At 45.1% G+C, this 72,089-nt stretch overlaps 1 protein-coding gene, 2 long non-coding RNA genes and 2 pseudogenes across 5 annotated transcripts; 3 read left to right on the top strand and 2 right to left on the bottom strand.

Annotated features, from left to right (window-relative positions):
- The first annotated feature begins 387 nt into the window (after window positions 1-387).
- Window positions 388-2,243, top strand: LOC120677323 (cytochrome P450 76C2-like). The gene has a single exon (XM_039958477.1). It carries the CDS (start codon window positions 468-470, stop codon window positions 1,995-1,997), a length of 1,530 nt encoding a protein of 509 aa, XP_039814411.1. The 5' UTR covers window positions 388-467; the 3' UTR covers window positions 1,998-2,243.
- Window positions 2,244-38,828: 36,585 nt separating this feature from the next.
- On the top strand, window positions 38,829-40,989 carry LOC120678071 (annotated as a pseudogene).
- Window positions 40,990-48,663: 7,674 nt separating this feature from the next.
- On the top strand, window positions 48,664-50,894 carry LOC120680023. Of its 3 annotated transcripts, none has more exons than XR_005677435.1 (4): window positions 48,664-49,369; window positions 50,017-50,092; window positions 50,291-50,426; window positions 50,689-50,892. It is a non-coding gene; the product is annotated as an uncharacterized LOC120680023 (long non-coding RNA). The 3 variants fall into 3 exon arrangements; XR_005677434.1 differs by lacking the exon at window positions 48,664-49,369 and adding an exon at window positions 49,376-49,756 and having other exon boundaries at window positions 49,819-50,092; window positions 50,689-50,894; XR_005677433.1 differs by lacking the exon at window positions 48,664-49,369 and having other exon boundaries at window positions 49,386-50,092; window positions 50,689-50,894.
- A 662-nt stretch (window positions 50,895-51,556) lies between these two features.
- On the bottom strand, window positions 51,557-52,779 carry LOC120678070 (annotated as a pseudogene).
- A 13,105-nt stretch (window positions 52,780-65,884) lies between these two features.
- Window positions 65,885-66,842, bottom strand: LOC120678596. Its single transcript, XR_005676645.1, has 2 exons — window positions 66,355-66,842; window positions 65,885-66,280 (listed from the first exon to the last, which is right to left on the bottom strand). It is a non-coding gene; the product is annotated as an uncharacterized LOC120678596 (long non-coding RNA).
- Between the last annotated feature and the right edge of the window lie 5,247 nt (window positions 66,843-72,089).

Below are 72,089 nucleotides of genomic sequence, written 5' to 3'. Positions count from 1 at the left end.
TGCTAATTAATTAACACACCGTGAATGCATGACTCTGACTCAGAACTCTGAATTCATTTTCACTTGTTTCGTTACCTTGATTTGTTTCTTTTTCTCCTCTTGCCTTGAGTTGATTGCGTAAATACATGTCTCGATACACACTTGGTTTTTTTTTTCTTTTATCCTGACCCATGCTGCCTTGGACTCCAACAACTTTACTCCGATCCATCTATATTATTAGACTGACTTTTCTATGTTTTCATATGGCCTCCAAGACTTCCAATGGCGTCGTTCTCCAAGAGAAGAGACCCTCCGGGTAGTTGCCCAAGATCATAACACACGTGGTGCATTTGCTTGCCCTATAAATACGTGTCAATGCAGCGTATGCCCCAACTCAACACTCTCAACCTCCTCCTCCTGAACTTCATCGGAGAGTCGGAGGGTCATTTTGCTTGAGATCGATCGATCGAGCAGGTCGTAGCTGCAAGATGGCCTCCTTCGTCGTCGAGTGCCTGGGGTGGCTCATCGTCGGTCTCTTCTCCCTGTACATCTTCCAGCTGCTCCGCGACGCTCGCCGGCGCCTCCCCCCGGGCCCCTGGCCGCCGAAGCCGCTCGTCGGCGACCTCCTCGACCTCGGCGAGGACGGGCAGCAGCACCGGACCTTCCTGCGCCTGTCCGAGCGCTACGGCGGCCTGATGTGCCTCCGCTTCGGCATGGTGCCACACGTGATCATCTCCACGCCGGAGGCGCTCCGCGCGGTCTTCCACGCCGGGGAGGGCGGCAAGAAGGCGGACGCCATCGCGGGGCTCCCGAGCCTCGACGTGCTCGCCGCCGTGGGCCACAGCTCCCACACCATCTTCGCGCTCCCGAGCCAGGACGGCAAGTGGCGCGCGCTCCGCAAGTTCGCCGCCGCCGAGATGCTCGCGCCGCGCCGGATCTCCTCGCCGGCGGCCGGCGCCCAGCTGCAGACCAAGATCGTGGAGGCGCTCCACCGGGACGTGGCCGGCCACGCCGCCCGCGGCACTCCGGTCGTGTTCCGGCACGCCGTGCTCGACAATATCCTGAGCCTGCTGCTGGGCGTGCTCTACTCCACGGACCTGGAGCCCAAGGAGCGGGCCGTGTTCCGGGACCTCATCGAGGAGATCGTCGGGATGCTCGGCACGGCCAACGTCTCCGACGTGTTCCCGCCGCTCGCCGCCCTCGACCTCCAGGGCCTGCGCGGCCGGATGGCCAACCTCCTCACCATCATGTACCGCCACTTCAACGAGCAGGTCGCCCTTCGCCGCCGCAGCCGCGCCGCCGGGGAGCCGCGCAAGAACGACGTGCTCGACACGGTCCTCGACAAGGAGGAGGGCGAGTGGAAGCAGGAGGGGTCCCTGCTCAGCCACGACGTCATGCGAGTCCTCCTCTCCGATCTGTACGGCGCCGGAGCGAGCACGACGGCGGCTCTCATCGAGTGGGGAATGGTGGACCTGCTCCAGAACCCGGACGTGATGCGCAAGGTCAGGGAGGAGCTCGCGAGCGTCCTCGGCGACAAGCCGCTGATGGAGGAGTCCGACATCGCCCGGATGCCGTACCTCCAGGCCGTCGTCAAGGAGGTCCTCCGCCTGCGGATGGTGGTGCCGCTGGTGCCCCGCAAGGCGGAGGCCGACATCGAGGTGAACGGCTACCGGATCCCCAAGGGCACCAACGTGATCCTCAACGCGTGGGCGATCAACCGGAGCGCCGCCGCGTGGCCGGACGCGGACAGGTTCGTCCCGGAGAGGTTCGTCGGCGGCGAGACCAGGAGCTACCTGGGCCAGGACTTCGAGATGATCCCGTTCGGCCTCGGCCGCCGCATCTGCCCCGGGATGCCGCTGGCGCAGAAGCTGATACCGCTGATCCTTGGCACGCTGATCCATCGCTTCGAGTGGGAGCTCCCCGCCGAGGTGAGGGAGAGCGGGATCGACATGAAGGAGAAGTGTGGGGTGGTGCTGTCTCTCGTCAACCCCCTCACGGCCATACCCAAGGAGATATGATCGAATTCTCTCGCTCCATGGCTCGATGGTTTCAATCACCCGGCCGCCCGGTAAACTGGAAGTTTTGGTCCATGTTTGATTAGTCGCTGCTCGACATCATCTCCCCAGCAGCCTTACAATGTTCCTGTCTTACTTTTTCCTTTTTTTTAGTGTACGTGCTGAGTATTTTATTACATAATGTGATCTGTATGACTGTATGTAGGAACCTGCTTATTATCACATTGAAATAAAATGAGATTATCTATATGTACCTGCACATTTTAGATTCACATCTTGGGATGCTTTTTATTTTTTGTTTCAGTTTAAGTAATCATTTAGAGATGGGATTGTCACGTATTTTACCCACGTACATGCCAAAACTTATATGAAAAACGGTGAAATTAATTAAGGTACCAAACCTAAGTAATTAACTACATATATCATGAACCAAATCCAGAGATAATCCACTTTTTCATACATCTCATGAAAATTAAGGTACTAAACCTACGTCCCCTTTTGAACTAGTAAAAAAACCACTGGTCTTTTGGTCTCCTTTGAGAACACCGTGCCCCCGTCTCATGTGCACGCGGAATGCCTCGCGGTCTATTTTCTCTGTGCATGCGGAATGCCTGGCTGCTGTTCCCGCGGTCTACTTTCTCTTATGAGTATCGTACATGAGATCTTTAGTAACATTATCAGGTCGAAACAAAATTATGTACATCGTCGTGTTACTCGCAGCATTTGCGCAAGGGCCGGCTCATATCACGTTGTGCAATGAGTGGGTTTATGTGTACTGCATTAAAGCATCCCAAAGATTCTGAAATTGAAATTAAATTGTGTTGACACCCAAAATTGGCACAATTCAAGGTTTGCTCAATTTGGGCAAATCGGTCAGATCGATCTTGTAAACCAGTCAGACAAGTCTGAGTACCACTGTCAGATTGCCAATTAGACTACACCATTGCGTAGATCTCGTCGAGAAGATCAGAATGCATATATAGAATGCCCAATTTGGTGCCCGGATGAAGAAATATTAGCTTCAGGAAGTTATGCACCTCAGTCAGACCGGTTAGACCAGTCCAGAGGCATCAGACCGGTCCAAAAAGCACAATTGGAGCTAGGAGTTGTATTTTGAGATATGTAAAAGTTTCAACTCCTAATGGATATAGACCTCCCCACCCGAGAAATATAAAGTGCTACGACCGATTGATGAGACACATCCAATGGAACAAATCAACTTTGCATCTACTTTTTACCTCTCCAAACCCTATCTTGTCCAACCTCGACATGCTATTCGTCTATTGACCTCTATGGCCATAGAAGGCGTCCTAAGCCTGCTGGTCAACCTAATGTATATCCGGCGACGTTCACGCCCTGACAGGGTCAATCTCGGATGCAAGTTTCGACGACCTTTGCTAGTTTGTTCATAAACTAGTCGTTCTTCGTGACGTAACCGCCACGTAAGCCTGATAGTTATCCCTCGAGACGGCCGATTCCGGTGAAATCCTAGAAACCGGTCTGACTGGTTTGCTCAACCGGTCTAACTGGTCTGCGCGGCCTCGCTGCCCTTCGGTTTGTTTGTGACCGGCACGCTCAAGTGCTCTCCTGTGTTGATCGAAATTTGCATCAACAAATTGTTAAATTCTTTCTTGGATATATTTTCTTCCACTTTAGTCATTTAGCTAGCTATCCAATTATCACATATTGATGCACCTAACAAATTTAATATATTTTTTGGAAATTAAAATGCTACAACTGACCTTATCACGAACAAATTCAAAGAAAAAGCATCCCAATTATATTTTTATAAACACTAGGTAATCACAATAAATAAGATAATGTTAATTCGTGAGAGGGCTTGTCCAGATAAAACTCACAACGCAACTCCAGGCTCAAAAAAAAAACTGAGTTTCCAGGAACAAGCAAAAGGGTCTCTTCAAATGTATTCTTCTACTGAAAACCAAAACCTCACCAGAAAATTCCTTGGACTTTCCGAGTAGGCTCTAGAGTCTAGGTCCCTCTATTGAACTAGGCAATCGGTCAAACTGACAAGTGAACACTCCCGCGAGATACCCAACGTCTCATGTGCATACACTGCTGTTCTGATTCTGCCTCCGTCGTCGCACAACAGCCAGCCTAGCTCGCTGATATCGGTCCATCTGTGCAGTGAGCCAGACTCTCCACGGACACCGTGCTTTGGTTTCTCCACGGTCCATCTGTACTCCCTCCGTTCTTAAATATTAACAATATATTATTATTAATTCTAAACCTCGAATAGTTAAGGATAGAGATAGATTAGAACTTCTCTAAACGAAACACTTTGTTCCATTGGCATTGTGACCAGGGCCGTACATAGGCAGGGAGAAGGGTGGGCAACTAGCGTGCACAGGCCCCCAATCCTGTAAGGGCAGCTCCAGTGTAAAAAATCGATTTCGCATCGCTAAATAAAAAGCGTGTCAAAGTCTCACAGAGTTCGGTGCTCGGAGTGTAAGCTTCGGTGTGCAGGAACCACCACTCTGTTGACGACCAAAATTGGTACAATTGGAAAAACCGATCAGACCTCTTTCTTAAACCGGTCAGACCGGTCTATTGAATTTGTTCAAAATGCAAACTAGACTTCACCATTGCGTAGATCTCATCGAGACGATCAAAATGCATATATGGAACGTCCAATTTGGACTCCGGATGAGAGAGATATGGCTTCGGAAAGTTTTGCACTCCAGACAGACCGGTCAGACCGGTTTGGAGAAGCGGTCAGACCGGTCCAACTGTCTAGTCCGGATTAGGAGTTGGATTTTGACAAAAAAATAATTGGGTTTCGACTCCTAATGCGTTAAGACCATCCCTCCTAATTGAGGGAATCCAATCAATCAAAACATAACAATCTATTACTTTTCATTACTTTGCATTATTGTTCGTCTTCCTCAAACCCTAACTCTTCCAACTCCATATTTCCTATTCTTCTTTCGTCTCCGCGATGTCTGAAGGCATTCGGTGTGGCCTGCCGCCCCTAGAACAAGCCTGCGCGCGCTTGTCCTAACGGGTCCCTCCTGGGCGAGCGTTCATCGGTCGTCGCCGATCTTCACCGGCTACCGGTTTGACCGGTCCCATTGACCGGTCTGACCGCCCTGCGAAGGAGAGCTGCATCGAGCTTCTCCTCACGCCGCTTGTTGACCCTAATTCAGCGCCAACATAATTTTGGCGACTCCGCTGGGGAAGAAAAATATTTGTTATTTAAAAACCGATCTAATCTACTCCATCTACTGCCATGATGAAGCTGTCAAGTAGTGACGTTGATGCCAGCAACATTGTTAGGCCGACTGTTGATCAACTGTCGGGTGAAGACCGTCAAGCTGATGAAGCCTTCATCAAGGAGTGCGAAGAGGAGAACACACGGTGCAAAGAGAAAGAAATCGAAGAGAAGCGTCAGTGGTTCTTGTCTCACTTCTCCAGGAATCGAAAGGGAGAATTCTTCAAGGACAAGGAGGTGGTCACTCTTTCAGATGAAGAAGAGCAAGCCAAAGCAAACAATAATGTAAGTACTTCAGCATCACCTATTACTATGGAGCAAATTAGTCAATTACTAGTTAATGGTCAGGAGAAGGTGCTTGCTACTGTCCAAAATATGATTGATAAGTCGTTAGGAAAGCAACCCTTGGTACTTTTCAAAATCATGCTATGCCTCCTGAATCATAGGCAACACCTGCACCACAGTATGGCATGCGGATGAATTTTTATGATGGTCAGAAACCCACAGAGCAATACAATGCGAATGGAACGGTCAGACTAGTTTCACAAACCGATCCGACCGGTCATGGAGGACTAGTTCCAACCGGTCAGACCGGAATTCCAACCGGTCAGACCGGTCCTGGTGCTCTGGTGGCGTATTAGTCTTCTCCTGAACCAATTGCTAGTATACCTCCTGCTAAGGCTGATTTTAGCCGAATAAATAGATTTACTGGTTATTGTGTTCCTCCATACGCTATTATGACATATAATCCATATACTATGCCTCCCCAAAATTCGAGTTATTCATATGGTGCAAAGCCAAACAATGGTTATTTGCAGCAAACATCATATACATAGCCGAATCATTCACCGCAAATGCCGAATAATTCTAGTACCAATGTTCAAATGCCAAATGATTCTTATTTTAATCAAATACTTGAGAAACATAAGTAAAATTTGGCCGTTATGTTTAAAAAGTCTTTTGGCATAGAGCTTAAGGATAAAACTCTTGTTTGTCAAAAACCTTATCCTGAGAGTTTTGATTCCATACCATATCCTCAGAATTTCAAGGTGCCAGAATTTGTTAAATTCATTGGAGAGGATAGTAGAACTACATAGGAGCATGTTAGTCAGTTTAATACAAAAAATGGGAATCTATGGTAGTCTTGATCATTTAAAAATTAGAATGTTCCCTTGTCATTATCTGGTACTATTTTTTCACGGTTTTCGGCATTATCTCTTAATTCTATCCAAACATGGTCCTAATTAGAGCGTAAATTTCATGAGCATTTTTACAATGGTGATAATGAATTGAGGCTATGTCATTTAACATCGGTTAAGCAAAAGCATGGTGAGTCTGTTGCTGAATATATTAGAAGATTTAGAGATACAAAAAACTAATATTATAGCTTGGTTATTTCTGAAAGGATCTTGCTGAATCAGCTCTTAATGGTTTGAAGACTCATATTAAAGAAAGATTAGAATGACATGAGTTTCTAATCGTCAATCAAGTGTTGCAAAGGGCTTTGACTCAAGAAAGCCCAAGTAAGGATGCAAAGTTTAAATCCGATCATCTTGGTATGCATGTGCTACAAGGTGAATCTTCAGATGATGAGGATAATGAGGTATATGCTACTGAGTTGGTATGGTCGTCTAATGATAAACCTAGCACTTGTGCTTCTTTAAAGCCGCTTCCTAAAATCGGCATGATGAGGATAAATACATCTTCGATGCGACAAAGTGTGATAGGATTTTTGATGAGCTGGCAAAGCTTCAGAAGATTAAGTTCTCTCACACTATTTCATCAATGGAGGAATTGAAGCGACGCGCATATTGTAAGTTCCATAATATTTTTTCTTATGCTACCAATGATTGCAATGTTATTCGTAGACAAATATAATCGGCCATTAATGAAGGACAATTAGTTGTTCCTGCAATGCAAATTGATCAAAATTATTTTTCCATTCATACACTTGAGTTGACAAATCTAAAAGTGTTGATTCGGCCGCATCAAGCTGAATTGGCTAAAGGGAAAAATGTGATCATTGATGAGGAAAATCTTGAGAGAAAGGTGCTGCATAACCAGACCTCCCGGGTTGCAACAAAGGCTTCAACGCTCAGGGGGCAAAGCAAGAAGAGAGAAGCCAACGACAAGTCGACCGGTTCCAAGAGCGGTCTGACCAGTACGACCAGTCTGACGGGTGCTAAGATCGGTCTGACCAGTGCCTCCAGTGAGTCTGGAGATTCTTCCAAGACCAAGAACAGAACAAGGCCGAGCTTCAAGGAGATCTTGGCCAAATATGAGAAGGAGGGAATTGCCCAGAAACAGAAGGAGCAATCTAACAAAATCAAGGATATGAAGCCATCCTCGAAACATCAAGAGCGATCAGGTCAAGGTAATTGTACTTCATTTGATGGACCGATTGCTCCATGGTATTGCTGGTATCCTTATTTTTATATGCCTATAATTTATAGCAGGATGCATATGCAATCATATTATATTCAATATCCTTCTGTATATCCAAATCATGCTTCACCTCAAAGACCGATTGTTACTTGCAATAATCTGGTTAAAGAAGATGCTGATTGCAGCAAGGCGGACGAGAAAAGTGAGAAGCAAGATTTAAAGTATTTACAACCGAAGTGGTGTCCTTCAGACTTATCTCATACTCAAAAGCGAAGACTGCAACATTTGCACAAAAAGAAAGCAATGGAACAACAAGAAGAGGTCATGCCAATGAAGTCAGCAATTACAAAGAAAGTGTGGCGGCCGAAGGAAGTTGTTTCAATATCGACTTGAATAGAGAAGTCATGGCCGATAATTGTTTATCGCCCTTAGCACAAATAAATGGCCAATGTATTGTTAATCATCACTCTTAGAAAATTTTGATTCCGGAGATTGTTTTTTGACAAACAAGCTTTACCAAAAAAAATAGGGGGGCATACATTGACGACCAAAATTGGCACAACTGGGGAAATCGGTCAGACCTCTTCCTTAAACTGGTCAGACTGGTCTGGTGAATTTGTTCAAAATGCAAAATAGACTTCACCATTGCGTAGATCTCGTCGAGATGATCGAAATGCATATATGGAACATCCAATTTGGACTCTGGATGAGATAGATATGGCTTTGGGAAGTTCTACACTCCAGGCAGACCGCTCAGACCGGTTTGGAGAAGCGGACAGACCCGTCTGGACTGTCCAGTCCGGATTAGGAGTTGGATTTTGACACGAAAGTAATTAGGGTTTCGATTCCTAATGGGTTAAGACCATCCCTCTCTATAAATATAAATGGTCACGACCGATTGAGGGAATCCAATCGATCAAAACATATCAATCTATTATTTTTCATTACTTTGCATTGTTTTTCGTTTTCCTCAAACCCTAACTCTTCCAACCCCATATTTGTTATTGTTTCTTCGTCTCCGCGACGTCTGAAGGCGTTCCAGGTGGTCTGCCGATCCTAGAACAACTCTGTGCGCGCTTGCCCTGACGGAGTCCCTCCTAGGCGAGCGTTCGTCGGTCATAGCCAATCTTCACCGGCGACTGGTCTGACCGGTCCCCTTGACCGATCTGACCGCCCTGCGTAGGAGAGCTGCATCGAGCTTCTCCTCGCGCCGCGCGTTTGAGGACAATCGTGTGTTGGCCCTGATTCGGCGCCAACACACTCAATTAGAGAAGGGAGAAAAGCAATTCAGAAAATATTTCTCTCTCTACGTGGTCAGCTCTTCTCTGAATCTGATGCTCAGCTGCTGTCCTGTGAACATTCTCACTGCACGGCAGCATATATTTTATGGAAGTCAGTTCGACTTGTCTATGGAGTACGATTTTGAGTCTGACATCCGTGGCTCAATTTTCACTGTGAGTTTTTTCCACCTCCACCATTCGATCTTTTCATATACTGGAACTGCCCTAAGTAAGTTAAGTTAATTATTGAAAAAAAAGACCCACTGAAGCCCATACAACAAGTCAAGAATGAAGCCCATACCGTGGGTGGCTGGCCCATACAACAAATGAGGAATGAGGCCCATACACCGGATGTTCTTCCCCTACGGCAAACTCGTGTAATCACATCGTCTCGACTCTCGACGCCCATAGGCGATTTTTTTTATTTTTATAATATTTTTTTCAATTTATCAAAAATATATACTTAAAATTTATTTTTTGCAAATTTGTCATCCCGCCCCGGTTCATTTGGCGGAAACGGGCTACCGCTAGATGAATCAGCGGTATGTGGCCTAGGCCATGGCCCATCGAAACTACCGCCGGTTTAAACGGTGGTATGCTGTTACCGCCGGTTCATCCGGCGGCAGGAGGTACCTCCGTTGTGGCACTGCTATAGCCGTCCTGTAGAGGGCCCAGTATGATTTCGCCGATTGATACGGTGATAGGAGGTGTCGCCAATCGAATTGACGATAGCTGGCCTCTCACAGGTCTAACATTTTTTGTAGCGGTTCTGACGTCCGAAAATAACAGCGGTTCAGACGTCCGAAAATATTGAAAAAAGGTTTCGATGTCCGAACATCGTAACAGCGGACAACCCGCATTTGGGGAGATGGCAGTCCGCCAGGTAATGTTTGGTCCGTACTATCTAGCGTAGTGTCGGATCCTATGGTCCGACGGTCCGCTGATGTAACGAATAATTGTTCAAAAACATTATTGATTGTGGTGATCGATTGTGCAAGTAGTTGACCGAATTTTTTGTATTTTTTCAGAGTACTAGTATGATATTTTTCCAATGCCAGATGATGCACGATTTTATTAGAAAGGAGAACAACCTCCATAACACTACGAGTATACATGAAAAGCACGGAAAAAACAATACATTGGAAGCGAAAAGATGCTTCCGAAACAAACACACAACATATTGGTCGGGAACGAACATAACTTATTCTGATAGCAGGATTGATCCGAATGAAATGGACCAGTACAACATCCATCATTCACGGCCAGTACCCTTATCATGTCCCGCCCGTTCTGCTTTCTCACGCTCGCACTTGCGTACATCATCATCCATCTTCTTCAACCACACCATATATTGCGGATCACGACGAGTGATCCACGTGTCAATCCACTCATGGAAATGACACCAATGATTGTGCGTCTCATCACCAGCGTGCTTTCATAAACAAGAAACGAAAAAAAATTACTATAAAAAAATAAAAAAACACTAGACAAATATAATTAATATATATATACCTGTGATATTGCACCTGCTTTTTGCACTTCCTCGATATTCTTACAAGACCAATACCTCTAGCCAAAAGTCTCGTAATCACGAGATACGTTGGGAACACAACACATCTGGCAATAGCAATAGGGTGGCTCTTCACCTTTCGACCATACCTTGCAATCTGTAATACATCTATTTGGATCGTTAGGACGGCCTCCTAAATTGGCTTCCATTTCCCAATGCAAAACTGCCCTAGATGATGAGCTCATAACGGTTTGCTCGGGCTACTCTGAAAATATGTTGAAGGTAAACTGCACGTACTCTTGGCAAGCACATCCTCACAATTTATACACGAAGGGCTGGCAGCATCGTCCTTTGAAACAGCGAGGGAGTCACGAGATGCCCTCACTGGTCCACACTACTGCCCTTCGCACTTTAAGGACGGACATGACCATTCACTGCTCAACACTGCTGCCTTCTCACTTTAAACACGGAAATGACCAGTCGCTGCTCCACCCTGCTGACCTCGCAATCTATACACGAAGAGCTGCCAGCATCATCTTTTCAAACAGCAATGGAGTCACGAGATTCCCTCACTGCTCCACACTGCTGCCCTTCACACTTTAACGACGGACATGACCACTCACTGCTCCACACTGCTGCCCTCTCACTTTAAACATGGAAATTACCAGTCACTGCTCCATCCTGCTGCACTCGCATGCCAGCAAAAGTGAGCACCGTTCACTGCGCAGGACAGACAAGCCATTCAATTAGCGTCCTTTCAACATCAACTCATGTCACTCTACTTTATACTTGAATCCAATGCACAATTAAATGAGGCCGACCGAACCATGTGCACCTCCACTGCAATTAGTATGGCAAATTAGGCATGAGCCATAAAGTCTTGGATTTCTTTAAGATAACGATAACACAGCAATGGGTCATTGCATTTGTACTACTATGGTAAATGACGCATGAGACCTTTGCAATAAATGTGGAACTGAAAGAACAAACTACAGTGGCACGTGCAACACGGTAACATGCCTTAGGGAATTTAACATGCAAAGATTATATGGTGGTGCTTTACTGAGTGCACCGGGGATATTTCCCCTTCCTAATAGCTTCGGACCCTGCTTTCTTAGCACGGTGGGCCCTCTCTCGCTTCTTCTCCTTGTCAGCTTCACGTGCCTCCGTCTCCTGACGTTCCACTTCTGCAATCTTCTTTCGGATATCTTCCTGGTCTTTCTTGCGTTTCTCCTCCATCTGTTCCTCGTGCAGCATTCATTGCCACCTTTCCGCAGCCCACCTTGCTTCGCGTTCAACGTGATCCTTAGCCTCCTCAGTTTGCCCGGTGTCTAACCACTGCACGAAATCACATAGAGGCGGTGGAAACTTTCCCCAAATCATGTTAGTAATTAGTAACTGGTCAACAATTGCGAAGCTCTGGTAGTATATTTTAGTACCTTAGCTCGGTTGTTGCCATAACGCTTGGGTGGATCGTACTCATAGTTGTCGCACATGAAGAACCTCATCCCGAAGTCTTCTCCCAAGACTGACGACTTCATGAGCTTGCACAATGAACCGCAAAAGCACATAAGCACCCGGATTCCTTGGGGTACATTTGCTCCATGCTTACTCCATGGAATATAGGTGGATCCTGAGGACGACATGTTTTTGAGCTGTTTGGTGCTTACAGTGTGCAGTTGTATGGTTCCATGGTCTGCCTGGTGGCCTTATTTATGGACCAGCTTGGAACGTCCATGGGCTATGTTCACAGGCGTTCCAAAAAGAATTCAGTGAGCTGTCATGTAACTAGTTGGCGTGCGAGCTCCATAGTGCTGTGCACACTACACCTACAGCGAGCAACTCGTCCTATGCATAGCACTGCTCTAGTCTATTCGTGATAAAAGCACTGCACACTCCATACAGCTGCGTCCTTTGACCTGGACGCATCCCATCAGTCAGAAATGGTTCCCCCGGCATGCAAACATCATTGAACAAGTGAAGACAATACACAAACGTACAGAACGTTCCCTGGTATTTGTACCTCTATGATACTTCAAGCAGCATACAGACACCACGCTATCATAAACGAGGGTCATTTGTAAACCTAGAATGCCGTAGGTATTTTAGATAGGCAGCTTTTAATCGAATATATCAAAGGTTACACCTAATAGTGCGGCCACCTTGCATATTGTGTGGCTCCTTCGCCATAGTAACCGTCCATTGTTGGTGGCGGCGGCGGTGGCAATCCCCATCCTTCTTGTGACACGGACAGTTGCAGTATGGATCACTGCAGATTGTCTCCTATGAAACGGCAACATTGTTGTTGTTATCATCTTCCGTGCCGTCGTCACCAATATTTATTTTTAGATCGAAGATACGATTCTGCAAGTACTCAATGTATTCTTGATGTGGATGAATAGGAGCTGGGTCCACCCACCTAACGAACCCGCACCTATCCTCATCTGCGGAAGACTGAAACATGTAACCTGGGGTAAGTAATAGGAACGAGATGCGACACATGTTACAAATGAAGATTAGTTAAAGTTACCCATGCTCGCGGGCATTTGAAGAAACGACAGCCTCCATCCTCTCCCTTGGTCATCATCTGCACTAAACAGTCCTCATCATGCATGCATTTTGGCCAATCCTCTTTGCGGTTATCGTATCCTCTCAGAGGTTTTGTGGTAGTGAACTCACTTTTGCTCTGTACCGGAAACTCAAACACTAGTTTTGGACAAATCTCAGGACCAACAGGACCCTCCCACACAATAGGCGGTCCCTTTCATAACCCCTTTCCTCTCCCACCACTGAAACCCTTACCACTAGATGACCCCCCAGACATAACTACTTAAGCAAGACGCTGCTACCGAAGCGAGTACGTACCAATGCATTTGCCACTACGGATATATATAGGCGGTCATGACACCGCGGCCTCGGATCAACGGGTACCGGTCATAGTGCTAGTGCACCCAGCCTAGTAGTGATAGTGTCAGTGCACTATCGTATCCCTTCAATCATACTCTCGCACGGGGCAAATAGTAGTACTTCCACTGCATCGTCCTACTCGTGATAGTGGCACTGCACTGACACATCCCATCGCCCAGACCACTGCACTACCCTGGTTGTGCTAATGGCACGTGACTGACACATCCCATCGCCGAAAGCACTGCACCGGCCTACTCGTCATAATGGCACGTCACTGACACATCCCATCGTGACAATACAAATAGGTCACGGGACATGAGAGTAGCATGCATATCATAGTCTGTACAGACCTACATAACATAGTCTGGCGGAATAAAGTAATTCACAAGGTAGAACATGTACACTAGATGCGTCCGCGATTGCCCCCTCTCCTCCTTCCACGTCGCTCTGCAGCCTGGGCCGCCCTAGTGTGGTGCTGCGAGTACGTCAGTGGCTCTGGTGGAATGGCCTCACGAGTGGACCGACGAGCCTGGTCAGGAATAGGTGTCTACTCCTCCTGAGTGGAGTCCTGCGTCGCGGGTGGGGCGCCCCCCAGCTGTGAAGGGCCAACCTCCTCTGGCAACGGTGTAGTAGAGAAGAACGTGTTCACCCACACCGTCTATGCGAGGTGGTCCATGTCCTCAGCCTCCTCATCGTCGTCTGTACCTCCGAGCTGCCGGTACTCTAATTCACAAGGCATCATCCATCATTGTTCAATTAAGTATGTAGTTGTTATCACATATTAACAAGTGATCTTATGCGGACCTAAATCGTGTATGGGACGTCGACGGGAGGAAGATCCGGCGCCAGACGGATCTATCGGAGTAAACAACGACGAGCCGGGCCCTGCACGAATAAGAGGTACAATTTTATTAATGAACTTGTAGATGTTGCCGTACTATCAGAGTGAGAGGAGGTTAGAGTATGATTTACCTGCTGAGTACAGTGCTGTTGGTCGAGGCACGTACTTGGGCGGAGTTACAGACGCCGAGGGTGTCGCCATCGTGACCGGTGGCCGTGGCGGTGCACCCGACTGTGCCGCGGGTGTTGACCATCTTGATGAGGGACCGGCCCTAAGCACCGGCCTTGGAGCGCGAGGTGGAAGTAAGGTGTCATCAGTATGACAAGTCACGGCTCGCCGAAACCCCTGCACAGGTCGAGGATCCTCTTCAGCGTGCTTTGGTGCTACGCGGGCGTCATGTCATTGTAGTGGCCCATGCTCGACGTGGCCTCCGACTCAATCGCTCGTATGACGTCATACTAAACCGATAAAGTATTAACATCATATGCGATCGGTTTTATACTATGCAAAATCAGTTAGACAAATGTACCGCTATAGCGAAGTTCTGGTCTCGCACTAGGAGGTACGTCTCGGACACCGCTGCCGGTTTGATCGGAGCCTCTGGTGGAACATGCACAACACGTGTGCGCGTTCTCGGTAGGTACCACCGTAGGTAGTCTGCGAACGCCTCGTCACTGTGTGGTCGATCCTCAGAAATGACGTCGTTAAGGGCCGCGGCCCAGGAATCGACGTAAGGACGGACCTTGTCGGCCCACAGCAACCGTGGTGACTGGCCCTGACGTGTCCACCTACAATACCAAAATAGAGTGGATCCACGTTTAATGCTATCATGTAAAAATATAATTAATTGCTAATATAACTATGTATTCCATATCTGTGCATGTGGGGCTCCACTGAGTGCACAATCGGCACTGGAGTCTGCTGGTAGAGACTGAATTGCCTCATGACCCAGTTCACGTGGTACTCCTAGACGTGGATGTCGTAAAGGATCAACTTTCTCGTCATCCAGTACTCCTGGTCTCGCAGGCACAAGGAAGAAAGACCGCTCGGTGCCCGGGCGTAAATGTCGGCTGCAGTGAACGTAGTCCACCTCACGTCCGCGTCCACAAGACTGTCGAACTGGCCCACGAAGTCAGGGTACGACTTCCTTGTCTGCACGCCGACCCAAGATGGCTGCATAACGTAAAAAATTATAACCACTAAATTGTAGCATTTCGAAGGCAGGTAATAATAAGTAACAAAAATGATTTAACGTACCCTTCTGAGGCACCACAACGAATCCATCGTCGGTCTGTCAACGTCGTCGTGGTCTGGGGACAGCTCGGCGTATGGCTCGAAGTCCATCTCTGGTCTACCCACGGAGAAGTGCTCGTACGACTAGAGCTGTATTAGTAGAGGGCACCCAACAAAGATGGGTTCCTCTGCTAAGACCTTCGTCACACCCTTGCAAAGGCCCCTGTACATCGCAGCCAACACGGCAGAAGCCCAGCTGAACTGTGGGACGTCATCAAGTGGAGCGTTAGCTATCGCCATCGCCACTAGAACGAGCTGCTTGGGGGCATGAGTCACCCTGGGAGCTGCAGAACATGATCCAGCCGAACAACCACAATATGTAGGCCTCCAAGTGCCTGGCGATGGTAGCGTCGTCAGCGTCATTCCTTATGTAGTCCGCCTGCAAAATGGTAATATTTGTTCAATGCAAGTACGTACCAACATAAGTACAGAATGGTTTAAGATTTAGGTACTCACACTGAACTGGAGGAGCCACCTCTTTGTCGGTCCATGGTTCGACGAGAAGGGTCGGTAAGGCAACGCTCGGTCATTGCGCTGAACCCCCGCGAACCGAGCCAAAAGGTCCTCACGCCACGAGAATGGCATGTCCTCAGCACCTACAGCTCGTCCAGCACACGGCAAGCCCAGAAGTATCGCCACGTCCTGAAGAGTAGGGGTCATCACACCGACCTGGAGGTGAAACGTGTGCGTCTCCAGACTCCAACGGTCGAGAGGTACCGCGAGGAGGGACATGTCGAACTGAAACCGTGTAGCCTTGTCCCTTCGTCAACATGCACTGTCTACCAAATCTCCCTCGACAAGTCGCGCAATCGGGAGAAGACCCGAAGCGCGTAGCTTGCAGCACGAAAATAAAATATCAGATTATAACAAACAATTACCGAAATAATAAAAATATGTGACACATATAACCCGCACCTTCGAACCCAGCAACGGTGTATCAGCATCGTCGACATGGGCACGCATGCTCGAAAAGTCCCCAAGCTTATCCCACGCACCGCAGACATGTACGACCGGTGCCGCTTGTCGACGAGAGCATCAAGCAACTCAGGGGTGGCGCCTTTCTCGTGCTCCATAGCTGCAAAATTGGATTTATTAGAAAAAATCATAACAAAAGTAATAATTTAGTGCATTAAAATATTAAGCAACTAAAATATCGTAACAGAACAAGAAGTTGAACATAATAGACTAATAAATGACGCACAAGAAATTAAATAACATAGAACTTCAATTGTCAATTACAGCAACATAGTTGAAGTAACATAGTGCCACAACTTACAACATATTTTCGTACAACATGAAATTAATTCATCACTTAGTAGTTCTAAAAATTACATATTTTAACATAGGACATAATTCGATAGCGAATGACACAAATGACAATCGTCCATCACACAAGGCCATCGATGTTCAGACGACGGCCACGACGACCCGTTGACTGCGCTGGCGGATTTGGAGCAGCTCCTGATGGGCCCGCTCCATCTGTGCGGCCACCATAAGTCAATGCTGTGCAATCCTTGTACGTATGACCTATCTCATAGCACTTCAAGCAGAGGCGCACGTCTCGATCAGCCTCCGATCAAGCCATGTTATTCCGAATGTGTTTCTTCTTGCATCGCCCCACCCCTTGAAACATTTCTGGATCTGGGTCCGGAATGTAACTTGCATTGTGTCCAGTATCAGTTATGAAGTCTCCTAGGATACGGAACCCATATATCTCGTGCCTCCAAGTCATCCAAATGGTTTCGTTCAAAAAGTAATTTGAGACATACATACGAGGTTGAAGTCCCCCAGCTTCAAAATAGGCAGCAATGACATGTGTGCACGGCAGGTGTAGCAGGTTTGGCTTATGCCATGAGCAAATACAAGCATCGGTATGGAGAACACACTCCTGCACATGCTTCTCACGCCGGCCCCCCATGCGGGCTTTGTCCCTACACATCACCTCGTACCGACGTTCCATAGAGCCAACTGGAGTGACCCGGTGTAAATATGCCTTTTTAAAAGCCGCCTCCATGTACTCCGTAATCTTTGTATCTGTAAACTTTGCAATTATCAGCCATATCCTTCTCTGCCATAGCGTACCGGTCTCTAAAGTACTCGCAAGTACGATACAAGAAGAACTCGACAATCCCAACAAGTGGTAGTGATCTTACACCACGCAACACCCAATTGTACACCTAGGCTAGGTTCGTAGTCATTATACCGTACCTAGCGCCTCCTTCATCAAATAGTAAAGCCCAATTATCCTTGGGCTCATGCTCAATCCACTCCGAGAATGTCTTAATTTCCCTTCCCATTTTGTGCCTGACATTCGGACCGTCCAAGCCCACGTCTTCAAGTGAGACCTGGTTGTTCTCCTCGGTATTGTCAGGTCTCTTCGATAGCTCCGACGTTTTCTTCTTTGTCAGCTGATCCAACTTTTTCCACAGGAAGTTGAATTTTCTTTCCTGATTCTGGCTGCATAACCGCTTGAACAGCTTCATAAGGGTTTTGTTCTTGAATTGGCTATGAAAGTTTGCCCCCATATGCCTCATGCACCACCTATTCTTTAGGTCCGACCATAGTGCAGCCCTACGACGCTTAGTACTACCATTCTGTATGTCATCAATTGCTTGTAAGATACCCTTGTGCCGGTCATGAATCAAACACACATTCGCTACATCTTTCACAATCATCTATTTTACCCTCTGCAAAAACCAATACCAACTATCCCCTGATTCTTTCTCCATGAAGGCAATCGCCAAAGGCAACAATTGCCTGTTACCATCAGCTGCAACAGCTGTGAGGATTGTGCCTTTATACCTTCCTGTAAAAAATGTCCCATTTATGCAAATGACTGGCCGACAGTGCGGAAACGCCTCAATACAAGCGCCCAAGGCCAAGAACAGCTGTTGGAGTACCTGCTTTCTAGGCTTCTGGGCACATGGATATATTTTCAAGTCGTAGTAGCTTCCAGGATTTCTAAGACACATGGTGTGCAGCAGTGCCAGTATATTGTGATACGAAGCTTCATATGTCCCCCACCTCATCTCTAACGCTTTCTGCTTCGCTCTGTAAGCTTTGTTGTAGCTAATTTTATATTTAAACTCCTCCTCAACCCCACAAATAGTTGACTTAGGTTCATAACTAGGATTGTCCACGATCAAAGGGTACATGTAGTTAGCTATGAAACCAGCACTGAGGTTGCGGTGCTGTGGTTCTAATTGCTCAAGCAGGCATGTGTGCTCCACAACTTTTCTAACCTCCCAGAAATCCTGCCACTTTCCCTTAGAAGCGTACACCCTGAAAGAGCATTCGCTTCTCACACAACGCATGTCATATGTTCTCGGACTGCTCTTGACAACTTTGAACTATCTTTGCAAACAGAGAGTGGACCAACATTTTACAGCTTCCTTCATATTGTCACTGTTGGCATATACCGAACCGATGCATACCTCATTTTGCATGTACTTCCAAGGGACCGCTTCACCTTCATTTACACTTAATTGAAAAATCATACCCGGACCAGTACTGCGGGACATGATAATCATCATCATCATCATCCGAGGAGTCATCATTCATTGTATTGTTCTGTTGTTCACCCTCCCTCTGAAACTCTTCAACTGTCTCTGGAATGTGTTCCCCCTCATCAGCCTGACCAGTTGCTCGACGAGGTTCGTGTGCAGCATGTCTATCATCTTCTACAATCTTGAGTTCAGCACATTATTCTTGAGGTTCATGCATCGTCTCAGGATCTTCCGATACTATATCTCCCTGCCCTTCATGTTCCCCAACCGATTCAGTACTAAAACTTATCTTCTCGAACGCTTGAATAAACAACACAAGCGGTAAGCTTCGGCTACTACTTATATTGATATAGTTCCTCCAGTTTTGTGTCCATTCAAGCGGCAATAGCTCTCAAAACACTGGTTCCCTTCGACTGACCACTGCAATGACAGAGATCTCATGTTCATCTAGATTAAGGCTGAAAGCTTTAAATAGCCAATTGGATATTGAAATCTAAGTCCTCTCTCTTGCTCTGGGTACTTTTTTTGTGATTGAGCTAAACTCTGAAAAATCTACCTCTTCAGGACCATATCTAACTTCTCCTGACCCATTGAACACTTGAAAATACAAATCATCTGACATACCTGCCAACATTTACGACAATAATTACTCGTGCTTAAAATTTAATCAATGCTAGTAAATGTTTCTATTATTTTGTAATGTCAAATTGAGACCACAATCTAAATATTAAAAATATTTTCTACCCAGATGTCAACATACGAAAATCGATTAAAATAATTTTCATATTTCAATTAAACAAGTACTGTATGTGACTCAGTTATATTATAATGATGACCATTCCTATATTGATAGCATATCTTATCATCAATTATAATTGTAAATCGAGTAATGGGGCGTAATTAATTTTTGGGTCTATCTTAATTGTTTCTCTAGAATTTCTATTACTGACTTATATTCCTAGGTTTGTATCTAAAATAATATAAATTACTAATATTTCTATGAGACTAATATGTCTATTTCAATTCATTAATATTTATATCTAAACTAATATTCATATTTAAACTAATATTTTTAATTTCATTTACTACAATTTATATCTAAACTAATTATATCCAAATCACAAATATTCAATAAAACTATTTCTACGCCTAATACTCTACACATACGTGTATTTCCTAGTGCTAGTCTACCTACTATTATTGACAAAACTAGATTTTAAAGTTTACCTGAGACAAAATGTGCCGGCCCTCACTTCTTTCTCGCGCAGGGGTGGGCGGGCGACCGAAGGCGCGCCCCAGCGTCCAGCCGAGCGCTGGCGCGCCTGGCCCGGGCGAGCGCCGTAGCGCAGCGGCAGGTGGGAGACCGCCGCCCGGCGGCCGGCCAAACACCGGCACGCGGGGGCCGGGCGAGCACTGCCGCGCCGCGACCGGGGGGGCGGTCCAGAGGAGGCGCGACGCGGACGGGGGGAGCGGGCGAGCGGAGGCGCGTGGCAGCGCTGGAAGAGCGAGCGGAGGCGCCTGGCTGGAGCGGGCCGCTTTAAGGGGGGGGGGGGCTTCCGCCGGTTGGTTCGGCGGTAACAGCCTACCGCCAAATGATCTGGCCGCCAGATGATCTAGCGGTAACCCTCAAATACCGTCGTTTCAACCGGCAGTCGGTTCTCGGCCTACCACGGCCCATGAACCTGGCCTCCTATCGCCAATTCATCCAGTGATAGGATGTCAAGACATGGCCCACATCTCGTACCGCCGGTCCATATGGCGGTACCTCGGTTCCGCCGGATGAACCGGCGGCTGGATGACAAATTTGCAAAAAAAATTAATATATATTTTTTTCTAAATAGAAAAAAATAATAAAAAAATAAAAAAAACTCCCCATAGGCGCACAGCAGCAGCTAGCCAGCCACACAGTTCCATCTTCAGAGTTGCGATCTATTCTTCAATTTTTTCCTACCTTGTCTCATTAGGCCTACAATTATTATATATTGTTTAAATTTAAATACTTTTTTGGTTGGTACAGTGGCATATCAAATAACAAGAAATTTATTTATTATTCAATCCTCATCAAAAATCATCATGTCTTCGTATCTTCGACAAATAGGAAGTATAGTTTTGGTTATTGTAATATAAGGCTATTTTATTGCTTGAGTACTACCTTTACTTTTAGCATTAGTATTTTATATCTTCCAAAGTAATGCAAGAAATAAGTTTTATAACTAAAGGGGTGTTTGGATGTGCTAAAATAGGGGTGCTAAAGTTTAGCCCTAGATGTGCTAATGGAGCTAAATATGGGCTTATGAGGAGCTAATCAATAGCTAATTGACTCTACTGAGCAAATAGATATAATATGAGTAATTACGTTAACAATTAGCCAATATTTAGTCCTACTATTTCTCATGTAAATATTAGGAGAAAATTCCTTATTTGAACCGAAGAAATGCCTCGTTCCTTCTTTGGACCTTAAAAGATTTCCATTTCTTATTTGACACTCCTTTTACGATTCGTTCCTAAAATGACCCTACCGATAATTCCGTTATTAACTGCTGCAGTTAAACATCCACACAGAACATGCCATTTTTTCAGACAGGACAAAAATACCCTCACCTGTTCTCCTCTTCCTATTCTTCTCTCCCGTTCATCACTTTCACCCCACCCGCGAACCATAGGCCTGGGCAGCGGTGGCAGCAATGGCGGCACCGATTTGGACCACTGACCCCAGAAGCTAGCAGTGGCAAAAATGGAGCCGCTTTGGCATGGTTCGCTGCCGTGCCTCCTGCGACACGGGCGAGTCCATTGACCGCCCCGCGCTTGCCGACAGCCATGATCGCACCGCAGGCTGGTGGGTCTGCAGCCAAGCTGCACTACTAAACGAGCCTTCAGAACCGATTGAAGAGGTGTTTAGGCATCGGTTTTGCAACCGGTCCTCCCAAACCAAGACCATCGCCTTTGGTCTATGACACCGGACTTTTCACCCGGTGCCTTAGGCATTCATTGGTACCAGTTGGAAATACCAACCGGTAATAAAGAGGCTGCCACGCTAACGCAAGCTAACATTTCCAACCGGTACCAATAAGTTTTTTCCTTATTTTGCCCAAATCCAGTTTTGTTTGTTTTATTTATTACAGTTTATTCTTTTATAATTGCTAAGCGCACCCGAGCTCTACAGTACTATACGTTCATTGGTCGTATGTGTTCGATTTCACAAAATATTTGAAACTAACTAAAAATCAAATGCGAGCATATAATTAAGCTAATTAGCTAAACTAATATATTTACAAATATACAAACAACAAGGCATCACGTATAAATATTTACAAATATACAAGTCATGTTTATAGTCCAACTACTAGGCCCCTCAGGACGTCGATGGAAGTACTCTATGGATGTAACCGTCGTGGTAGAACTCGCCTCTAGGATTCAAAATCTCGTTCAAAATGAATCCAGCGAGCTGCTCGCACATGGCGTTGATCCGATCGGTAGAATAACATTCATCCCCCATTTGATACATCTATCATTTAGGAAAAAATGACTGATATATTAACATCATATGCGTTAGTATAATTATGAAAATATACTAGTGAACGGTTTGTACGTACTCTTAGGTCCTCCATAGTAGACTTTCCGCATGGAGTCATGATGTGCAAGAAGCCGCATACATAGTACCCGCACCAGAAGTTCCTTGTTTTTGTCTCGCACACTCTAGGAGGAACAAATAAATTACTAAACTTAGAATAATTTGGGATTACTTAACTAGACAAATGTTTGTGAATCAATATACCGGATAATTCATTTTAACGTTCAGTTCGGGGCTCCATTGACCACGTCCTTTGTTCATTTTCACAAATTTTTTCCACACCCTGCGCTCAAAGTTAAGTTTGATATTCAACAATTGTTATTAACTAAAAAAGAATTTGATTGTGCAAACTGAACTTACCTGTTTAAGGGGTCTACGATATGTTGGATTGCGGACTTTGGATTTCTCATTGATTCAAACAAAACAAGATTGCCGGTCTCTATGGCAAGTATGAGTAAAATCCAATGATAACTGCAGATATAGATAGGATATATATACATGCATTAGATGACTTATTATTTATTTAGAAATATAATAGAGGATTGTGTCGACCAAGGCTTACCCATAGTTGTATGGTATGAATATATAGGATTTGTAATTTTACCTAGTCAACGAATCCTGCATGTTTTGGCACATTTCCGTGTAATTTTCGTTGAGCACTTTCTGGTTGACTAGCAACGGAGACATGAAGCTGATCTGATGGTGCCATCCTTCTTTTCGGCTTCTTTGAATCTCTTGTCTAAACGATACAATATAAATTATATAATGCACACAGATAATTACATTGCTTGTTAACAAAAAGAATTAATGTATAGGTAAGTGATACTTACAGAACTCAAATAGTGATGATAGAGGCGTCGAGGGCTTGTCGATGGTATATGTGATATATATTGTCAAAGTACACCTATAAGTCGTCCTCCCCGCGGAAGAAATCATGGTCACGATACTTGACTCCAAACATTTTCATTTCATCATTCGACATTCGCATGTACCATCTATGCCAATTGTACATCTGCGTGCCCAGACTCATCTCCTGTTCCTTAGAGACAAAAGGTTTTCCATGCTCGAATGGAGTAATAACGGGAGCGACAGGGATATCCGGCACCTCTTGGCCCGTTGTCTGCTCTAGCATTAATCCAGCTTCAGAAAGAAATAGTGCCGCCTGTAGGTCCACCTCGTGTAGGACTGGCAACCTTGGCACCCGGAGGGGCTCGAGTTCTTTTTGTTGTGTGCCAGGAATGGTCATGCCACATTTTTTCTTCTAATTTCTCACATTGTGGGCCCTTGTCAGAGTATGATCATAGTCCGAGGGTATGCTTTTCAGTTTTTGTGGGTTGTCTAGGCTTGCGAGAAGTTTTTTCCCTAAGTCTAGAGGTACCTTTTCCCTCGGCGGGGGGACTTTAGGCTTCAACTATTCTTTTATATATCGAGCAGTTTCCTCTTCCAACTCCTCAGCGGTCTTCTCGTAGGTTAATTTTCTTTCGACCGTCTTCTGCTTCTTCTTTGAGGGTCCAGCCGCTGGGAGGGATGATGTCTTTTTCTTTCCTTTTTCCAGTGCTGGAGGAGTTGGACTACTCGTGGCCCTTTGCCCCGGCGGAGACGGTGGTGAGGGAGGTGGTTGTGGGGACGGCGGTGAGGGAGGCCGCGGAGATGGGCGATCGGTCTGCACGGGAGCCATTGTGCTTGCAGTAAGTTTGATGTCGGCCTTGCGCCATATAACGACCCCGTGGAGTGTGTCTCCCAATGTCTTGTCTCCATCCCCTCCAATGAAATCGAGCTCAAGATCCTCATTGTTGCCAACTATCTGCTCAACTGTGATGGAGGTGTAGCCAGGGGGTATCGGCCTTCCATGAATTGTAGTACAAGGATTCAGTGGCAGGGCTAACCTGTATGCTACATGAATGGATATATTCTTTGCTCGCACATGTAGCTTGCATGCTGTCGGCATGGTGATATCATCCACTTGATACCTCTGGTCATCTACCGCTGTTGGCTCAATCTGGGGGTGCTGATCAGCTTGTACGTCAGGCGCCGCCGTGGATGCACAACTGCTGTGTCGCTGAGAGGACGGGCTTATCACAACATCCGGGTGCGACCCAGCAGTTCCCTTTTGGCTCAGAGCTAGCTGCACTGCCTCATTGACCTTGGCGTCCATCTGAGATTCCATGGATGCAACCTTCCTGTTCATCTCTTCTTTTAAGGCAGGGAGTTTCTCATCTTGTTCGGCTTTTCTCTTTCGGTGAGTCTTGTAAGAGGAATCTCCGGCCCAATCAACTTTCCATGGCACCACGCCGATGCCGCTGGCTCGTCCAGTGTGTTCAGGATTCTTTAATGCCCTGCTCAGTTCATCATTCTCCCTTTGAGACTGGAATGTTTCTTGTTGGGCCTCATCTATTGTTTTGACCAGGTCGCGGGACACTTCTTGCATATGCTCTGGCAGGACCAAAGTTCCATCCAACTGGTTTAGTGTCACGCCATTAGCAAATAACCACTACTTGGATCTATCCGGCCAATCCCAAGTCGCTGGCTTGATGCCTCTATCCATAAGGTCCTGCTCCATCTTCTGCTATTTTTAAACTGACTTCTTGTACCCGTCAGCCCCAAGGTGGTGGCTGTACTTCTTATTTGCTGCATTCACCTTGGCCTATTGGGATTTTTCTTGGGCTTCCTCTGATAGTTTGTATGGTTTGAACTCCTCCCAGTATGGTTTAACCTGATGAAGGTTGTCCCAATTCGGCTCCTTATCCTTCTTGATGTAATTGGTGTACAACTTCTTCTTGAATGTTGCAACGGCAAGGGCCATCTTTTTCAAGGCACATTTCTTCGTTTTTGGTCAACTCCTTCAGGAAGAGTGGACATATCCTTGAGTTCTGTCCATAACATTTCCTTCTAATGTGGAGGCACGACGTGTTGTTGTTCTTCTAGTTTGCTCGATTTCCATAGTCTTGTGGTGATCGAAATTCTTGCCCGAACAATAACCCCACATTGGTTGAAAAATTTTGTGCTACCTGTCTCTGGAGCACTTGGGCAGCCCTCTGCATCCACTTCTATGATGACCTGTCTTCCCTCCATTTTCTTGGTTGGCCGGCGTCTCCCTTTTGATTGGCTCAACGAAGTCGATGCGGAGGTCGACTAAATTGCAGAAAAAATATGTTAATTGTAAAACTAATCTACCGAAGTCACCATGCATAAATAATTATCATGCGTACTGGAATGTGCTGCTGATGATTGGGCGGCGGCGTAAAGTCATCATCTTCTTCATCGACACCTTTTCCTGTCAGTTTAACCCATTGGCAACGAAAAGAGGGATCTTCAGCGGCCCATAGTCGAGTTCCCAGATCTCTTCAATGCAACCAAAATATGAGTTCGTTTGGCCACTAGAGTCAGTGGCATCTATACGGACACCACTACTTTGATTGGTGCTCTTATTATCTTGGGCTCTTGTATAAAATGTGTATCCATTAATTTCATATCCTTGGTGCATCAGGATTGAATTTGCCGGACCCCCTGGCCAGCCAAGCTAGCTGCTCATGAATTTCATCGTTGGCCATGACTTCCTTCTGCAACCAGGTGACGAATGTATCATTATGAAGTTTTGTAATCCATGTCTCAGACTTCAAATGGTACATGCTTCGCACAATTTGCATGTGATCCTCCATGTATGGAGCCACCAAGGCTGATTGTTGCAGAACTGTGTGATGTGCTTTGCTCAACATGGCATGATCTATGGCATTTACTGATTTTCTTCCAAGTGTGCCCTTTCCAATCAGCCGCCCCTCATGACGTGATACTGAAATCCCAATTGTACAGAGTTCTTCTACATAGTCAACACAAAACTCAATGACCTCCTCTGTGACATAACCCTTCTCAGTGCTTCCTTCTGGACGAGCCCGATTACAAACGTATTTCTTTAGGACTGCAAAGTATCGTTCAAAAGGGAACATATTATGAAGGAAAACAAGACCGAGAATACTAATCTCTTTGACCATGTGAACTAGAAGATGCGTCATAATATTGAAGAATGATGGAGAAAATATCATCTCAAGACTAACTAAACTTTGGACAACATGCTCTTGTAGCCTACTTAGACTCGATGGATCGATTGCCTTCTGAGAAATTGTGTTGAGAAAGACGCATAGCTTTATGATTGTTGCTCGAACATTAGCTGGTAGAATACCTCTAAGTGCAACAGGAATCAATTACGTCATCAAGACGTGACAGTCATGGGACTTTACGTGTGCGAATTTCTTCTCTTTCAGGTTCAGTAGCCTCTTTATATTTGAAGAGTAGCATGATGGGACCTTGATACTGTTCAAACAGTCGAAGATACTTTGCTTCTGTTCCTTACTAAGAGTGTAGGTCACATGACCTAGGTAATGACGTCATTTATCTCTTTTTCTAGATGTAGGGTGGCCCGTTGTTTCATACGTTGAAGATCTTACCGCGCTTCCGGTGTATCCTTTGGCTTACCGTAGACACCAAGAAAGCCTAGAAGGTTCACACAAAGATTCTTTGTTAGGTGCATCACATCAATTGCGTGGCGGACCTCTAAGACTTCCCAATAAAGTAACTCCAAAAAATACTCTTCTTCTTCCACATAGGTGCACGTCCGTCGTCACTCTGCACTGATCTGCTGCCAGGTCCTTTTCCAAATACTACTTTTATATCTTTGACCTTTTCAAATACCATTTTCTCACAATGGTGCCTAGATTTGGTACGATGATCTGACTTTCCACTGTAGTGAGCATGCGTCCTCCTTAATGGGTGCTTGATCAGAAGAAATCGACGATGACCCATATACACGATCCTCCTACAGTGCTTGAGATACGTGCTATTGATTTCTTCTAAATAATGGGTTCATGTCCTATAACCCTTATTGGAATGTCCGGAGATGTTGCTTAGTGCTGGCCAATCGTTGGTGGTTACGAAAAGCAATGCACGAAGGTTAAAATGTTCCTCTGCATGCGCATCCCACATACAAACACCCTCCTCTTTCCACAACAATAGAAGATCATCAATCAGTGGTTTCAGATACACATCTATATCGTTACTAGGTTGCTTCGGGCCGTGGATAAGCACCGGCATCATAATGAATTTCTGATTCATACGCAACCAAGGAGGAAGGTTGTATATACAGAGTGTCATAGGCCAGGTACTATGGCCACTACTCTACTCACCGAAAGGATTTGTGTCATCCGTACTTAAGCTGAACCTTATATTCCTCGTATCATTTGCAAATGTTGGGAATGTTCTGTCCACCTTTCTCCACTGCGACCCATCAGCAGGGTGTCTCAACCTATTGTCTTGCTTACATTCTTCTTTGTGCCATCGCAACAATTTAGCATTTGTTTTGTCCATGAACAAATGTTTCAGACGTGGTATTAGAGGGAAATACCACATCACCATGGCAGGCACCCTCTTCTTGACATGCATCCCCTCAACGTCGCTCGGATCATCTCCAGGGATCTTATACCGGCATGCGTTGCATACAGGGCATGAATCCAAATTTTCATATTCCTCACCACGATAGAGGATGCAGTCATTAGGACAAGCATGTATCTTCTTTGCTTCTAATCCTAAAGGACAAACAACCTTTTTTGCCTCGTATGTTGTTTCGGGCAAGGTGTTACCCTCAGGGAGTAAGTTTTTTATAAGTTTCAGCAACTCCTCGAATCTCTTGTCAGACAAACCATTTGATGCCTTCCATTGCAACAATTTTAATGTGGTACCCAACTTTTTTTGGTCTTGTTTGCAATCTGGGTACAACAATATTCTGTAGTACTCCAACATACGCTTCATATCTCTCGATTCCTTTTCTGTTTCGCAAACTTCCTCAGCTTTGCGCAACATCTTACCAAGATCATCTTCTACAACGTATCCTTCAGTATCTTCTTCAGGATCACCCATTGCAGTGACATCGAAAAAGGCATTATAATTGGCTGCAAAGTCAGGAATCCTATTATCTTCTTCTTCATTATTATTCAGCATAATTCCTCTTTCACCATACTTGGTACAAACATAGTAGTTCGGCACGAAACCACTATTGAACAAGTGACTGTGGATGGTTCTTGATGATGAGTAATCCTTCGCATTCTTATGGAATTTGCATGGACAACAAACCAAACCGCCATACTTGTGTTTCTCGGCCACTTCTATGAATTCATGCACGCCATCAATGAACTCCTTTGAACGCCGGTCGGCCATGTACATCCATTGCCGACTCATCTGGGTCCACAATATATTTATATATATCATTGTAGTGTACAAATAGTTCATTCATACTACCAATTTATAACTAACATTGAATACGCTATTAATAAAACTTAACTACAAAATTATAAATAATATAATTAGAATGTAGAAATAATAAATTAAATAACAATTTGGGTTCACAATTTATTTATATACATCACTAAAGTGTCAAAATAAATTATTCATTACAAAATATAAATTTTAAATACCATCATATTTCCATACAAAATTTGAATTCAAACATATAATTGATAATGCATATAACTATAATAAATAGATACTATTCACTTATCAAATAAATTGATAAAACATATAAATACAATAAATTGATAGCATTCACATATCAAATAAATTGATAATGCATATAACTATAATGAGGTGCTACAACTAAAAATAATCATCACATGTATAAACTAAATCAAGTGATAACTGCTTCTAAAAACCAATTGCTAAGTTATGGAGAAAAATAACTAATCTTTCTTGAAAAAAAGCAAAAATTCGCCTCCCCTCCCGTCACTCAGCTGCCATGAACAGTGAGTTCACGGCAGCTTGGAGGAAGGGAGGGGTTGGGGTATTTATAGGCGTGGGCCAAAGGCACCGGTTGGTACCTATGACCCGGTGCTAAATTTTATTCAATAGCACTGGGTAAAAGCACCAACCGGTGCCTTAGGCCCGTGCTCCTGCCGGCACCAGATCGTGGCATAACCCGGTGCCCTTTCCAGCATAATAGGCACCGGTTGGTGCCACCAACTCGTTCCTATTCTGCCGTGTGAATTTGGTATCGGTTGGTGGATCTACCCGGTGCCTATGCTGAAGCATTGGAACTAGTTTGTACCACAACCCGGTACCAATTGTCCTCCACGGGATCGGCCCAGGCCAAAGGTACTAGCTGCTGTTGCAACCGGTACCGGTTGCAATAGCAGTTGGTATCTTTGGCCTGGACCTTTAGCCCGTTTTCTAGTAGTGCTCGCTCGGGTTGGCGGGGGCCGGTGGCACGTACCCGAATATCGTGAAGGAGCGCATTGTGTACAAGGATGATGCATGGGCGCACACTGTCATTGACCTCTGCATGGGCAAAACCTGCTGGACTGGGCCTCACCACAGCAAGGAGAGGAGGAGGAGGTGACGACGCCCCAACCTCGGGTGTGGCTTGCGGACTTTAGCTCCACCGCGAGGCTCGGCGGCGGCGGGGCGCCACAGAGGGGTGGGCACGGCACCCGCTGGCGGCCTAGCACCCCTCCCACACCGGCGGACCATGGCCAAGCAGTGGAGGATTGTCTCGCACCGCCCCAGGAGGGGCACCGGCATGCCCCATCGGTGTGGGGGCATCACTCGGCGGCGGGCCTTATATATTAGGGCTAGGGGAGCCATACATTAGTGAAAACAACCGAGGGGCAAATGTGTCTTTTTAAGTGGTGTTTGTACATAAAAATGTTAGCACTCATATTTGACAGCAGTGTTGTTTTGGGAACGAAAGTTGAAGTGTGTCAAACAAGGAACGAAAAATTTTCGAGGGTCAACGAAGGAACGATCGAGTTATTTTTTCAGTATCAAATAAGAGATTTCCTCAAATATTAGTCTCTTGGATCCAACCGCATCATAAGTGGAAGTATGCTTTAGTTATATGCTGCATCTTCAAATTTTTGGACCTCAGTTTGCTCTTCGCATCAGTTCCTCCAATTTCTAGGTACGATACCTGAGCTTCCGGGTTCCTTTTACGTATCCATGCATACTACAATGGAAAGGGCAAGAACCTTTCCTTGAGGATGAGCCAATTCCCTCGGTGCCATAAAAATTGTAATCTATTCCTTCACTACTATAAAATTTTAGGAATTCCTCTCAATACCATAGAAATTTTAGTTTATAACTTTAGTGCCATTCCGTCTCCTTTTCCATCCATCTGCCGTTAATTAGGTATGGAAAGATGAATTTGCCACTGGGTACATCTCTTCCTCTCTCTTTTTTTTCCTTCTATTCTCCCTTCGTCTAACCCTCTGGCACATCAACTACGCCGTCGAGATCCTCCTGACCGCATCCTTCAGCACCGCGTCCGGCCCCGCGTCGCCCACGAGGACAGGGATCTGGCGCACTGGCTTGAGCACGACGTCGAGCACCTTGCGCGCGTCGTCCCCAGTTCCCCACCACTGCTGCCGCCGGCAGCCAGGCGCGGCGCCCGAGGCGAGGGAGCGGAGAGGGAGACGACGGGAGGGGCGTGGTCTCGGCGAGCGTTGGGGCGGCGACGGTAGCGGGGGCGTGGGGGGCGGCCTCGCGAGCGCCCGCTGCTCCCTGGCGGCGTGGTGGCCGGCCTCGCGAGCGCCAACGCGCCGCTGCTCCCTAGTGTGATGGGAATTGGTGCTGTGCTAGGGATTTGGGAGATTGGTTCGGGGAAGAACACAGGTAGCAAATGATGATACGGTGGAGAGAAAGCAACAACTGAAGCGTATATTGGTAACATTTGCACTTGGATTTTGTAGCAACAGATGACCTACCGTTAAGAATCTAACAGAAGCTAACAGATATGACATACAACGAATAAAATTTTAGGTCGATGTCACTGAAGGAATTTTACAAAAATTTATCACATTGAGGAAACCTATACAAATTTCTATGGCACTGAAGGAATTGGCTCCTAGATGATAATAGCTCCTCAAGGAGCGGGATTCATGGGGTAGGCTAGTTTACGGTCGACCGTAGAGAGGAGTTTTTTATGGTCGATCTTCCGACCATTTCTTTTTTAGTAATTTTTTTGTTATTTTCTGATAAAAAATTTAGAAATTTTTTGGAGAGATAGAAAAAATTTGAATGAGAAAGTTTTACAAAATAAAATGAAAATTTTGAAGAGTAAAAAAGCTGGGGTTAAAAAAATATTTAATCACAAAAATAGAAAAAAAGAAAAAAGAAAATCTACAGGGGAGCTCGCCATAGCATCACCCTCCCCGTCGCTGGCCTCGCCGTTCGCCAGCCCACCGCGGCGCTTAGCTGAAATGGAACGAGAGGAAGGGTGGGGGGAGAGGAAGGAAAAGAGATGGGCTGAGTGGTAAGATCGACCGTAAAATAAGAAGGGAAAATTCGATTCATGCCACCACAACTCCGTGAAATTGGGTGTCATGTTGAAAATCATGCCACTCAATGGCGTGATTTTCAACATGAGATCCAATTTCAAGAAATTGGAGTGGCATGGATCCAACTGACCCAAATAAGAAAGTTTCGGTAGATTCATCATTGGAGTATTCATGCGTGCTTCTGGATTTTGAATATAGGATCATGATGAGAGCATGTCATGGTTGAGATGATGGAGCGTTCGCGTTATACATGAGACCTGTACGAGCCATGCAAAATTGCTTCCCTTTCTCCGTCTTCTTGAGGGTTACAAAACTTTAATAGAAAGCGAGTGTTCAATAGTCCTCCGTTTGGGACGCGAGACATAAGGCTGTGTTTGGAAGTTGGCTTTGAGTTTGAGGAATTGCATTGGATTATGAATGCCAAAGCTGACTGGAAATGAAAATGGATTACAATGCCAATGCTGCTGTTTGGATGCATATGTAATGGGTAGCTGGAATCAAGGGTAGCAACCAATTCCAATTCTTGTTTGGATGCACAAACCTATGAATTGTATACCTCAAAGAGTTTGAATAAGATATCATGCTGTACATGAAAATTTAGTTTCCATAACTTTTACGTATATGATGTAATGTTTATAAAAATATATTGTGACAGTAATATTAAAATAGCAAAAAAATTCTGAAAATAATTAAAAACAGTACGTATATCATGAGAAAATAAGAGAAAAATAATGACAACATTAATATAGCACCAGCCATTATACAGACAAAAACATGACAACAATAATCCAAGTTTGTCACAAGAACCGTACAGATAACATATCACAACAGATAGTTTTTGTCTATCACAACAGATAGTTTTGGTCCATCACAACATGAAACACCTACTTAGGATAACAAGTTCTTAAGCCCTAAATAATACAACACATAGTTTTTGTCCATCACAACATGAAACACCTACTTAGGATAACAAGTTGTAAAGCTCTAAATAATAACCACCATACAGGACCACCCTCAATTGCCATTCTTTTAGTTCAACAACAAGAGTCATTCCTTCCTCATGTCCATGGGGAGTTCCAGGAGCGCTTGGAATAAGTGTTCATTAAGGATGAACTTCCATAAGATTTTAGCAAGCAATCGAGTTAGTTAAGAAGCAAATAAAAGAAATAAAATACCAAGACAAAGAGCCGTACCCTTAGGCACAACAAATCCATCTTGGCGACTCATTGCATCATGTAGCACTCTACCGTCACAAGCTGAGCCCTCCCAGCCAGGTAATACATACAAGAATTTCATGTTCCAATCAACCACACCTAGCATGTTAGTGCTGATCTGTTGCTTTCTGTTCCTATACCTCCCTTGGTCAGCCACAGGCATACACACATCTACATGACACCCATCCAGTGCTCCAAGTGCATTGCCAAACCACTTCCATTTGTAATCATCAGGTGGTTGAATAGAATGATCAGGAAGCTTAATGAACTCCGCACTTCGAGATAGAATAGCAGTGAACACATCAGAAAAGTGCCTACTGATAGTCTCTAAAGAACGCTTGTAATCTGAACGAAGCAACCTCAATTTTAGATCATGTCCAACTACTAGCAAGAACATAGCAACCTTTTCTTCCACACTAACATATACACTGTCACGCAGACCACACCTTTCAAGCAATATGGCACACAAATCATGGAAGTTTCTTTTAGTCAAACGCAACTTATCGTAGCATGTAACATCAGACCGGTCATACATCTCCTTAAGCAAATACTTCCTATAATTGTGCAACTGCTCATCACTGCTAAAGCACCCTACACCCATTGGTGCCCTATGTGAACTAAGATATGCAAACCCAAGAACCACTGACTCAAAGTATAGTTTTGTCAACACAATCCTTCTCTTCTTTCTTCTTTCATTTTCTTCAGTTATATAAGAAATCAACTCGAGATCTGACATAGTATAGCTACAATGCACACACACACTGTTCATAAATATTATGACATACAACAAAGACACAACAATTAGGCATCACATACCTTCAATAGTCTAGACCAGCAACCCAACGCTGAATTAACCTGAAATTTCAAAGAAAACAGAGTTTTAGGGTTTCATGTCTGCTGCAAATGAGTGCTAGAGATGAGGAAGGGGGCAATGGGGAGGCGACATGGATCTGCAGGGATGGGAGACTAGGCAAACATCCAAGGGGAAGGAAGGCGCCATGGATCGATCTGAACTGGCTGCACAAAAATCGATCCGGGAAACACAGGGGAGATTGGGAGAGAGATGGTCTACCAAGAAGAAGGGGAAATGACGGAGGTTTGCTGGACGAGGGCTGGAGGACAGGTACCTGCGGCGGAGGGGACGGCGGCGGCGGTGGCGCCCTCCCGAGGTGGCCGTCCGCCCAGCGCCTGTTAACGCCCGCCAGAGGAAGCCGCGGAGGGGGCAGCGTCGGCGTTTTCTTTTTTTTGGTCGCGAACCGGTACGCGGGGAAATGGGGGAATTAAGATGCCGAGCAATGCGGGGTGGGAGGTCTCCGAATTGTGGGCGGGCACCCACGCACTAGCCCAATATTTCGCGGCATTGGAGGGAGGTTTCCGGCTATCAATGCGGAAGCCGTCCAAACACGTGAATTGCGGCGTGTACGATTCCAATTCACGATTCCGGCCTTCAATTCCTACTTCCAAACGCAGCCTAAGGGTATTTGCATGACTTTTAGGACAAGCCGGCTCACACACAGGCAAGAAAGGGATCAAGAATAAATTGTGCCTTATGTATGTCCACTGGAGTGATCTAATGTAAATGTCAATTTTCGACTCATTATATTCAATTATTCAAAACACTTGCAATTCAAATTTGATTTATCCACGAGAAATTCGTTTACTAAAATAAATTGATTGAATATAGCAAAAGAACCAAGAAAATTCCAAAACTTAACATATAGTAGCACGTATAGTACGTAGATAGAAGAAAAAGTTTGGAGTGGTGAATAAAAATTTTTTTAAACACTTTGCCGTGTGCTTAGGATAAGGCATACAACAAAGACATAAAACACACGTCCTATATTTTGATTTGCCGAGTGCCAGTTGAAGCACACGGCAAACTTAACGGCTACACAACTACCGTTCCTGGATCTGCTGTTTGTCGTGTGCCAGACGTTAGGCACACGACAAACAGGGGAGTTTGCTGTGTGTTTGCAATGGCACACGACAAACCTGTCATATTTGTCCTGTGTCTCATGTTTACCGTGTGTTAGTTCTCATAGCATACGGTAATGTTGGGTTTGCCGTGTGCTCAGAGTTTACCGTGTGTATTTTGGCCGGCACACGGCAAAAAACTAGTTTGCCGTGTACCCAAAATTATGCACACAACAAAGTGTGCGGCGCATGACATATAACCTGTTTCTGGTAGTGCCAGCCTGCTATATGGGGGGTTTACGATTCAGGTAGGCAGCCTTCGAGCTTAGGACCTGGACAATCCTCTGATCAGTAACCTATTTGTTGGCGTTGAATGTTGAAGCTTTCGAAACTACTAATCATCTCAAACAAAGGTTTGGTCCTTGATATAGTCATCTCCAATAAAGGTTTGGTCTACCATACCCCATGCTTAGGGCCGGCCCTGACTTTTTGGTGGTCCGGTGCGGAAAAAAATGGAGTCCCCTCATTCACCATAAAAATACAAGAAGTTAAATAGGCAATCGGGTATGATAAGCAAGCGGCTAATAGGTGATCTGCAGACTGTGGCGGCATCTCGCGAGGAAGTAAAGTAGGCATTGAGGTGTGTGAAACGAACCGCGTTTCCAAAAGAAGAACCCGACTCCCTATATCGTCGTGATAGTCCCTGGATCAGTAGCTATTACATACAGAACTCATTTTAATTATATATCACAGGCATACCTCTCGATACAAGTCATTACATGGGTTTAATTATACATAATCCAGAGGATTTGCGGTATGATAATCAGAGCACAAGCCCCTTGGGCTAAATGATTTACAAGCAGAATTCGGAAGCGGTAGTTAGTCATCTAGGCATCCTTCATCTTCCGGCATTAGTCCTCCACAGGCAAACTTGAGCGTAGCTCGACCTGTCCATAGCGTCCTTCATCGTCGTCCAGCTTGATCGTCGAAACAAAATCGGATCCTGCATCAACCAAACTATCCCCAAGGACGGGATAGGTTCACGTCACCATCCAAATGCAGCTTTAAGTGGAATGCACGGATATAAAAAGTAGCCAAGGTTAAGGCGAGGGTTTTCCTATTTAACAGCAGCAAGTTCATATCATCAGCCAATTCTCCCGACGTGGGCCATTCCGGCATCCCGGACTCCCAGTCAACTCACACCTTCCTGACTAAGCATAACCCATCAAGATCCTACCAAGTCGGTACGAGAACTCCCTCTCCTCGCACCTCTACTGCTATCCAAGAAGGCCAGTAGACTAGAGGGAGGTTGAAATATCTAGTAACACTAACTAATGGAAGCAATGGAAAAGTAGGATCGTACATGACCGAGTACGCGGCTATACATATATTTTTCACTCTGCAGACGTTGTACACCTAGACCCACTTGAATCGAAACAAGCCGGAATCAAACCAACTTACGACGAGACAATGGTCTACTGAGAATGAGAACTAGTAGCCATGGTACCATCCTGTTTTCCCGGATCTGGGCGCGTCCTCCTGCAAGAGGTCACCCCGGGACTGTGAAGCCTAACTTGCGACTCGAGGAATGCGAGGTCAGCACCTCCTCCCCTACACTGATACCCTATCCCCCTACAGGCTTGGTACCCAACTTGCTAGCTTCGGACCATATCCTTCCGCATAGAGGCTAAGTGGTGTGCATGTTTACATAGTCCCACCAATCATAGTTACCCCAACCGGTTCCTTATATGCCGAGGCGAGCATCTTTGTCACGTCTGCGTATTCATCACACGGTCTGCGGTGGGCACCTATTACATGTATCGCCCCACAACTCCTCCTCCGCCACATCTTCCCGAAGGAAACACGCACCCACCACAGGTGGTCCGCCGGATGTGCCATTGCACTTCCTTGGTCCATAGGGCGTGCCCAACACACGCCCCTAGCCCCTGATCCGAGGATTAGGTTAAATCGCTCCCCCCCCCCCCCCCCGCCGCCGCTAAAGTCCTAGTCACCAACTCCTCTAAGGTGGATCTCCACTCACGCCAAGACTATCATTGCATATCCCCACACAAACACATGCAAAGCATCTCAACAATTCAACATGGTATAATAGGAGTTCAAGGAATTTAGGTAAAAGTAGGTCTTGCAGGTTCATCTTATCAACAGTTTTAAAGCGATTGCAATTCTAGCAAGCAATGCCTACTGGGAATTCAAATCATAGATGGGCATGAACCTGGCGTGTCTTTGTAGTCCTTCTGGGCCTCCGAGGTCTTCTGGGGCATGTTTGATAGGGTGGCCTGTGGGCTCGACTGCGCTCCTGGGAGCCCATCCACGCGTTTGACTCCACTTTCCCGTCCCTCGGCTTGGCCTGCGAGGGCCAAAAGCGCCACCTTTGCCTGGCTCCACACCTATGAGAAAATATCTCGTAGCTGGGGAGCTTGGCTCTGTGCGGCGCATGGCAGTGGCAATTCGGGCGGTGGCGGGTGGCTCGCACTGGAACGGTGAAACTTCCTCGCGCCAACTCTCCGCGGTGAAATCCATGGCATATAAAGGGAAGCCACCTCCCTATCGCCGTCTCCCCTCTCCCCTCTCCCCTCTCCCTCACTCCACTCCTGTGAGATGCCAACTAGGGTTTGGTGGTGGTGCGGTGAGCAGTGGTTCTTCCCCGGCGGGCTTCCTCTTCGTTCCCCGCCGCAGTTCGGCTTGTACTCATCGACGCACCTGCTCCCTCTTTGGGACTCCAGGTGGCGCGCTTCTTCTTCCTCGATGGTGGCGGTGCCTAGGGTTTGCTACAGATTGGATCTGCTTCCCCTTCTTCCTGGTCTTCGTGTTCCTGTGCCTCCACCGAGCACCCCAAGGTGAAATGGACACCAAATCCTTCTCCTTTCCCTCTAGCCCTGATGCTTGGGTTAAGATTTTGCGATTTACTTGATGTCTTAAGTTTCTCTAGTTCATGGTCTTGTTGTGGTCGATGATGTTGTCAAGTGCACTGGTTCATGGTTTTCCTGTGGTCGATGATGTAGTCCAGGGCATTGGGAGGCTTGTTAAATCAAGCAGTCGTGCACATTAATTTTTTTAAGCTTACATCTCCATGTTGATGCTAACCAAGCCTGTCTAAATCTAGATGTTCTTTGAATTAACATGTATGTAGATGGATGTTTCTGCTAAGAATCGTGCCATAATGGTTAGGCAAGCTATTGGGATGATAGTTTGCATGGTGTCTGTTGTTGTGTCTACACTGAAAAGAGTAAGGGATGAACCTGAATCTGAGCCTGACTTAAAGCCTATCCCTCTTTTGTATGACCTTAGAAGTGATGCTGAGCACCATAGACAAAGAACCCTACAGGCCATCTACCATTCCACAGATGTAGAATGTGTGTCTGTGTTAAGGATGAGGAGAATGCCCTTTTTTTCTTTGTGCAACCTTTTTAGAACTAGGGGGCTGCTCTAGGACAATGCAGGTGCTTCTATTGAGGAACAGGTTGCAATGTTCCTTCATGTAGTGGGGCACAATCAGAGGTTTAGGGTGGTGCACCAATCCTTTAGGAGGTCCATTGAGACAGTCCATAGGCACTTTCACCATGTTTTGTATGCTGTTGGTGAGCTTAGAAATGACATGATCAAGCATCCATCTACCACCACCAATGCAAAAATCCTTGGGAGCCACAGATGGAACCCATACTTGTAGGTAAGCACCCATTAATCACATTGTGGGAAAACTACTGCACAATGCCTTGTTCTAATGAAACATGCATTGGTTTCTAGGACTGTGTTGGTGCAATAGATGGCACCCATGTGTTGGCCAGAGTGCCTAGACGCATTCAGCAACCATTCAGGGGTAGGCACAAAGACACCACACAAAATCTCATGGCTGCAGTGGGCTTTGACATGAAGTTCACCTATGTTCTAGCTGGTTGGGAGGGTTTAGCACATGATGCCCTCATACTTGCAGATACAATTGAGAGAAATGATGGTTTTGTTGTACCTGAAGGTAACTGGTCTACATTTGAAATAAACATGTACATTGTCCTTATCCAGATTAGTGGCCTTAGGTTGTCTTTTGTGTCCTTGTAGGTAAATTCTACCTTGTAGATGCAGGGTATGGTTGCCGCACTGGTTTCCTTCCTCCCTACAGGGGGCTAGGTATCATTTGTCATAGTATGGCCCAAGAAACCGACCAACCAATGCAAGGGAGTTGTTCAACCTGAGGCACTCCTCACTTAGGGTAACAATTGAGAGGGCCTTTGGGGCACTCAAGAACATGTTCAGAATCCTAGACAACAAGCCCTTCCACCGTTACAAAACATAGGTGAAGCTTGTCCTAGCTTGTTGCATCCTGCACAACTGGATCCTAGGCTATGGGGTAGATGAAGTTGTCTAGTTCACTGAATAATGGGTGCCACCTTTGGAGCATGACACTCAACCTGTTGATGGCATTTTAACCCAAGACTCTCAAGCCATGGCAGCTAGGAGAGATGCAATTTGCAGTGCAATGTGGGATGGGAGGGGTACTCATAGGACTTGATTAATGTTACTTAATTCTTTTTAATATCTAGTTTGTTGGCCCTGGCTGGAATACTTGGATTTGTGATGCTGATGTAATAATATTTGGACATAACTGAGACTCATATTTGATATTATGTGTGCTATTTGGCTTTTATGCTATTGTCTTGTCTCTTCATATGACCTCATGTTGTTGTGATTATTATGATGGCTCCTGCTTTGTTGTGTTGAGGATGCTAGTGATCGGGATGGGTATGTCCAGGTGCACTTTGATGAGGCTCCTCCTGTTGCTCCCCCACCAGCGGCTCCTGTAGCCGCTGGACCTCCTCTAGCTCCCCCACTAGCAGCACCTGCAGCTGCTGCACCTCCTGATACTCCCCCACCAGCAGCTGCTGCAGCTGCTGGACCCATGAGGTGGAACAATGCTTTATCTGGATTTGTCATAAGGAAGATGGCACAGCTTGTGAGTGATGGTAGTAGGCCAGACAAGGTTTTCAAGGATAAGATGTGAACCTAGTGGCCAAACAGTTGAGAGAGTTCACTGGTGATATTGTTATCCCCACTCAGGTGTATAACCACTTCAGGAAGTGGAGGTAGAAGTGGGCAAAGGTCTCTAAGCTCAAAGATTTTAGTGGGGCTCTTTGGGACAATGACAACAGTGCAATCATGCTAGATTCTGAGCACTACAGTAACCACATCAAGGTAGAATGGTACTCTTATTCTTTTTAATTAGGTTCCAGTCAAACTGTTTATGACCCTTAGCTTGTAACCCTTGTGCAGGACCACCCTAAGGATGCTGAGTTCCTTAACTATCCCATTAGGTTTTACACTGAGATGGAGGCAATCTTTGGCCATGCAATGGCCACTGGGAAGTATGTTGTAGGTTCTGGTGAGGCACTACGGCAAAACCAAGATGACAGTGTGGTAGCAAAGATTGAGGGCACTTCATTCAAGACTGCTAGTGACTACCCATCTAGCCATGACATACCCAGCAGTAGGGCTGGAAAAAAAGCTCGTTAAGCTGGCTCGGTGGCTCGTTTCAAAATTGCTCCGATTAAGTTCGTTCTTTTTTTAAAATAAAGATTAGTTGATTTGGAACAAAAGTCAATTTTGGCAGGCTCGGCTCGGCTCGGCTCGTTATGCTCGATTTGAAATTGCATATCAAACAACGCGGGAGACTATAATAAATACGAATATATTGATTTCGAAGAAAGCTCGAAAAAAGTCGAGGCTCGGCTCGATTCCACCCCTACCCAGCAGCAGCAAGTCCACCGAGGTCTTGACCCATTCAACAGTTGGTGGTAAGAGGAAGAGGGGAGCATTCACTGAGGATGAGAAGCTCCTGCTCACTAACATGTCTAATGCAGTGAACAATGTGGCTAATGCCCTTAGGGAGACTGGACCAGCCCATGTTGATGCTAACCTGTACCTAGCTGTGATGGAGTGCCCTGGGTTTAGTGAGGAGGCACTGATAGTAGCCTACACCTACTTGCTGGACAATAAGGCCCAAGGCTCTTTGGCTTAGGACCTTGCTAGCCAAGAACTATTACCTGTAGTTTTGTTCCAGTGCTGGCGTAAATGGAACTTAATGGGGTTGACTATAGAGATGTATAATTCCTCCAATCTCCTCTTTTGACTACAGTTGACACTAGACTGTAGGATCTTGTGGAGGTAGTTTGGCTAACTTCCTGCTGTCCTTTTGGGGTTTTATTTTGCTAAGAGGGTGGCTAACTATTTGATCTAGTTAGTTGGATGCAAACATTTCAGGACAACTTGGTATTGTAAGACTATTTGTAGCCTTGTTGGCTACATTCAGACTTTATTGCAATCATGTTTCATTTTCTATGATTTTCATTATGTTCCATTGTTGTCATTGTCTTGGTGGACCAAGAGGGATTTTAAATGGCCTATGATGAAAACATGTACATGAGGTGGCTGCTTTTTCATGGTGATTTGTTAATGTTTGCTTTTTCTGTTGGGATTTGCTTCTTATCGGTTGTTTGTTCATGTTTGGTTTTTCTGTTGCTAGCAGTCACCAATGAATGTAACCTAAACTGTGCACCACCATATCACAAAGCTGAGGCCACCTTTAATTACCAAATCATGATGCAAATCTGTTACAAGCTTAGGCCACATTTTTTCCTTGTTCTCTCTTACAAGCTGTACATGTCACTTGGGAAAGCTGGGATCATTGTAAAACATGTTAATTGTTGGAGGATTATTATTGAGTTGTGATAATTCATTTGTGATCATGTATGAGAAATATTCGGTTTTCATACTTCATTTATTCATTTGTGATTATTATTCAGTGGTGAGCATGTTTGCCTTGTTCATCTATGTGTGATATATGTGTGATGCTGCTGGTTGCCTAGCCTAGCCGGCCACCAAACAGCACCCAGTCTGGGCAGTTGCTGGCGGTTGGGCTACTGGCCGGGCTCCCAGGTGTGCTCCAAACACAGCCACAAAGCAGCCCAGGCCGCGTTGGGCCAGTGGACCAAACAAGGAGAGGTGGCCCGTGTCCTCTAGGCTCTGGCTGGCCACGGCCTGGATGTTGGGCCGAGCTGGCCACGACCACGTTTCCAAACACGCCCTTGATCGTTCGGGACGTCGGTCAGCTCCTCAACAACAAGGTCCTATTTGTAATTACGTATAGATGCAGGGGCTAAAGTGTGAAAGTGCACAAAAGTATCCAAATAAGACCCAAATCACACCAAAACCTACACTAACGGGAAGATCATGATTTTAGAAGAATTATGAAACTGGTTTCATATTTTTTATTGGTCCGGTTGATTTATTATGAATTTTTGAAGTTTAAATCAATTTTTGAAATTAATAAATGATTTTTGGAAAAAGTAAAATCCACAGGCCGACATGTGGCAGCCTCTGGGCATGCCACGTGTCATGCTGACGCCAGCATGATGTCAGCAGGGGGTCGGTCTTGCTGACATCAGCATGGTCAATGTTGACATCAGTGTTGACTGGTCAACATTGACAAGTCAACTGTCAGCAGGGTTAGCGGGCCCACATGTCGGTCTCACAGTGTCACTGACGTCCGGGGCCCATGTGTCAGCTGGGAAAAGAAAAAGAAATGGAAAAAGGATTCTAGGGGTTACTAGGCTCGGGGTTAGCAGGCCGGCTCGACTCGCCCCAAGAGCCATCGACTCGGCTTGGCGGATCGGCTCGGTCTGGCACCGGTTCAGGCTAGCTTGTGCTGATCCACGGGCCAAGGAAATGGACTGTGGCTTCAGCTTGGTCTGGCTCCAATGGTGCCATTGGGCCATTGCGCAATTTTCCTCTCTTCTCTTTCTTCTTTCCTTCTCTTCTGACTGACAGCTCAGGTCCACCTGGCGGCTCCTCCCTCTCGCTGACGAACTGGTTCCACATGTCGGTGGCGGTTGGACCTGCTGCGGCTCCCTCCAGATCTGGTGCGGCTTCGGCTCGTGTGTGCGTGCATGTGGTTGTGCGGGTGTGAGTTTGGACAGGAGCACAAGGTGCTCGACGGAATGCCGTCGAGGCCAGTGCGCGACACAACTGCGACATCGCGAGGCGTGTGCGATGGACAGGACCGAGGTGAGGCCACGGCGCTCGCTGGCGGCAGGTCAAACGACGGCGATGGGCCAGCGACTGCGTGCTGAGGCCAAGACTTGGCCTTGGGGCTCGGCAATGAGAACCTTCACACGCGCGGAGCTCCGACGGTTCGGAACCGCGGTGGTGGATATGAAACGCTACGGCGACGAGAAAACCTGGCGGCAGCGGTGGGTGGCTACAGCGAAGCACGACCTTGGTCTCAGCTATGAATCACCGATACTTCAAAATGGGTGTCGTACCCGTATCCGATACGGCCCGATACGGCGATACGCCCCGATACACGTATCGAAAAGTATCGGGAAATTATGATTTAAAAATAAAAGATTTAATTTCCGATACTCCGTCCGATACTTCCCGATACTCCGTCCGATACTTTTGGGCCAATAACACCTTATTTGAAAGAGCATCAGGACCCATCAACGTAGGCCCATCAAGGTTGTACTAATCATTTAGCTATTTCTAGTTGAACTTGAACATTTGCTACATGTGTTGGCCCTTTAAAAATATAATGTTTATTATCTATTTCGTTCTCAAGAATTATTTGATAATTTATGTTTGTAAAAATATATATACATGTCGTATCGGCGTATCCTTATTTTTTGAAAATCGCCGTATCATCGTATCGCCGTACCCGTACCCGTATCTGTATCGGCGTATCACGTATCGGTGATACTTAGGGTCTTAGTTTGGACGCGCGTGCGTGTGAGCTTTCCTTTCAATCCGAGGCGGCGGCGGCCGTGGAAGGGGCAAAGGGGAGTTAGGGTTTTGCGCGGCGGCTGCGTGGGACCTTATAGGCGGCTAGGGCGAGCGATGGGTGCGCTGGTCATGTAGAGGAGAGACCGGGTCGCGCGGGCGGAGGCGGCCTCTACGGGTCGCGTGAGCGGAGGCGGCAAAGGGAGTTGTGCTTATGGCATGGCGGTGGTCGTGTATGTGCAAAAAGCGCACGCAGAGCGTTCGGAAAAATGCCGTAGTGGCATTCTCGTGCGCCACGACGCGGCATCGCGACAACCGCAAACAGGGCATGCAGCATGGCGAGGTCAAGACAGCGGCGAGTGAAAGGTTTAGCCTTTCGGCCGTGTGAGGGTGGTTGTGTGCGCGCGCATGCCGAGCACAGCCATGGCAAGGCCATGGCGCGGCCGGACAGCGGCGACGACGTCGGCTCCTGCAAGCGAAAGGGTAGGATGGGGTTCTAGGGCCGGCCTACGGAAGGATCATCGGCGAGACGCCGGTCAGCACGACAGGGAGTTGGGGACTGGTTTTGGCAGCGCTCACCGATCAGCTCGGAGACGTGCAGACTTGAGGAAGGGACTTGTTAAATTATTTATAGCTAGTTACACTTGCACACAAAAAGTTTTGGAAAACCCGCATTTTTTGGTCTTATAACATTCCGTAAAAATATGGAATGTTACAGCGTGCAACTGGGCAGACGGTGTAAGAGTTATCCATTTGGTCTTCCTCTCTATTAGGTTACTCTCTATGTAAATTTGCAACAGGGCTTTGTTTGCACTTGCGATTTTTTTTAATCCCAATGCAGCTCGTTTCGTTATTCATCCAATAGGGCAGAGATGTCACACTCAACAATACCGATTACAAATTCTGGGAGAGGATCATGCCGAATACATGGATGATTCCGTTCCTTTCAACACCTAAACAAGCTAACTTATAAGCATAAGTGTTATTTTTGACTTGATAGGTCTCATAGCATAATAATTTTTGGAGGCTCCTAATTTTTGGAGGCCCGGTGCGGTCGCACCGCCCACACTGCCTCAGGGCCGCCGGCCCTGGCCATGCTCTACAACAAGGAGTGCAAGTTTTTGTTTGCTATTGGCTCGAGACAAATAAAACTCACATAACGATTTATCCGGATTTCATAGGAAGAAAAGTCAATAAATGTGAACGAACTACGACATTGACTTAATAGAACCAGAAATTGACCCAACGCATCTTGGGCCACCGCGGAGTAGTAGTGTGACCTATTACTATCAAAGATATATATAACTTGCCATGTCACGCCCCCTGGTGTTGTGACAAGACACAAGAGATTGCCATGCCACGCCATGCCATGCATGAGAGCCTTGGTGTGATAGCCTCATATCCCATACGCCAAGGCTGATGACGTGGTTTCTATTAGGGTATTAGGCAGCTCCGAATATGGTTGATTTAGGATTGATTGTAATTCTGAGATATCCTTCCTTATCTCTAGAAGAGGCTACTTATCTTCCAAACCATGTATTTCTATATATTCGCCCTAGAGGCTCAATGCAATACATCGACCATATCATACGCATCCTACTCCCTTACACGGTATCACGATTCCGGGTTCTAACCGAGGGTTCAGGCTTCCGCTGCCCCGCGCCGCCCATGGGGAGATCGATCCCAATCTCCGCCGGGTGCAGCGCCCATATAGGATGGGCGCCCGATCCATCTGATCTGTCGCGCCGTCGTGGTCAATAAACAGCAGAAGGACCTACCTCTTCCCTGGTCACCACATGGCGGCGCCGCTCGACGTCCCCGTCGGGTACCACATCGCCATGGGGCCGCCACTGGGCCTACATGCCTCCGCGTCGTCGTCCTCCTCGGCTCCACATCTGGATCAGCCCGCCCATGCCGCGCATCAGGCTAGGCGCCCCACCTCCTACCAGCACTGCCGCACCGCTCCCCCAGAGCTAGCGCGCGTGCCCTGTGCGGCTGCAGAGGATCACCGTGGGGATGTCAAGCCACTGTGCCATCGGGGCCGGCGGGCTGCCACACCGCCAATCAACGTCAACACTGGGCCGTAGCGCTGCCGCCGCCCTCCCACACCGGTCCTCTCCAACGCGCCGCAGCGGCCTGCTTCCCCTCTTCTCTCGGCACCACGCCACTGTTCGCAAGGTCGCGGCTATGGGGGCGGCCTCTGGGGGTCGTCGGGCTGCTGCACGGCCGGAGCAGAGGAGCCCTTCGGGTTGCAATTTCCCCGGTCAAGTTCCCTGTTGGTGTTTATTATGCCCAATAGAATATATATTCTGCAAGCGCACAGAATCACCACTGTAGAACTTCACCTTGGAGTATTCAGGGTATCATATTTTTCTTTAGGAAAGCACTATGGTAAAGAGTATCATAAATCGAATGATTACCGTACTAGCTTAATCAACCAACTAACTAGACGGGAGTAAACTAGATATGTGGATAGGATAGATGGCCAGTCAATGACCGAGTGACACAAGAAGGCTCAACTCCTTAGAAAGGTAGCAGTTGGGAGGACAACGAGCGAGATAAGACACATGATACACATGTAAACTATCGAGCTAGCCTCTCTAGATCAGACTAAACATCTAACTAATCTTCGGGAAAGTAGGGCTTACTTCGGTGGCTGGAAGAGGAAGGACTTCAGAAAGGGATGAGAGGGGAGTCCAACGGCAACCTGCACTACTGCTTTGAAAACACCCGAATGTGGTGGACTGCAAGGGACGGACAGGGTTGTCACCACCTGCCGCCTACCACAACGGTTCTGTGGGGTAGAACACACTTTCTAGCTAACACTAACCTCAGACACCATGTCTGCACTCCGTATTAGGATTTCTCTCGAGGCCTTCGAGAGAAATCCCTCTCAACCTAGAGAACTAACTTGAGTTACTCTAGTCTGGGCGAGAAAACCCATAAGATAAGATCCCGAAAATTAGAAAGATAACTTAGCCTAAGCTGAAGGTAAAACTTCCACGCTCGAGCTGAACACTCAGAGTCGAAAAGATAAAAAAATGCGGAAAGTAAAGCTGACTCAGATAAGTAAAGAAGATAACTTATATTTATAAAATCAAAAGAAAGATACAAGAGCTATACCATACTTCTGATGACTCCGGAATCCCGAGCAAGCTCGACTCGACTCTAACTCCCAAACTACTAACCTACTCTAGAAGGTGAAGTAAAGAGAGAAGAGCTCCAATGGTGTGTGTTACAAGTGATGGATGGGGGTCCTATTTATAGTCTTCCAGGGTCGGTTCTTGGCCGGTAAAGCATGTGGCGTCAGTTGTAAGTAGGTATGGAGGTTGAGCTTGTCTTCCACACGAAGCCTGAGCATTAGTCGCTGCAAAGTGGGGCCGGCTAGCCTTCCCTAGGCCGACCGGCCTGGGGATCCTGCCAAGTGGCCACCGACCTTTGGGCAGTGGCTCTGATTTGCTTCTGGAGGCGGTTGACAGTTGCTTGATATCTACGCATGCACGTGCTAGGCCGGCCGGCCTCCCTCTGGCACGTCTCGGCCCTCCGTTGCGCTGACGATACACTTGTACGCTTGTGATCTTGTTTGGGTGGTGGATAGATGACTTGGACACGAGTTTGCTCTGAGTTGTGGGTCCTTTAATCCTTGTGCAAGCCTTTGGATCCACTTGATCAAACCGACATCCAATCCATGGCTTGGAGGCATTGTGGGTGTGTCACATTGCCCCTGGATCAAAGACGTGGCACTATCTTCAGAGGTGCCAGGCCGCCCGGCCTAGGAGAGGCCGGTCGGCCTGGGTTTTTGCCCAAATTTATCCATTTTTCATGCACTTGCTCCTGAATCATAATTCATCCAAAACATGTGGAACTCGTTAGAACTAAAAAAAATATGAATGGAACTTAGTGTAAAGATCAATTTATTCCCGAGAAGTTGACGGCTAGAATGTGAAATAATGGCCGTCAACACCCCCCAAGCTTAAACTTTTGCTCGTCCTCGAGCAAACCTTAAACTGAGGCTCGGTGGATTAGGAGTTGCGTCAATGTTCACACCCTGCAGGTACCTTGTGCACAGCATATTACTCTTCCCGTATGTACTGTGAATAAGTTGGCTCATACCTAAATTGAAAGTAGAAAAAAATATGTTTTTTCACAAAAATTGGTAATGTAAGTTCATATTTTCTAATGATATGGTGAAAATAAGGTTGTGTCCAAATTTGAAGTGCATACGAGTTCAAAAATATGAAGAGGTATTCAAATCTCAAAGTTTTGACTTGAATTACAGGATATTGTGTGAGAGATGTATCCATTATAACAATGTATATTTCAAACATCATAATTTTTTTTTTAAAAAATTATGTCAAGATTATACATTCATAAAATGATTCTATAACAATTTACATAATTTTTCAGTGAAGTTTTAGGTATTATTATCATTATTTTATTACAAGGTTGCAAATAGAAGTTTGAATTATACCTAGCAAACATTTAAAATTTTCTTCCATTTTTAAGATATGAGCTATAATTAAACGGATATACTGAAATATATTTTTTCGGGATTTTTTAGATATTATTTAAGATACTTGTGGTTCAAATAGTAATTACTTTCATAAAGCATGCAAATTTCATTTAAATGGTAGAAAATACCAAATCTGTTCGAAAATTCTTGAAACTCCTACAAAAAAGATTATATGTAGTGTATTATATATATAAAATATATTGGTATATATAAGATAATTATTTTTATATATTATTTACAATGGTGCAATAAAATGGGAAAAAAAGAAATTGTTAGGTATGGGCTGTTTGTAGCTCAGCCTACTTGGCCCAATTATTTCTGACCATCCATTTTCGATCCAACAGCTGTAATCATGATCACATAGTATAAAATCAGTTGAAACCCTAAATCCTCACATCCATTCCCCCTCCCCTCACCTTGCGCCGCGCCGCGCTCCCTCACCTCCCGAGTACCCCGCGCCTGCACCTCCAAAGATCTGGCAGTGGCGACGGATCTCCACCTCCCCTGGCGACTACGGATCTCCACCCCACATCCCCAGGCGGCCGAATTGGGCTGCTGTGTGTGCAGAGCATCCCGGACGCGCGGCCGGGGGCAGGAGCGCCGGCGTGGTGGCCGCCGCGCTGCGGCGGTGGCAGGCGCAGGACGTCCTAGAGCGGTTGGGCTCCACGCTGCTCGCTAGGGCATCGGTGCTCTCCCTGCCGGCGATCCAAGCTGGTGTGGCGGGGGCCAGGCCAACACCACGCAACGCCGCATGCGGGCCCGCATCGACTAGCAGTCCCACCTGCGGACTCAGCGCGCGGCCGCGCGCGCATGGTCGACGCGGACCAAGTCGCCGCCGTCGTGTCTTCTACCCGCGCGGGTGGGGAAAGGGGAGGCCATCGGCACTCGGCCTGCTCCGCTTTCGGAAGGAGGACGCCGATGCCTGTCACGCTGCGCTCAACCTAACCTCATTTGCCTCTCCTTCCTTTTCTGAGGAGCCGCGAAACCCTTATGGGGACTCTGACTGCATATTCTCGTGATCTCATTGCTGCTGGTGGTAGGTCGTGGTGCTATAGCAGGGGCGTGGAGGGCAGGCAAGAGAACTGAGGTGACGGCATGTTGGCAGCGTTAGGTTAGTTTCTCTCTTCTTTACTTCGTCCTCTGAATAGCCTACCAGATGTAGAAATTTTTTAGCAATCCATTTTATCTGAGTTTGCAATTACCTCGTCTGACACACAAGACAAAGAAGATGCTCACAGAGAAGGCAACACAAATGCTCCAGAAATTAACTGTATTTTCTCACCACATAATAAAACTTCTCAATGGTGCGAAAATGTGATACTGACTTCTGTGATTTGTGAATACAATTTTGGACCTGTTAAACCAAGTTAGCTACTGCTTAGTACACACGTTTCTTGCTAAAAAGTAATGGGAGCTAGCACTTTTTGCATATCTAATGGTGATAGTTCAAGTGCATTTCATTTTATGAAATATTGAATCACACTTTTCTTTCAAGAAAGTGACTTAGCTCAGGATACTAAGCCTATTTCTTCTTTAGCTCCTTTTCATGGCGCTAAGAAGCAGCGTTAAAATCTTAGTGCATTCCTGCATAAGGACCTACATAGTCTTCTATGTTTAAATTCAAATCATTTCTATGTTTATTTTAATAATCTATGCCCACACCTCATGAACTGTGTGCTAACCTTTTTTCAATGTGTATGCTGATGTCTGACAATAAGTTGTTTCTTTTTCCAAAAAATGGTCTTTCTCCGTGTGCAGATCAGGAGGGAACAGCTCATCAGTTCTGACTTCTGAGAAGCTCAAGTAGCTCCTAATGGTACACAGTTAACATTAGGTACTTGTATGTGTGCATTCTCTGTTCAAGGAAATTGTTCTGCCAAGCCTTAAAATTGCTAGGAATAGAGTGTTCCTCATAGTTGCTTAACCAAGTTCTCTGATTTAGGTGTGCGTCCTCTGACCTATCAGTTATCTGCATCATGATTGAATGGTTTTCTTTTAGTTACTTGTCTAAGTTTTTTTATGGATTGTACAGCTGCAGCCAGAAGAAAAAGAGAGGTGCATGGGCAGTTGATCCGGATAAAGATAACATGTTGATGCTGTTGTCCATCTCAAACAAAATAGGAGATTATGATGATGATGCTTCTACCATGTTCTCGACGAGTGTTCAGGTGAATTGAACTCCTAAGGGATTTTTTCTGATTAGTTGAGCTTTCAGTTTTATTCCTTTGCATGTTTCAGCAGTGATAGGAATTCGATCCATCTTTGCACAGATGGTACATATATTTTTTTTTCTTCGAGTGCTTCTAGTGTCAGAGTGCTTCCATGTTTTCTTATCCTGCAGAATACTTAAAAAAATCTGCTAGTTTCAGTATTTTCCATCACAAATATTGCCTTCTGATTAATATTTGGCAATGTGCTCTTCCATGTTAGGATGAAACGGAACAAGGAACAAGTAATGCGAAGACATGGGAAATTCGAGGCAAATATTGGAACCTTTGCTATTTTTGTTTCTAGTGTATTGCTTTTGATGCAAGATGACAGCATGTAACTTGCTATTTTTATGTGCTTCTCAATGTAAATATGAGATATTCTATTTGATTTGATGTTGTGGTAAATGAGCTGAAAATTTTAGTATATCTTCTAGACTAAAATGGCTATTCTATTAAAAGGGTTGAAAATTGGGCCCAATTTGATGATCAGTTCAAAATTGGGTTGCAAAAAATGGCCCTAGCTCTAAAATGGGCCTATTAACAAATGGGCTGCTAACGCATTATCCATGTCAGCTGCCACATGAGCACCACTTTCCAGGCCAGCAGCCATGTCAATTTAGACTGACCTCACCAGCCTCCCGCAGAAGCGTCGAGAGGGTGAGGTGGCAGGCGGGCGGGCGGAGGTGGCGGGGCCGGGGACGGGCCACGTGTGCGGTGGCGTGGGGGATTGCGGCGGCTGGGGGGGACTGATGAGGTCAGCCTTACACATCATTATTGCCATCCACATCATTGCCATGACATCAGCCACATCATTTTTTATGTCATCAATGTGTGACGTGGCAAATGATTTCGTGACAAAAATTATACTGTTTGTGACGTTTATTTTCATCACAAAAATTGGGTTTGGGTTGGGCTTTGGGGGCCCGGGAGAATTCTATGACGGTTTCAAAACGTCATGGATCAAGCAATTCGTGACAAAAATTTAAGAAACGTCACGAGGTGTGATCTGTGACGCTCAATACATGACGCAATTCGAGATCGTTATAGATACTGTTTTATGACGGGTTTTTAATGATCTATGACGAAATTTAATCGTTATGGATCAACAGATTTTTTTGTAGTGTAGGCCGGTCCTCTGCATTTAATTTTACACATGATGCTGCAAGTAAGCAGATTTCCTGGACTTCTTTGCCTCCCTCCTCTATGATTTGTGGATCTAGTATTTGTACCAGATTCTGCTCAGCAAGCAACTTGACAAAATGGGAAATAAGGCCATCTCCATCCAATAAATATGAAAAAAGGTTTCTTTCTGGTTAGCAATTCTACAACAATGACGCCAAAGCTATATACATCACTTTTCTCGGTGAGGCGACCTGTATAAAAGTACATAGGGTCCAAGTATCCTATTGTTCCCTGAACCATTGTTGTTAATCCTGTTTTATCCATTGGTATGTACCTTGAAGCTCTCCTATTGTTCCCTGAACCATTGTTGTTAATCCTGTTTTATCCATTGGTATGTACCTTGAAGCTCCAAAATCCGACACCTTCGATGTCATAGTATCATCAAGAAGTATGTTACTAGACTTGATATTTCTGTGTATTATTGGAATTGAAACTGACGAGTGAAGATAGGCAAGAGCCCTAGCAATTTCTGTTGCAACCCTTAACCTAGTTACCCACGGTAGTGACTTGGGCCCTTCAACCTGGAGATGATCGTAAAGGATTCCATTAGAAATAAACTCATAGATCAACAATGGGACTTCTGTCTCTAGGCAACATCCAAGAAGGTTCACGACATTCCTATGATTGATTTGTGAGAGAATGGCTACTTCATTTATGAACTCATCTATTTCTTTCTGGACTGTTATCTTGGACTTCTTGATGGCTACAACGTGGAGGTCTGATAAGATTCCTTTGTATACAGTACCATGCCCACCACCTCCAAGTTCACGGGTTTTGTCAAAGTTGTTTGTTGCCTTTGCAAGCTCATCTATTGGTATGATCATCCTTTCTGCAATGTCTGCCCTTGGGGATACTAATTGTTGTAATAGTTGTCCACGATTTGCTTGAAAAACTTCTGTTTCAATATCATCTGCCTCTTATGTTTAAACCTTTGGGCCACAAAGATTACACCAAAAACCAGAATCATAAATCCTGCTGCACTTCCAACTCCTATACCGATGCTTATTCCTGTAGAAGTGTGTAGGTAATACGGATATTTCTCACTCAATAACCAGAAATTGAAGTCAATGGAAATTAATATTCTTACCAAAGCCCTTAATAATATTTTTGGAAGGAAATTAAATGGAATTCAAGCTACGAGTACATAGCCATGGTTGAAGGGGCACAATTTGTGTAAGTAGTACATACTAGAGTTTTAGCAACTCTATAAGTTCTAGTCTATAAACTTTGTGTATATTTTTCTAATAAAGCCAAAAAAAACTTTTTTCGGTAAGCAAAAAGTCCATTCATGTATGCAGGTATTAATGAAGTCTACTCATCATCATACAAGGTTTTGTTCACTTTTGCCAAAGGAGAAAGATCCATCAGGCGTGCTGTGCATTGTAGACAACTACTATGCAAATTTTTGCTCAACATGGCTGGAGGTTTAGCATTATTTAGTCCTTGTGTTTGGAAAGAACTATTCGTATCCCTTTTGCTCCACAGCTATTGTAATAATGAATGAACACAATTAAGCATGCTTGGCTATGTCTTATTTCAACATCGAAAAACAGACCCTCATCAAGTAAATAAAATCTTGTAATCCTATTTTAAGTATGCTAAATTACTAATATATACTGCACTCCCCTACAGTATTTCTCTAAATAGCAAGTACGTAAAAGGAATAATGGTCGGAAGAAATAAAGTGAGTGCTGAAGACTATAGTCGTCTAAATCAGATCAATGTAAGAACAAATAATGGAACACTAATCCACCAAAGTCTCACATTGAAGTTGAAGTAGATGAAATGTCTTCACCTGTAGCTGAAGACTTGACGCAGCCATCTCTGATGGTATTGGCATTTATGCCCTCCAATTGTGTTGATACATTGGCCGAAGCATCCATGGTCTTGTGGCTCCTCACACTCATTGATATCTGTCAAAGGATTTTAGTTATTTCAACACACCTTATAGTTCACTAAATATTCATGATAACAAATACAATACCCTCACTACTACAAAAACGTTGATTTGTCCCGGTTGGGAAACCCCTGTTGTCCCGGTTTCCCAACGGGAACGCCAGTCCGGGACAAAAGGGGGTGCCTTGTTGTCCCGAGTCTGGCAACCGAGACAAAAGAAGACCTTTTGTCCCGGTTGGTAACACCAACCGGGACAAAAGGTGCTGCCAGCGCCCACGTGGCTGGCGCACCCTTTTGTCCCCGTTGGTGTTACCAACCGGGACAAAAGGTCCTTTTTTTTCCTGTTTTCCTTTTCTCAATTCTTTTTTTATTTCAATTATACTTTTTTATTTCAATTAAACTTATGTATTGGAATTCAGTGTGTATGATCTCCACTAATATATACATAGTTACTTATATAATATTTGTCCTATATAGTTTTCATATATAAATTAATTCACTTATATATATATATATGTATACACATATCTATACATGTGAATTCCTTTACATATGAAAATGTCTAGGACCAATATTATATACATATACACACACACACACATATTATTGGAGTGCTTATATATATAATACATACATACTCATAAATAGAAATTTAATAAATACACACACATATATATTTACATAGGTATATTCGTTCTTAATTACATATATACGCGTATATTATTATATTTGCTGTGATTGTCAATATTAGATAGTCCATCATAGTAGAATTCGCCTTTTGGATCGAGGACTTGCTCAACAATAAATCCGGACAATTGTTTTTGAATCGCCATAATCTTTTCCTCCGGTATGAGTTTATCGCGAATCTCCTCGACCTATGGAAAAAGGGGATAATTAATTTCGACTAATTAAAATACGAGTTTAAATATTAACAAGTTTTTTACTTACTTCCTCCTCCCAATTTGTCCAGCCCTTTGGAGGACCTACCAGACCATGGATGTTCTCGCATACATAGTATGCGCATAATACAGTGCTTTGTTTCTGTCTCATACACTTTAAGAGAGAAGAAATTATCAGGTATTTACATGAATATATAATAAAACTAATGAATCGTGCAACGAATCATCCAAGTGCGTACCGCAAAATCTGTCTTGATCTTCAATTCCTTGTCAAATTTTCCTGGATGATTTTTAGCGAATTCTTTCCAAATCCTGTGCATGATTAGAATAATTATAGTCAAGTAACAAAGTGATTCAAATTATCGGTCATCGATGGAGTAGTGGTAGAATTACTTTTTCATCATGTTAAGAATATTTTCATATTGTTCTGGAGGTCTCCTCAATGAGTCCATAACCACGAGTAGGCTCTTCTCGGGAATTATGACAATTAGGACCCAGTGTTCACTGCAAGATTATACAGAGGCAGTTCTTGGTAGTTAAGGTTTAAACAATTCGATTACAGAATAGAAAGAGTTAGACGGAAGGAATCACTCACGCAAAGTTGTAAGGAAACAATATCATTTGCTTGTTGTGATGAACGCTTATGTACTTGAACAAGTTTTGGTATAGCTCATCGGCAGTGTCGTGTAGAATCCTCCAGTTACAAGTAATTGGGTCGATAAAGCCGAGGTGAGAGTATCCCTTTCTCCTGCAAGTTTGTATCTCCATTCTACATGATACCGAATAAATCAAGAGATCAGTATGTTGAGATCATGCAAAACAATATGTAAGGAGAGTAAAATACTTACAGAACCCACAAGCCGACCATAGAGATGTCGAGGGCCTCCTGATGGAATAGTTGGTAAATTTCTTCCCAGTTTATCCATATAATGGCCTCCCCCCGTATGAAATTGTCATCTTTAATCTTTGTGCCCTGAATGAAGATGCAATCGGCCATCGCACGCATGTAGTGCTGGTGCAGCTTATACATTTGTGTTGGAAGCACGGACATTACTTCGGGGGGTACAAGAGATTTGCCGATCTCATACGTCCATTTGGAGACCACATCGGCCTTTGGAATATCTTCTCCCCCTGCAATGTGAGCCGCCATCAGGATTGATTCTTTCAAAAATGTAACAAAGTCTTGTTCTTGAGTCGTCTGTCCCACTACAAGAGGCTCTATTGATTGTTTCTTTTGGGCTCCGAGCTGTGGAACGTCGGACGACGACGACTTTGATTGTCTCTTCTTTTTCTCAGTAATTTTGATAATTGTGCGTTCGTAGTCTGAAGGAGGGTCTCTCGGAATGAATTTTCTCTTATTTGCTTCGCACATTCCCTTAAAAAATTTCAAATATATCGGATTTATCACTTTCTCGGGCTCCGGCTTCGGCTTCAGCTTGAAGTGCTCTTTAACTCTTTCTTGAGTTATCCGATGACATTCTTCAAGGCTCATGTCCTAGGGTTTAATAGGAGCCTCCTTGGTTTTCTTCTCCTTTTCCTTGACCTTTCAGGCCAGTTCATGGTCGCAGGTTGGATGCCTCTGTCAAGCAGATCCTGCTCCATCTTCTCCCATTTGGGTATTGCAAGCTTGTAGCCTCCTTGGTCTAGAGTGTGATGGTACACTTTCTTCGAGGCATTGTCTTTGGCCTTCTGCACCTTCTGAAGTCCAAGCTCTGAAGACTTGTTTTCCACAAATGCATCCCAGTGACCCCTGAGCTTTTCGAGCTCGCCGGTAAATACGGGTGTGGTCCCGGTCTTGATATATTTCTTCGTCAACATTTTCTTGAATGATTGCAGCTGTTCGGCCATCTTACTCAGGGTCCAGCGCTTGTATATCTCTTCGGACTCAGCTGGAACCGTGAAGTTTTTCTTAAGCTCCCGCCAGCACTATTCTTTTTCTCTTTTGGGTACCGCATCCCGTTCCTCGCTTGGATTGGAAGCTTTCCAGAGCCTGAAGCTGATCGGGATGTGGTCCCTGACAATACATCCGGATTGTCTTATGGATTTTTTGGCGGCAGCTTCTGGAGCGATCGGTTCGCCATCTGGACCAACTTCCGATATAATGAACCGCCCTTCCGGTTTTTTTGTCGGGCCTCGCTTCGTCTTTTTCTGCTGCGACGATGATCCAGATGGCTATAAAAAAACATTCATAGTATTCATATAGATTCAGATGAAAATATGATTTTCACTACAAATAAGTATATTTATGATATGTACATTAGCACTTTGTTCACCAGCAGCGTCATCCTGAATAGATGGTGGCTCAATTCCATCACCGGACATATTCAAATATATGTCGGTATTGCTGCCATCATCAGCTTCTTCAGGGACATCTCCTTGACCTTCGCCAATCATATTCAACAGGAACTATTTGTCTTCCGCGTCTGTGTGTCGCGGGTCCATCGTAACTAAAATATGAATACAAACAAAACCCTTAAAAAAATTCTCTAAAAAATGTACATATTTGCGAGGATTGGATCAAAATTCGTTTACATGGACGAGGTCGAGAAGGGGACTACATTTGGATCGGACTACGTTTACATGGACGTTTAGATGGCAAATACTCTAACCATTTCCAAGCGGTAACGAGAAGGGGACTACGTTCGGTAACGGTTTGAGTATTGAACGAGTGAGCGACCGAGTGAGTGAGTGTGTGTGTATGTGATTGAGTGAGCGTCGGTGAGAAGGAGAGAGCATCGGTGAATATAAAGAAGTAATATAAATGACACCTTTCAATTAAGAATAAAGAATACATGTAATTAAAGTCTTTCAATGACATAATTAAATAATAAATACATGATAAATTAAAGTCTATGACTGACATATGTAAATAATGAATACAAGATAATTAAAGTCTTTGAATGACATAATTAAATAATAAATACATTATACACTCTCTAATTCTCTAATACATTATACACTCTATTTAAATAATTAAAAGCATTTCCTTCTCTATTTCTCTCTAAATTCTCCATAATTCTCACTATATCTAATAACTAAATTCTAGATAATATCAAATAATGGAAACCTTATACCTTAATTAAATTCAACAAAAATATCTCTATAATTAAAACCAACGCAAAAGGGGTTGAGGCACACGACGGCCGGCCCAACGGAGGCGGGGCCGGAGCGGGCCAGGGGAGGCACGCACAAGGTGGAGGACACGGCGGCGAACCTCACCGGCGACTCCAAAGGGGTGGAACAGCGGCGTGGAGGCGGCCCGACGGCACTCGGGCAGCGGATCGAGCTCGGGCGCGCGACGCTCGGGGACAGGGGAGCTCGGCACCGACGGCGCGATGGGGCGGCGGAGCTCGGGCGGCTGTGGTCGGTGGCGCTCGGGGACGGCGGCGAGCAGGAGGCGCGGTGGGAGCAGGGGACGACGGCGGCGCGACGCAGATCAAGAAAACCACCAAGTGTTGGGGAAGGGGGAGGAAGAAGGAAGATATAGGGGTGGGGGCCTTTTGTCCCGGATAGAGCCACGACCCGGGACAAAAGGCCCTTTTGTCCCGGGTGGTGGCTTCACCCGGGACAAAAGGCCCCCCCTTTTGTTCCGGGTGAATCCACCACCCGGGACAAAAGGGCATTTTGTCCCGGGTCGTGGCTCCACCCGGGACAAAAGGTATTTTTGGGCGGGCCGGGAAAATGCCCAGTCCGCGGCCCACCTTTAGTCCCGGGTGGGTCTACCACCCGGGACAAAAGGGGCCCGTTTTCCCTCATTCCCGCCAAATCTTATGTTTGTTTTTGTTTCTTTTTACTTCTCTTTTAAAATAGGCTTTCATTTGTTAATTCAGTAAATAAATTTTGATTCCAAAAATTATGGAACAAAATTTCTTATCTCTATATAAACTTGATACACGCAACAAAAATAATTAATTTTCATTCAAGTGATTGGGTCAACGAAATATCTAATTTTTTTGAAATTATATTTGTTATTTTGACCATGCAAAAATATATTAGGTGAACAAATTTTTTCAAATTGTTGCTTTTCGACAGAAAGTGGATTCTATCACGATATTAATGTTTAAAAAATAAATTTTACATAAAATTAAGTAATTTCATGATATTAATGAGTAGTGTGTGAGTTTGAGAGATAGTGTATGTGTTAGTGAGAGAGTATAGTGTGTTAATGTGAATGTAATTTCATGAAATAAATAAAATTAGTTCAGTAATCCAATATTGAATGAAAATTATAATTGAGTCTGGTAATTAAGTGAAATATATAAAAAATGATATATATAACACATAAAGTATAATTGTACAGTACATATATAATAAAAGTATTCGAATTGCGATTACGTTTTTATACAATAATATAAAATGATTCAAGTACATGAAGGATTAGCGGTAACAGACTTTCTCTTCACAAATGTCCCTTGATTATGATCACGGCGCAAGTATGGAGCATCTTCATTGGCTAGCAGGATGCATGGATCAGCATTTACTTCGAAAGGTGGAATGGCAACAAAATTATTATATTCTTCTGACAAGTCTGTCTTGTCCTCCACTCCAACGATGTTTCTCTTTCCTGATAAAACTGTGTCGCTTAGGCTCATCCTTTTGCTTGTTTATCCCCTTCTTTGGCTTGCTGGACATGTCCTTAATGTAGAAAACCTGAGCAACATCCTGGGCTAGGATAAATGGCTCGTCTCTATACCCAAGATTGTTGAGATCAACTATTGTCATCCCATACTCATCTTTTGTTACCCCTCCTCCAGATAGCTTAACCCATTGGCAACGAAATAGAGGCACCTTGAAATTGGGACCATAATCCAGCTCCCATATCTCTTCAATGTAGCCATAATATGTGTCCTTTTTTTCATTATTGTCCGTGGCATCCATACGAACACCGCTGTTTTGGTTGGTACTCTTTTTATCTTGGGCTATCGTATAAAATGTGTTTCCATTTATCTCGTATCCTTGGTATGTTAAGATATCCCAAGATGGTCCCCTTGCCAATAAGAACAGTTGTTCATTTATATCCATGTTATGCATTAGATGCTTCCACAACCAGCAGCAGAAAGTGTTCATCTGCTCATGTGTAATCCATGCCTCAGACTTTTTCGGGAAATTGGAGAGCAGAATTTTCTTGTGTTCCTCGATATATGGGTCAACCAAGGATGATTGTTGAAGAACCATATAATGTGCTTTCTTGAATGAGAAATCATCTATACAGACATAAGATTTCTTTCCTAATGTACCCTTTCCAGTTAGTCTCCCCTCATATCGCGATTCAGGGACTCCAATCGGTTTAAGGTCATCAATAAAGTCAACACAAAAGTCAATGACCTCCTCAGTTCCGTAGGCACTGGCGATGCTTCCTTCTGGACGAGCTCGATTGCGAACACATTTCTTGAGTACCCCCATGAACCTTTCGAATGGGAACATGTTGTGTAGAAATACTGGTCCGAGGATATCAATCTCATTCACAAGGTGCACTAAAAGATGTGTCATGATGTTGAAGAAAGATGGTGGAAATATCAGCTCAAAGCCAACAAGACATTGCACCTCATCGTTTTGCAGCTTTATCAAATTCTCCGGGTCAATTATCTTCTGAGAAACTGCGTTGAGGAAGGCACATATCTTCACGATGGTTAACCGGACGTTATCAGGCAGAATCCCCCGCAGCACAACCGGAAGAAGTTCGTTTATAAGCACATGGCAGTCATGGGACTTGAGATTTGTAAATTTCTTCTCTGCCAAATTTAAGATTCCTTTTATATTGGATGAGTATCCAGATGGAACCTTTATACTGCTCAAGCAGTCAAACACGGTTTTTTTCTCTTCCTTGCTAAGAGTATAGCTGGCAGGACTTAAGTATTGTCGTTCATTATCTCGCTGTTGTGGATGTAAGGCATCTCGTTCTTCCATATATTGCAATTCTTGACGTGCTTCTACTGTATCTTTTGTCTTTCCGTACACTCCCAAGAATGCTATCAGGTTGATGCAAAAATTCTTCGTGAGGTGCATCACATCAATTGCATGACGAACATCTAAGACTTCCCAATATGGTAGCTCCCAAAATATAGATTTCTTCTTCCACATGGGCGCCATTCCGTTTTCGTTCGGAACAGGTTGGCTACTAGATCCCTTTCCAAAAATAACTTCTAGATCTTTTACCATGTTGAAGACGTCTTTACCACTACGGTGCATCGGTTTTGTTCGGTGGTATGCTTGGCCTTTGAAATGCTTGCCCTTCTTTTGTACCACATGCCTGATGGGAAGAAACCGATGATGACCCATGTATACAACCTTCTTACAGTGAGTCAACCATATATTATCGGTATCATCTAAACAGTGTGTGCATGCTTTGTATCCCTTGTTCGAATGTCCTGACAAGTTACTAAGAGCAGGCCAGTCATTGATCGTTACGAACAGCAATGCTCGTAGGTTGAAGTTTTCCTGTTTGTATTCATCCCACATCCGTACACCTTCATCGCCCCAGAGCAATAAGAGTTCTTCGACCAATGGTCTTAGGTACACATCAATGTCATTTCCGGGCTGCTTTGGACCCGGGATAAGCACTGGCATCATGATGAACTTTCGTTTCATGCAGAGCCATGGTGGAAGATTGTACATACAAAGAGTCACAGGCCAAGTGTTATGACCACTGTTCATCTCACCAAAAGGATTCATGCCATCCGTACTCAAACCGAACCTTATGTTTCTCGCATCCAAATCAAATTCAGGGTACGTTCTATCTATTTTTCTCCACTGCGACCCATCAGCGAGGTGTCTCAACATCGAGTCTTTCTTGCGTTCCTCTTTGTGCCATCGCATCAACTTAGCATTATCTTTATTTCTAAACAGACGCTTCAAACGTGGTATTATAGGCGAATAACACATGACCTTCGCAGGAACTCTCTTCCGGGGAGGCTCCCCCTCGACATCTCCAGGATCATCTTTTCTAATCTTGTAACGCAATGCACTGCATACGGGACATGCAACCAAATTCTCGTACTCGCCTCGGTAGAGGATGCAGTCGTTGGGGCATGCATGTATCTTTTGCACTTCCAATCCTAAATGGCAAATAAGTTGTTTGGGTTCATACGTTGTGGTAGGCAATTCGTTGTCTTTAGGAAGCATTTTTTTAACAAGTTTGAGTAATTCACCAAATCCCTTGTCAGATACACCATTTGTCGCCTTCCATTGCAGCAACTCCAAGGTGGTGCCAAGTTTCTTCAATCCATTTCGACAATCTGGGTACAACAACTTACGGTGGTCCTCTAACAACTTCTGGAACTTCAACCTCTCCGTTTCACTCTCACAGTCTGCCTGCACATTGTGCAATGCCTGCCCCAGATCGTTGCTGGGATCATTTTCTGCTACATCTACTTCGGGCTCTTCCATGGGAATATCGTCATCGAATGCACCGATTCCAGCATTCCCGGGAAAGTGGTCGTCAAAATCTTCTTCTTCATTGTCTTCCATGGTAACCCCCTGTTCTCCGTGCTTCGTCCAACAAACATACTTCTCCATGAAACCATTTGCGAAAATGTGGCTGTGTAGGATTCTTGAAGATGAGTAATCCTTGTTATTGTTGCAATGAACACACGGGCAGCACATAAAACCATTCTGCTTGTTTGCCTCAGCCACAGACAAAAAATAATGCAGGCCATCAATGAATTCTTTCGAACGTCGGTCAGCATTGTACATCCATTGCCGGTCCATCTGCATTTTAAATAAATCGATTTGAATTCTTTACACGTATCGAATAAATAAAATATATCAAACCTAAATTAAACTAAATGTAGCATAACATGAATAATTAAAAGATATGCAATATCCATCATACATCTTGATTAATTAAAAGGAGTACTTAATCCATTACAGAACTTAACAAAGAAGTACTATACATGAAACTTAAAAATTCGGATAACAACACATAGGTTTTCAACCGTCCTTGCATTGGAACGCAGAATGGCAGAAGAAGATGGCAGAGCTGAAACCTCCGAGTTTGGTGGTGACGAACCGTAACGCCGTAATAAATCCTCAAGATCAAATGGAGATTCCTCGCCCCTTGCCATGCATTTTCTATATTCTTTTTCCAAATAACGGAGCACTGCCCTATGAAAAGCACTAGGTTTTTTGGACCGATGACCTACTCGAGTTGTGCCCTTCTCTCAAGAAGGACAACGATCACCCCCACCGGTGCCACTCCCTTCAGCTGCTGAAGCCATATTTTACTGAAAAATACCTTTATTTTCCACAAAATTATAAATTCTTACCTTTACAATGCAAAAATTATTTACTATTACAATTACAATGATCAGATTAATAACTCTTGCAAATAACAATGAAATCATATAAAAAAGGCAAAATGTATCATTAATCCTCAAGAAATCTCTAATTAATTGAAAGAAATCTCTATAACTTCTAATTACTTTGACACCCTTTAGTTCCAGGAGTAAACTCTTTTCAATATCTAGAAACCCTCTAGAAGAAAAATAAACCTTTATTTTTGAAAATGTATATGTCAGTAACCTCAACCCTGCGGTGATGACACTGACTTTCGGGGGAACACGGTGCGGTACAAGGATGTCACCAATCGGCCAGTCGCAGCACCAACAATTACGATTAATAGGCACAACATTTGGCACAGGCAGCGTGCTCATTGATATGCTCTCAGTACAAAAACGGTCATGCTGAATACGTCAAATGCTGTCTTCTTATCAATCGGAAGTGCTGGTGATGCGACCAACCGATTCGCGACGTCCTTATAGCGCATCGTGTATCCCCGAAAGGTAGTGCCATCACCGTTGGATGGAGATTAACAACGTATACTTGTTTCGAAATAAAGATTTTTTTAGCTTCTAGATGGTTTCAATGTGAGCTTGAATAAATACATCACTAGAGTGTCAAAATAGTCCATTCATAATACAAAAAATTCTAATATACTCATTTCATTAATTCATTCATGAATACAAAAATCAACTATCCACAATATGGTCATATATACAAGTACATCACATGAAGTGTCTACACTCATTCTAAAAATTTCTACTATCCACATACTCATCTAAATCTAAAAGAAAATCACACCTACATATTCAATCTAGCTAAATGTCCAAGAAATGAGCTAGCTACACATTTTCTCTATTTCTAAAGCATGAAATGAGCTATACAAACCACAGTTTTTCCTTCAAAAAAAAGGAAGAAGAGAAAAACAAGCCCCAAACCTTTAGCGCTGATGGATGGACGGGGAATCAAAGATCTTCACAAATGTGGTGAAGAAATGAGCAAGAACTCCTCTCTCTCCCGAGCCAAGAACAGCAAGAAATAAGTGAGCTGAATGGCTCGGGCGGGGGGGGAGAGGGAAGGGGATAAGGGGGCCAATGCCTTTTTTCCCAGTTGGAGACACCAACTGGGACAAAAGGGGGGCCTTTTGTCCCGGTTGGTGCCTCCAACCGGGACAAAAGGCCCCTGTCCCCCCCCCCCCCCCCGCTGACCCGGCTAGCCGTTGGACCCGGGACAAAAGCCACCTATTGTCCCGGGCCCAAAGGCTGCCGGGACAAATGGCCTGGAACAAAGACCTATTATGTAGTAGTGCCTCAATACCAGAAAACCAGTCATTGGTCCATGAGTGTTGGTACCTGTCACATTTAGGACCGGTACTAAATGGTCTCGGTGTGCATTTAGTACCGGTTGTAAATTTTGACAACCCCTGATGCCATTTAGTACTGGATAATAACACCATCCGGTACTAAAAGTCACTTTTTAGTACCGGTTGGTGTTTTGGCCCGGTACTAAAATCGCGCGGCTATTTAGTACCGGTCAATAACACCGATCGGTATTAAAAAGTAACTTTTAGTACCGGGTGGTGTTATTAACCAATACTAAATAGGCCTCCATGGCTTCTTCAAAAGAAAAACATCTCGCACCTAATCACATGTAATGCATAGGTGGGATGATAAGAAAGCTACACGTGAAACTGGAGGTTGTGGATTCGAATCCCCACAATCAACTGCGTTCACTTTTTCTTTTCTGGGTGGCATGAGTGGTACTGGCCTGAGTGGCACCTAATCATATTTAGTACCGGATTCCACATTTAGTACTGGCATGAGTGGCACCTAATCATATCTAGTACCGGACAGCCAATACCGGTTGGGGCAGCCAGGATAATAACCAAGCCTCACGACCGGTACTAACTAATAGGAGTTTTTTTCTAGCTGTGCCTCTATTCGAAAATATAAGTTATTGTGCTTTGACATGATACAAAAAATATAAGTAAATATCAGGATGGCATGAGTGGCACCTAATCATATTTAGTGCCGAATTCCACGTTTAGTACCGGCCAGCCGATACCGGTTGGGGGCGGCCAGGATACTAACCAAGCCTCACGACTGGTACTAACTAATATGAGCTTTTTCTAGCTGTGCCTCTATTCGAAAATATAAGTTATTGTGCTTTGACATGATACAACAAATATAAGTAAATATCAGGAATATATAATTTGGTTTTACTTTTTCGTTTTGCCCTTACTTGATAAATGGTATCTCTAGCTAGTGTTGCTTACATTCTCTCTCTCTCTCTCTCCCACGGCGGCTACTTGGGTGCAATCAGGCCAATTGTGCAAGCGTGCAAGCAGCTGTTGTGATGTGTCCGATGACTATCCAACGGTGACATACTTTTTTACACATAAACCCTCCCAGCACACCATCAGAGATGCAAAACAAAAATACGAAAACCCCCTTGGCAAGATTAATCCCAATCGTAATCGGTGTGGTGTTCACTCGTTCGACCGCCGCCGGCCTGCCTCCATCCGAGCGCTGCCGCAGCTTGCCAGAACTCGGCCGCCGCGCACCACTTTCCTCCTCCTCGTTGCTCCACAAGGCTACAGCCTGCCGTGCCCGCCATCAGGCCTTGGAGCACCGCCGACGCAGCCCCTAGGATGGAGGACGCCGCCCGCCATCAGGCCTCGGAGCGCCGCCGCCGTGGCCCCTAAGAGGCTAAGATGCAGGACGCCTTGACTCCTAGGATGCAGGGCAACGCCTTGACAAGTTCGTTGTCTGGCATCCTCCAGATGCCCCAGGTCTTGGCCACAAACTTCTTTCGCTGCCGTTGTCAAGGGCACTCCGTGGGCAATAACTGCTTCATTTTCATTCTATGATTTTGGAGGACGCAACATGGAGGTGGTAGTTGCTGTAATCCTTGTTTGTGCAGACAAAATTGTTGTTCCTGCCATTGTAATAAACATCTATACAACTTTGACGCACTGTAAAATTGAGTATGTACATCAGTTTTGTGTCGCTAATAAAAATCGGCTTGTGAGAATGCTCCCTGCTTCGATAATGCAAGATTGTTTTCTCTCTTATGTTAGCTAAATTCAGAGAATTGAGCAGCATAGATGCATAGTGTGTGTATGTGTTTGCAGACATCAATCGAGTTATGAGAATGAAAGAGTGATCAAGAATGAAAATAGATGATCTTTTGCCTCAGCAATCGAGTTGTATGTATAGGTAACATGCTGCTGCTGCATATGAAATAAGAGCAGAGAAGGCAGGAAGTTGGGACAGGTGTTACAGTGGAGGAATTCTTGAATACAAATGTGTTCCAGGATCCAAAGAGAAAATAAAACTATAGAATTGACATAGCATCCAAATTGTTTTTGGCATCTAAAAAAATATAAGTGCACATTATTTTAGCAAATCATCCTGAAAGTGTAGCATTAAACACATTGCTTCATTGCCACAGGTAAATGCGAGCATGTTTGAGCCGCTGCTTCAGCTCCCCTTGTTTGGGCAATTACGCCTATTATGCCCAACTTCATCCATTATTATACGACTAACTATTCTCCTCCTGCAGCAAATAGGATTTAGCATTAATCATTCCGCGCTGTTCACCTGATGCAAGAAGCATGATCGTTGTTTCACCTGAGCCGGGCGCACGTAGGCGATGAGCTGATCGTTGAAATTAAAACCAGTGGACGCAGGTTCCAATACCGCAACAGGGACCCACACCGACCAGAAGCCTGAACTATCGAGTCTGAGGAAGTGGTGCGCGGCGGCCGAGTGGTGGCCGGCGGCCGAGTTCTGGCGACCTGCGGGAAGAGACAGAGTGTCCTCCGTCCGTGCCCGGCCAGAGCTCGTTCTTGCGGTTGGATGGAGGGCGGCGGCGGCACCTCTTCATGCCGAACCGTGGAGATTACGTGATCACCAGGCACATGAACTCACGAACCGGTGAGGATGAGGTATAGTATTTGGAGGGGGCTTGTGCAAAGTGTACATGGGGCGGATCTGCTGGTGCGAGAGGGTTCTTCTGCAAAATTTACATGCACCGTTCGATGGGGATCGGAGGCCTAGCAAGCGTTGCTTGCAGCCTTGCACGGTTGTGCTACTTGCACTCCAGTCGGACCCCTCTCCCACATGTTTATTAGTGAGTGTCGATGTCCATTATATATATTGTAGCATGGCATTTCTATGTCACTCTTATTTTTGCGTCCAATTGCACAATAAATTTTATATTTGATAAAGATCAAAAGTTTGGTGGCTCGTAATATCTACTACGCTCCATCAAAGCGCATATACAGAGCACTGCAGTTTCCTACTGATAAAAATATTACTGATTAATAAATTTTAGAATCTAATAACAGTGCTCATTTTTTGAGATTACATAGTAGAACTCAGACACTACAACGCACGCACACTCACACCCTATGAACATACATACGCAAACCCTATCCCTATGAGCATCTTCGATTGAATTGACTTTAGCAAAAGATTATGGGTTGCAGCTTATCAGAAGCTGACATATGTGCTGACTTCTGAGTGTGGATGTTGTGAATTCCCTAATCTCCATTAGAACTTGATCTCCTTGGTGTTCCAAAACTTCTTTTCAATTGTTTCAATGCCATCGACTGTCAAAGTTCATCCATTCTATGAAACTACTTAATGTAACACTCCTATTTTCAAATTAGGAGCCTAAATAAAATTTAATTAGGTTTTCTGTAGGTTCGATAAGGTTTTATTTATTTTATCTCGAATTTAGAGCATTTATCGCAAGCTTAAATAAAATATTTAGCCATAAAATAAATGTAAGGAAAATAGGTTTGTGCATCTCATGTTGTTTTGCATCTTTTATTTGTTTGATGTTAAATTTAAATTTGAATCCTTGTGTTTGATTTTAAATTGAAACAGTTGAATCGTTTCAGAATATGAAAAGGCTTTTCTCTTTCTCCTTCATTTTCAGCCCAAACCGTCCCAACTTTCTTTCTCTCCCTTCCTATTCCGCTGGCCCGTTTGTTCTTTTTCCCCGCCGGCCCAGCGCAGTCCACGCGGCCTAGTCCCCGTGCCAGCCCGCTTCGCCTCCTCTCCCTCTCTGTGGCCGATAGGCGGGCCCGCCCGTCGGGTCCGTCTCCCTCCCCCGACTGAGCCGGACTCGAGCTCGAATCCGACCCGGCCGCGCGTGCCGCCGCGCCTCTATATAAGCGCCCCTAGACCCCCTGGAACCCTAAACCTGAAGCCGCAGCCGCAGCCGCCGCCTTCGCAAAACCTAGCTCGCGCCGCCATTGTTGAGCCAGAGCTCGGAGTTCTCCACGACGCCGCTGTTCCGACGCGTTCCCGTCGACTTCATGCCCTCCAGGAGCTCCGCGTGCGAGGTAGTGAAGCACGCGGGCTTGTTTTTCCCCCTCTTCCTCGCTCTATTTTGCCCTCATCTATTCGCCGGCGCCGCCGCTCCGCCGTGCGCCGCCGCAAGCTCGCTCCGCTCATCTAGGCTCTGCGCCGATGCCCTAGATCGGTTCGCCAGGTCGCGCTCGTGCTTCCAGTGTTTGTCGTGCTCGAATTGAGCCCCGGACGGCCATTTACGGCCAAGTCCGGCGATCCGCCGCCGCGCGCCGCCGCCTCAGCTCGCCGCCGACCGCCCACGCCGCCGCCAGCCCGCCCAAACGAATCCTGGCCGTCAGATCTAAATCAAACGGCCCAGATTAGATCAGATCCAAGTCAACCTAGCCAGAAAACGGTCAACTGTGGTCTCTTTTGCACATAAACCCCCTCTGTTTTTATATATTAGAACCCGCAGTCCTTCGCTGTTGAAAAGTATTTACGACAAAGCCCTTTTCTTTTATGCTTTAGCCCCTGCGTATAAGGTTTAATTAAGTTTTAGCCATAACTTTCTTGTTTTAGATCCGTTTTGATGAATCTTGCGCTCACGCGATCGTTGCAACGAGTTGAATAGTTTAGTAATCTTGTTTTGTTCTATTTATGTTGTTTGGTGTACTGTTCCTTATTGTTTGTGCTTGTTTGTTTGTATGTGCGTGTTTGGTGCGGTAGACGATCCGCATTTCGGGGAGCAGCAGCAAGATCAAGACTTCGGAGGACCGGACCAGCAGCAGTTTGAGGAAGGCAAGTGGACCCTTGATCATGTTTTTGACCCATGAAATCACCAAATTTATCACATTTACTTTTATGTACATGCATGTATCTATAATATGATGGGAACCGAGTTAAGGACATGCCTAGTATTGTTTACCTTATTCCTTGATCAACTTGAGTTTATTTTTCATGTTGGGTAGCTATGCTAGTCGCTTTACCTTGGTTATGGTTGGATAATATGCAAATGCTATACTTGTTTACTTCATGTTCATGATGGTTTAATATTGTTAATCAAGATCATATGTGTAAATTGGAACATGGAGAACTACCCAAGAAAACAGTGCAACCACAATATTATATGGCTCTGGTCTTGGCTAAGTAACTAGATGATCTATATGTCGTGCCTGGGGCGTTTGATTGGTGGATTTTCGGGTTTTGTGCTTTGAGGAGTGGGTGAAGGAAGCTTCGTCTTCTGAGGCACCGCAGAAAGCTAAGAGACCGGTGCGTACATATAGTGATTCTTTGGAAAAGTCTCGTAGTGAATCCCTAGCCACTCATCAAAGGAAGTGTTTAAGGGCTTTGCAAACCCGGGCGACATGGGAAACACGAGTTGTGGGTAAAGTGTACAACCTCTGCAGAGTGTAAAACTAACCGGTTAGCCGTGCTCACGGTCAAGAGCGGCTTGGACCCTCACATGATAATTTAACTTGAAGTTGATCTAAATCAATGCTCTGATTTATGGTTAATTGTTGTTTATCTTTATATATGCTTATCTTGTGGGTTTAATGGTATATACTTATATCTAGATAATGCTTGCTAATAAAATATGATCAACTAAAATTGCTGAATGCAGTTAAATCGTGTCAGCTATTCCTTGAATTAGCCTTGCATATATTATAGTTGTTTCCCTACCACTTGTTGAGTACCAACCATAAGTGTACTCACCCTTGCATACTTGCTGCTCAGACCATAATAACAGCTGTCCGGAGTTTCCAGAAGACTTCGAGGATTTCTAGGCGTATGTCTCCCAGTCATCTGCCTGTGCTGAAGAAGATTCCGCTGCTACTCTATAGATGTTTATTTATTTGCTTAAGATATTCGGTTTTGTAATAAAGTCTTTAATACTCTCTTTACGCTTGCACTCGTTGTGATATTCACTTTATGGTCAATTATATGTGTGTAAACTGATCCTGGCGCACATATGAGATGCATTCGGTTTGGCTTCATAAACCGGGTGTGACACTTAACCCTTTCGTTAAAGGTTCCTATAGCCTGTCAGAATATTGCACAAATAGCAGACATATGATTGGCCCACTTGTCAGTTTATCATCTTCATCTCCTCTCAAGCATACAACTGAGTTGGAAGTGCGGTGCGAGTGGGTGGAGTCGAAAGCAATGCTATGCCGACTTTGTTGACGCCGATCGTGGGAGGGTCAGTTGTGTTTAATTGGGCCCGTAGCTGTCATGGTGACGACCACCTTCGTTATCTGGGGCTTCAGGCTTGGGTGCAGCACCACAAACTGCTTCACCACGTCTTGGTGGAATTGACCAGTGCTCATCAAAGGGACACCATTATTATCGATATCGCGGCGGGATATCGATGAGCATGCGGGAAAGAAATTCATCGATCGTGTAGGCATCGATGTTGGTTGTTGCAGGGAGGGCAAGGTTGAATTGGTAGAGCTTCAGGGCAGAGGATTTAATTTCCCAGATCCGAGATGTGGGTTGGGCCATACAGAGTAGTAGGGGTGCAAATTGGTGACCTAAGTGTATCTCTCTAACTCTCTTTAGTTTAAAGTTTTGTACTAGTTTTTCAAAATGAGATCTAATTTTGAAGTAGTACAAATTTTGAACTAAAGATGATTGGAGATGCACCTAAGGATCACTAATTAACACCCCTACAAAGTAGAGAAGAAAGGACGAAAGAGAAGGGCAAAATGAAGTTTTCACATAATCACATGTCATTTAGCAGTGAACGAATGGTAAGCTGACGATGAGAGTGGAAAATAAGGAACACATTGCGACTCAATAGCATTACAATTATAGATGGAAGATGAGGGAACGAAAAAGCCAATGTTCCACCTCAAATAAGAAATTTACTGTCATATATCTGGTGGAAGTCTTCGGACGATGTTATCCCTTGAGAATTTTCAGAAGCAGCTTCAGAAAAATTCATGGACTATATGTTTACTTGTCATTTCATAATCAATTTAGAAGGAAAACTATGTGGTCGGTAGAAGCTTCAAAGAGTTAAAACAAATAGTGCCTGATCCATTATGGACAGTTGAACTTTGCAATTAGTACCAGCACAACAATAAAAATATATGATGGCTCATCATACACCGTTACTTTGAAATCAGTTTGAGATGAAGGATTGCCTGACAGACCCGGGGTAGCGGGACTGCTCACAGGCGTAGAATGTTCTAGAGTAAGGGATAGCACATGGATGTACTTTAACTCTTTTGTAACTACCCGAACATGTGTAGAACTAGTTATAGTATAAGGAAACTACCCGACCCTGTCGGAATAGGACTCCAACAGTACTTAGTTATGACTTTTCATGTAACCTTGTCCCCTCGGAGTATATAAGGGCGGGCAGGGACCCCCTCAAAACAGAGACAATCATAACAACACCTAAGACAATACAAGCAGCCACACAGGACGTAGGGTATTACGCACCTCGCGGCTCAAACCTGTCTAAATCCTTGTGTTCCTTGCACCATCGAGTTCCAGAGCTAGTCGATCCCTTGCCTACAATCCTACTACTAAGGGTATCCCTGAGCAGACTTGGCGGCTAAACACCGACAGCTGGCGCGCCAGCTAGGAGAATTGGCGAGTTCATCGACGAATTCGATAGCATCGTTCAACTTCAGCAGCATCGTTCAATTCGAAGCCTTGATCAAAAGGATCTCTGATGGTTGCTACTGGTGACGCTTGGAAAACAATTTTTTATTTCCGTTACACATGCATCAAGTCGACACGCAAGAAAGAACTCTAGACGACACCGAATTCATCCGGGAAACAAACGAGAAGAATTAAGTTAAAGTACCGTACAGGAATTGGCAGAGCCGTCTCCACGATTTGGAGGCCCGTGTGTGAAACGCAAATGGAGGCCCGCGACGGCGTGGCATGGCGAGCCGGCGACGGAGCGGCGACGGCGTGGCATGGCGAGCCGGCGACAGTGCATCGCGGCGATAGCGCATCGCGGCGACAGCGCGACGCGGCGCGGTAAGCTGGTGACGGTGGGGTCGGCGACGCGGTGACCGGCGACGGTACTTAGATCTCGGCACGGATGG

This window comes from Panicum virgatum, chromosome 6N (assembly GCF_016808335.1).
Source record: "Panicum virgatum strain AP13 chromosome 6N, P.virgatum_v5, whole genome shotgun sequence".
Taxonomy (NCBI): domain Eukaryota; kingdom Viridiplantae; phylum Streptophyta; class Magnoliopsida; order Poales; family Poaceae; genus Panicum; species Panicum virgatum.
This window is presented reverse-complemented; position numbering and strand designations above follow the sequence as displayed.

What these genes read in the sequence shown, in the direction of transcription:
- LOC120677323 (XM_039958477.1), top strand. Translation starts at nt 468, where the DNA reads ATGGCCTCCTTCGTCGTCGAGTGCCTGGGGTGGCTCATCGTCGGTCTC.